At 39.0% G+C, this 72,089-nt stretch overlaps 1 pseudogene; it reads right to left on the bottom strand.

The window, feature by feature from the left end:
- Positions 1 to 21,217: 21,217 nt before the first annotated feature.
- Positions 21,218 to 68,736, bottom strand: LOC103107393 (signal recognition particle 19 kDa protein-like; annotated as a pseudogene).
- Positions 68,737 to 72,089: the final 3,353 nt, after the last annotated feature.

Genomic DNA, 72,089 nt, shown 5'->3' with positions numbered 1-72,089 from the left:
TACTGGGTCAAAGAGGAAATTAAGCCTCCAAAGACTTGAAACCTTAGCTTAGTGGTAGAGAAGAGACAAACAACAAACAAACAAAACAAAACAAGCCCTCACAGATCTCTTGTGTTTCCTTCAATATTCTTAGTCCTGCTGTTAATATATGTTGTGGGTTTGTTTTGTGGCTTTTTTACAACCCATTCTCTGAAGCTTCTCACATTCTCTGTTGCCTCCTTTCTGGGCAGAGAAATCAGGATTCAATGAGATTTCTTGAGGAGAGTTCTGTGGGCTTTACTACTGGCCACCATCTTGGCTCTGCCTCAATCTCGTCTTAAAGACCTTTTCTCATATTATTTTCCTCTGCACATGCCCCTATGCCACTACATGACTTGCCCTGCTTAATTTCTTCTCCTTAATATTATGCTTCAATTGTTTTTGCTGTAGGTTTTTTTGAGAATTCTGATGCTATCTTTGATAGCATTCAGCTCAGCTTTTGTGACTCACTCATTTGTCTCCCTCAAAGGGTTCTAAATTTTTGAAGATCAAGAAAGATTTTGAGTTTTGTCCATCACAGAGATACAAAACACTTATAATAGATCCTAGTAAATAAATTATTGAATGAGCAAATAGAGTCTTAAAAATGTAGACATATTTTACTTTCTTCCCTGTTATGCCTTTGTTGTCATTGTTTAATATAATACATGCTGTCTTAAAATAATAACCATTGAATTAAGAGTTCTCATCAGAAAATTGTGCTGTTTAATCTTACTTGACACTTATTCATTGATGCATCCATCAGAATATAATCTTTGCTAAACTTGAGAGTAAAAATCATAAAATAATAGTAAACATATCTACACTACTGTCTTGCTTTCTTTTCCTCCAGAATCTACATATTGTCTAGATGCTATCTTTTCTACCCCTATTGAAGCTATAATCCCAGTTAAATATCACACAATTTCACAGAAAGAGCATAGCTCCTTTGGGCAGTTTCACATCGGCAGTAAGCACACAAGGGTAATTCCTACAGAAATGTTCTTCAGACTGAGCTGACAACCTGGCTACTTCCTCTTGGATTCAATTTTATAACTCAAGGTTTAGATGGGATGTGAGTCATATTTGTAAATGCCTTAGACAGGATTGCCTCATGTCTTTTTTTCCAATGTATAAAAATAAGAAATATCAAGTCCCTGAAAAACTATACAGGTCATTTCTTCAAGGTCAACCATATTCTGTTTTCTCCATCTTCACAGGGAGGAAAAGGGAACTTTATTATTATTTTTTTTTTTGCTATAATGGATGACAGTCTTTGTCTCACACCAAAATTGTAAGTATGAGGAGTTCTCCAAATAAAGATAGTGACACAGATGGGGAGTGAACATAACAATATACAAATTTCTGCTCTTCTACTTACTCCGATTACTTTTCAAATCCATTTTATGAGGGCCATCATTCCATGGATAACACTTTATGGTATAAATATTGTATAGTCTCTGACTCAGAATTTTTAGATTCAAGTCTGACATTGGCTTTATTTATTTTTCTGATGCATCCATTATATTATCTGTAAAATGAGATTCTAGTAAGATCATTCTTATCAGATTGTATAAAGTGAAAGAATTGAGCTAAACAAATAATGACCTGCTTGAAATTACTAGTTTCTTACGGATCTTCAAATAGAATAGAACAGTCTTGGAATTGAAGTCTAGATGTTGCCATACCAGGACAAATCATCATAAATGTAAAAGACAGGATTTTATTGTAAAGAGACTGAAATGTCTAGGGAACAGGGGAAATCTTTATTTGTACTGCTTACTTGACTTGATTCAATGATTTATAACTACTTATGTTCCTCCTTAATAGCTGCTTTTGAGGGGGAAAGACAATAATTTTGCTTTTAATATAACATTGTGGAAAATATTGTACATTTAACGATTTTCATCTTTATGTGAATGATTTTTTAATTACTAAAAGGCTTCTAAAACCTTTATGTCTTTGATGTTGTCTAGAGTAGAGAAGTTCTCAGCTATTATGTCCTGAAGAATGCTTTCTTACCCTCCCTATCTTTCTTCCTCTGGTAAGGCAATAATGCTTATATTATTTCTCCTGAAGTTATCCCATAGGTCTCTGTTGTTGTTTTCAGTATCTCTTAATCTCTTTTTGAGATCTCTAACTTCATTTTTTTTTAATTTTTTATTTAAGAAAGGATTAATGAACAAAAACATAAGGTAGGAGGGGTACAACTCCACAGAATTCCCACCACCCAATCTCCATAACCCACCCCCTCCCATGATAGCTTTCCCATTCTCTAGCCCTCTGGGAGCATGGACCCAGGGTCGTTGTGGGTTGCAGAAGGTAGAAGGTCTGGCTTCTGTAATTGCTTCCCCGCTGAAAATGGGCATGACTGGTCAGTCCATACTCCCAGTCGGTGACAGCCCTGTCTAGTCCCCGATTTGAGGGGGAATGCTTTCAGCTTCTGTCCATTGAGTATGATGTTGGCTGTAGGTTTGATATATATAGACTCCACTATCTTGAGGAATTTCCCATCTATTCCCGTTTTTTGTAGAGTTTTGATCATGAATGGGTGTTGGATTTTGTCAAAGGCTTTCTCTGCATCTATTGAGATAATCATGTGGTTTTTGGCTTTGCTTTTATTGTTGTGGTGAATGACATTGATTGACTTACAGATGTTGAACCAGCCTTGCATTCCTGGGATGAATCCCACTTGGTCATGATGAACAATCTTTTTGATGTGTTGCTGTATCCGGTTGGCCAAGATCTTGTTTAATATTTTGGCATCTATGTTCATCAGAGATATTGGTCTGTAGTTTTCCTTTTTTGTTCTGTCCCTATCAGCTTTTGGTATCAGGGTGATGCTGGCTTCATAAAAGGTGGAAGGGAGTATTCCTGTTTCTTCAATCTTATGGAATGGCTTAAGAAGTATGGGTATTAACTGTTTCCTGAAAGTTTTGTACAATTCGTTTGTGAAGCCATCTGGTCCAGGACTTTTGTTGTTGGGGAGATTCTTAATAATGGTTTCAATTTCTTTTTCTGTGATTGGTGCATTTAGATTTTGTAGTTCTTCTTGGTTCAGTTTTGGAAGTGCATAGGTTTCTAGGAATTGTTCCATTTCTTCCAGATTCTCTAGCTTGGTGGCATATAGTTCTTTATAGAAGTTTCGCAGGATTCTCTGGATTTCTGTGGTGTCAGTTGTGATATCTCCTGCATCATTTACAATTCTATTAATTTGAGTCTTCTCTCTTTTTTGTTTGGTGAGTCTGGCTATGGGTTTGTCAATTTTGTTTAATCTTTCAAAGAACCAACATTTGGCTTCATTGATCTTTTGTATGGTTCTTTTATTTTCGATGTTGTTTATTTCTGCTTGAACTTTAGTGATTTCTGTCTTTCTGGTTGCTTTAGGGTTCCTTTGTTCCTCTTCCTCTAAGTCCTTGAGGTGTGCAGTAAGGTCGTTCATTTGAGCTTCTTCTTGGTGTTTAATATGTGATTGTATGGCTATAAGTTTCCCTCTCAGTACTGCTTTAGCTGTGTCCCAAATATTTTGATAGGTTGTGTCTTCATTTTCATTAGTTTCCAGGAACATTTGAATTTCCTGCTTGAGTGAGTCTCTGACCCAGTGGTTCTTAAGGAGCATGTTGTTTAGTTTCCAAATTCTGTGTCTTTTAATAATTTTCTGTTTGTTGTTAAATGTTATTGATGCTGTCTTTGTGGCCTAACATGTGGTCTATCCTTGAGTATGTGTTATGTGGATTTGAAAAGAAGGTGTATTCCAGTTTTTTTGGGTGGAGGAGTCTGAAAATGTCCAAGAGGTCTAGTCTGTCGATCTCTTCATTCAATTCTCTTGTATCTTTATTGGTTCTCTGCTTTGTTGATCTGTCTAAGTGTGAGAGTGAGGTATTGAAGTCTCCCACTGTTATTGAATTACTATTGATGTATTTTTGAAATTCTTTCAGTAGATGCTTAATGTATTTAGATGGTCCCTCGTTGAGTGCATAGATGTTAATAATTGTTAAGTCTTCTTGGCTGATTGATCCTCTAATCATTATGTAATGTCCTTGCCTCTTTTATTACTTTATTTAATTTAAAATCTATCGTGTCTGAGATGGGAATGGCTGTTCCTGCCCTTTTTTGTGGTCCGTTAGCCTGTATGATAGTTTTCCATCCTTTCACTTTAAGTCTGTGTTTATCTTGTTGTGACAGATGGGATTCTTGCAGGCAGCATATGGTTGGGTTATGTTTTCTGATCCATCCCCCCACCCTGTGCCTTTTGATGGGTGAGTTTAAGCCTTTGACATTTATTGATATTATAGATTTAATGTATTGTAGTGCCATTGTTCTAAAAAAAATTGTTTGCTCTGATATATTGCAAATATTATAGTGATGTTCTTGTTTATAAGAGGTCTTTTAGTACCTCTTTCAGGGCCGGCTTGGTGATGGTTGCCTCCTTTAACTGTTGTTTATCTAAGAAGGTTTTGATCCCTCCATCTAGTTTGAATGAAAGTCTAGCAGGATATATTATCCTTGGTTGAAACCCTTTTTCATTCAGGGCTCGATAGATATCTTGCCACTCCCTTCTGGCTTTTAGAGTTTGAGTGGAGAAATCTGCAGATAATCTTATGGGTTTTCCCCTGTATGTGACCTTTTGTTTCTCTCTTGCAGCCTTTAGGATACTTTCTTTATCCTTACTTCTTCTCATTGTGACTATGATGTGTCTTGGTGTCTTCAGGTCTGGGTTGATTCTGTTTGATACTCTCTGGGCCTCTTGAACCTTGATATCCTTTCTGTTATTCAGGTCTGGGAAGTCTTCTTCTATTATTTCCTCTAGAATGTTTGCTTCCCCTTCCTCTCTTTCTTCCTCTGGCAGGCCAATTATACGAATGTTACTTCTTTTGAGATCATCCCATATGTCTCTGTTGTTGTTTTCAGTGTCTCTCAATCTCTTTTTAAGCTCTTTCACCTCTTTCTTTGTTTTCTCTAACTCATCCTCTGTCTGACTAATTCTGTTTTCTGCTTCTGTTAGTCTGCTTTCCCTTGCCTCAGCTTCTTTCTTCATTACAGCTATTTCAGCTTTCAGTTCTCTAATTGCCTCAAGATAATCAGTATTTTCCTTGGGGGTCTCAACTGTTGCTTCCCTAATACTGCCATCCCTTTCCTCCAAATGTTGTTTTCATTTCTGTGATTAATAAGTTTATTATTGCTTGCATACTTTTCTTATCTATGGTTACTTCTGGCTGATTTGTAGTTTCTTCTGGGCTCTTGTCTTCATTCATTGGAGTAGCAGTTTTATTTGTTTTTGATCTACCCATTTATTTATTTATTTATTTATTTATTTATTTATTTTTAATGCTCTGTTGTTCCTCAGTTGTTGTGTCTTGAGTACAAGTAACACTGTATTAAATACCTTTATGAAAATTGCACTCACCAACCTCCGGAATTACAGTAGCAACTGAAGTAAGTATTGAAGTAGTTTAATCATTACCAGTTAGCTAAACAATTTCTCCAGTCCGTGAAAAAATAGTAACCAAATCCCAGTGAAGAAAGAGAAAAGAAAGAGAGGATAGCAAGAATAGACAGTCATGCAAATCTACTATCCACTGTATATTCTAGGGGTAACAAGTGGGGAAAGGGAACTAGAGCAGAGATACACACATAGAGAGTCCACTCTGAGTCAGATTTCTTCCCCACAATAATTCACAAATTCAGAACGGCAAAGAAGAAGGAAGAAGTGTATGACAAGATTAAAAAAAAAAGAGAGAGAGAGACAAGAGAGAGAAAAGGGAGAAGATAAGAAAAAGAGTTGTAATTAAAGAGCAGTGCAAGGAAATTCCCAAATGTGTTATCAGTGAATTCAAAAAAGCACCCTGTTTGGTGGCGTGGGGTATCCTGCTAGGAGCTGGTCCCCAGGGACTGCTTATGGGGGGGGAAGGAGGTATGCTTGAAAATTAAAAGGAAGAAAAAAGATTTTTTCCCCTACTCTAATTCTTAGCCCAAATTAAGTTATAGTCACCTCCTTGGTGTCACCACTAGGACCCCTTATTAGCTGGCCTGCTAAAGGCAGAAAATCCTACTGTTTCCAGGAGATGTGTTCGGAGCTCAGCGGCTAGCAGCTTCTTGGTCCGCCATCTTCCGGGAACCCCCCCCCCCAGACTTTTTTAAAGGATTTCTCGAAAATGAAAACTAGCTCTAAGTCCTTTGATCCAATGAGAGCTATACTCAAGAAGTCTTTGGATCCGCCCTCAGGGTCGTGGTGGTCCCTGGAGACTCCCAAGAGAAAGCCCCCAAGCTATAGCGCTCCCTCCGGGTCTTCTGCCAGCCTCCCAACAGCACTCTGCAACCGGCAGAGGAGCCGCCTTCCCAGGCGGAGGACAAGGCCCGGCGCACCCGCCTTGCCTGCCGCCACCTGGGAAGTCTGGAGCAGCCCGCCCGCTAGTCCATACCACCTTTACTCTAATTCTTAACCCAAATTAAATTATAGTCACTACCTTGGTGTCACCACTAGGACCCCTTATTGACTGGCCTGCTAAAGGCAGAAAATCCTACCGTTTCTAGAAGATGTGATCAGAGCTCACGCTGCTAGCAGCTTCTCAGTCCGCCATCTTCCTGGAACTCCTCTAACTTCATTTTTAATTGTCTTTAATTTGTCCTTGATCTTGCTAATTCTGTCTTCAGCCTCATTTATTCTATCCTCTCTCCCTTCTACTGTTTTCTGGAGTTCATCTATTTTGTTACCCTGTTCTGATACTGCTTTAGCTTGTTCAGCTAGTTGTGTTCTTAGCTCAGCTATTTCATCTTTCAGCTCTTTAATAACCTTGAGATAATTAGTGTTTTCTTCCAGAGTCTCATTTGTTGTTTCTGCATTTCTGATGACAGTTATTTCAACCCCTTTACTCACTCTTGTGATTATTTCCTTAGCTAGCATTTGGATGTTGACCTCATTATTTGTGCTTCACCCTTTGGGGGGCTTTTAGATGGACTCTTGTCCTGGTTCATGTCTCCAGTATTTCTTCTTTTGGTTTAACCATTCTATATATTATGCTTTGAGGTCCCTCTATCAGTTCTTTTCAAATTATTGATCACTCGTTCCTGGATTGACTTGCATCTAAGTAAGGTAATTAAAGGGTTCACAGTTGTGGAAATTAACAGTTGTTTCAATATTATTTTAATCCCTGAGTTGGAGTTCAGTGTCTTAAATGCCTCTTTTGTTCTTTTTCTTCCCTGTGCACTATGGAGCCTGAGGGATTTTAAACTATAAGTAGGGTTCTTAGCTTAATCATTGACTCCTGACCAAGAGATAAAGCTGGGTGGGACAGAGGTAATCCAGTGGTTATGGAAAGAGACTCTCACAGACCCACCTCTAGATGCACAGAGGCATAGATCTTCTCCTGATTTTCCTGGTTAGTTCTCTGTCTCCTGGTGTCAGCACAGGGCCTCCCCTCAGCTGCTCCAGATTCTGAGGGCAGTAGCAATGGAGACTCACAGTTGCATTTGATGAGTCTTAGGGGAGTCCTTTCCTCCCTTAAGCAGTCTTTTTGTTAGTGAAACAGACTGGAAGTGGTGTCTCAACTGGTAAACTGCTGGACTCTTACCAGCCACTTTATTTCTCCCTAGGCTCCTGTGTCCAAGAGCCACACGTGTTTGCACTCATCGGTGATTTGGTGTGTTCCTGAAGTCATTCTAGTCCTGTCTTGTTGCATTCCCAGATGATCTTCTTTGGTATTAATAGTTGACCCAGGAGAGGAGAGGAGAGAAAAACCTGTTATTATTTTTATGCAGCATCAGGTTCTCACACATATGCTGCACAATTTTGCAACCTCCCCAGTCTAGTTTTTCCTCCCTTTCTCCCCTACTCCTCCCTACTTCTCTTTCTTTCGTTCTTTCTTCCTTGGGGAAGAATTGGATGGAGAGAGGACTGAGTGAAAAATACAGAGAGGAGACAGGCCACAGGACTGCTCCACAGTACATAAGACTTTATCAGTGCTATCCATTAGTGCTCCCATGTAGCAACAGGACTCTAATCCAGGATGTTATGCACAATAAGCTCTACCTATAGAGATATCTCTCAACCTGCGGGTATTATAGTTATTAAAATGAATGTTATGTAAACATAGAAAAATAAAATTTATATTTTAATGATTCATTTTAAAAAATGACTGAATTTCCTATATTTCCTATATTTTTCCTATATTTCCCCTCAGTCCTGGAACATTAGGGTGGGGCCCACTTTACTGCATGCTGCTCTCAATTCAAATCAAATAATATTGCATCCACGGATCGCAACCTAATCAACGCAATGAGTGCCACCCCAACATGCTTCACTTCAGACTGTGACCAGAGACTTCAGGTATGGAATGACAACCCTTCAGCTTCATCACTCAGGTGAGACCTTTCCTTTCATAGTATTCTCTAATTCCATTCCAGGTGGTCCACTCCCCAATAAAGTCCCCAAACCTAGATATATTCCAGGTCCCATGAGATAGAGCATAATTTCACATGTGCCCATAAACTAGGGAAAATATTTACCTGAAAGCAGAAGTACACAAGAGCCTGCAGGGAATACCCCCCAACACTTCATCTGCACTATTCCAGTATTTAGGTTCATGATTGTTCAACAATTTGTTTGGCTTTGTATGTTAACTCTCTTTTCAGCCACCAGGTTCCAGATGCCAGCAAGATGCTGACCAGACTTCCCTAGACAGATGACTCCATCAATGTGTACTGGAGCTCCGCTTCCTCAGAGCCCCACCCTACTAGGGAAAGAGAGAGGCAGACTGGGAGTATCGACTGACCAGTCAATGACCATGTTAAGCGGGGAAGCAATTACAGAAGCCAGACCTTCCACCCTCTACAACCCACAAAGACCCTGGATCCATACTCCCAGAAAGATAGAGAATGGGAACGCTATCAGGGGAGGGGATGGGATATGGAGATCGGGTTGTGGGAATTTTGCAGAACTGTACCCCTCTTATTTTATGGTTTTGTTAATGACTCCTTTCTTAAATAAAAAGAAAGAAAGAAAGAAAGAAAGAAAGAAAGAAAGAAAGAAAAAGTAAGAGAGAGAGAAAGAAAGAAAACAGGACATAATGAAAAAAAAATGACTGAAGGAATATCCATTTATTGGGTTCTGTATTTTATTCTGAGCATACAGCACAGTCATAGCACCAAAGCAAACTATTTTGCCAGCTCTGGTTGCAGTTTTTAAGGTCCAGTCTAATAATTTGTGGGAAGAAGAAGAAAGGAGAGTGATTGGATTTATGGAATACATAATGATGAAACCTTGGCAAAAAAGAACAATTGTTGCAGGTATTTAACATAGACTATTATTTAATTCTCTTAATGAAGTGGAGTTAGCTTTATTCATGATTGAATAGTGACTAACACAAGTGCAAGATAATATGCGTTTATATAGTTCCATACCACTGACATCATCAAACTTCTGTGCCTCCACCTATACTGATAACTGCCATCATTCCCCCAATGTCTTACAGATACGTTGGTTATTATTGATTTATTTTTTTTGTGGAATGTGTGTTTCAAATCTCTTATTCCACATATGATTGAAACCATATGTAAGTAGTCTTTCCTGAAAGTAGCTTATTTTAACAGCTTTATTCTTCAACTATGCAATTGCTCTTATATCACTTCTGCAAAGGAAAGAGGGAACACAGTTATTTAAGGAGCACTTCTTAGGTCTTTTTCTATCATCATTTATTAGCGCTTGAAAGCCTTTCTCCTTCCATCCATCTCTCTCTTCTCCTTTGCCGGATTTTTTTTTTTTTTTTTGCTTTGGTGCAATTTACCAAATCACTCTTTTTTACGTGTGCTTCCCCTTTCTGTTCTGGTTCCTTAAGTGCTTCCCATGAGTGTGATCATCTGTAAATCATCCTTCTCTTTCTGGCTATCTCACATAATATGATTTCCTTAGGTACCATCCAAAATGAGCTGAAGAAGGTGATTTCATTGCTTATAATAGCTAAGTAGTATTCCATTATGTATATGTATCACAACTTTCTTAGTCACTCATCTGTTATTGGACAGATTGATTTCAAGTTTGGGCTATTACCCTGATACCAAAAGTAGAAAGAAACACAAGAAAGGAAGAGAGAGAGAGAGAGAGAGAGAGAGGAAACTACAGACCATTATCTCTGATTAATTTAAATGCCAAGATATTGAAAACAATTCTAACTAGTCAGATACAGCAGGACATAAAAAAAAGATTGTATATCATTACCAAGTGGAATTTATCCCAGGGATGCAAGGCTGGATCAGTAAATGTGATCTACCACATTAACAAAGGGAAAACCAATGGTGAGATGTTGTAACCATTTCCACTGAACTCAGCTACTAGACAAGACTGTCCACTGTTACTGCTACTATTCAACATAGTGTCAGAAGTCCTGGAAGTAGCAATTAGGCAAGAAAAAGGAACTAAAGGGTTATAGATTGTAAGAGAAGTCAAACTTTCACTGTTTGCAAACAATATTAGATGTAAATAGGAAATCCCAAAGAGCCCTTCCAGAAACCAATATAGTTATGGCACAAATCACAAAATTACTACATAAAAAATCATTGTCATTCCTCTATGCAAACACTAAGCCAGAAGCAGAAATTTATCCCATTCACTAACACTGCCAAAAAAAAGAAAGAAAGAAAATCAAATATCTAGGAATAAACCTAACAAAAGAAGTGAAAGACTTGTATACTTTAAATTCTGAGTCACTACTCAAGGAAACAGAAAAGGATACAAAAAAGTAGAAAAATATTCCAGGATTATGGATTAGAAGAATTACATCTTCAAAATGAATATTCTACTCAGAGCCATATAGAAATTTAATGTAATCTCCATCAAGGTCTCACTAAATTTCTTTAAAGGAATAGAACAAAAAATACAAAAGTTTATCTGAAACAAGAAAATACCTAGATTCACCAAAGCAATCATGAGAAAAAAGAACAAAACTGGAGGCATCAGACTCCTAGATCTCTAGCTATATTTATTATGAGGATCTTGTTATCAAAACTGCCTGGTGTTGGAACAAAAGTGGATACAGTGGTCAGTGGAATAAAATTGATAACCTAGAAATTAGCCTTATATCTATGGATAACTAATTTTTTTCAAGGGGCTCAAAATATTAAATGGAATAAGGAGATTCTCTTCAACAAATGGTGCTGGGAAAATTGGGTTGAAATAAGCAAAAGAATGAAACCAAGCCACTTATCTTACCACACACAACAACTAAACTCCAGAGCAAAATTAAGCTTACCTGATGTGGACATATTATATCAGTAAATAACAATTCTTTGTTATTTTAATCTAGAGTTTCTAAACCTTGATACTTCTGAAATTTCTAAATCTTGGTATTAGTGACATGTGAGGTTGAATGATTATTTCTTATGGGCAGAAGGGAGGAGAGGGGGTTCTGCTGTGTATTTTTAGCAATAACCTTGACCTCTACTCAGGAGATGCAGGTGGCCCCCTTCCACCAGTTGTGACAGACAAAACAATGCCAGATATTTCTTTTGTAGAACCTTGCTCCTACTTGAGAGTCCTAGTTTCTTCTTCTTCTAGCGTTTGCCCTTCTTCCGTAGCCAGTCAACAGCGTCAGGTTGAGCCTGATGTCAAGTTTCGAGACCTCCTTTGAATCTGGAGAGGTGGCAGTCGTTGACTATGTGGGTCACAGTCTGTCTGGAGCCACAGGGGCAGTTCGGGTCGTCTCTGGCTCCCCAGCGATGGAACATAGCGGCGCACCGGCCATGGCCTGTTCGATAGTGATTGAGGAGGGCCCAATCATAACGTGCCAGGTCAAAGCCGGATTGATGCTTGCAGGGGTCTGTGATGAGGTGTTTGTTCTTGACCTCAGCTGACTGCCAACTCTGTTTCCAAGAGTCTGGAACAGAGAAGTTCAGTGTAGGCGTAGGGGACCAGATTGGGTGACGAGACGTCAAGCGTTGGACAGGGTGGGCGAAGATATCTGCGTATATTGGCAGGTCCAGTCGAGCGTAGACGTGGGAAATGAACTTAGATGATGCCGCATCCTGACGAATATCTGGCGGGGCAATGTTGCTGAGAACTGGCAGCCATGGAACCGGGGTGGAACGGATGGTTCCAGAAATTATCCTCATGGAGGAATATAATTTGGAATCGACCAAGTGGACATGGGGGCTACGGAACCATCCTGGGGCACAGTATTCTGCAGTGGAATAGCATAATGCCAGAGAGGATGATCGCAGTGTGGAAGCGCTCGCGCCCCATGAGGAGCTGGCCAGTCTTGCAATGATGTTGTTCCTCGTGCCCACCTTTGCTGCAGTTTTTATGAGATGTTTGTGAAATGACAGAGTGCGATCGAGAGTAATGCCAAGATAGACTGGCTGGGCTTCATGCCGGATTCTCGTATAGTGAAGCTGCACATTAAGCTCACGTGAGGCCGAGGCATGGTGTAGATGGAAAACAGATGATACTGTTTTTGCAGTGCTGGGGATTAGTCGCCATTTTTTACAGTAATCAGATATCAGAGACATGTCTTTCATGAGTGTTTTCTCGAGGATGTCGAACTTGGATGCCTAAGTTGCACAGCAGATGTCATTGGCGTAGATGAACTTCCTTGAGGAAGTTTCTGGGAGATCATTGATGTAAATATTAAATAACATAGGAGCCAGAACAGAGCCCTGGGGGAGGCCACTTGAGACAAGTCTCCATCTGCTAGACTTGTCACCCAGATGTACCCGGAATCTTCTGTTTTGGAGAAGAAACGATATAGTGTTGGCCACCCATGGAGGCAGGCATCTTGAGATCTTGACTAGGAGACCATGGTGCCAGACCGTGTCATAGGCTGCTGTGAGATCAACAAAGACAGCACCCGTCTTTAAATTCTTCTGGAATCCATTTTCAATGTAAGTTGAGAGGGCCAGGGCTTGTTCGCAGGTAGATCTTCCTGGACAGAAACCAGCTTGGGCGGGTGATAGTAATTTCTCTGTAAGAGGAGAAATACGTGACAGAAGCAGCCTCTCAAGGAGTTTGTAACACACGGAGAGGACAGAAATTGGTCTATAGCTGGCGGCCAGTGTTGGGTCTTTCTTTGGTTTCAAAACCGCTATAATCTTCGCATGACGCCAAACTTAGGGCATAGACTCAGATTCCAAGATGTGGGACAGAAATGAAGCAAGCCACTTCTTTGCTGCGGGACCCAGGTTAAGAATGAGTTCTGGGGTGATGTTATCATAGCCAGCAGCTGTTCCCGGTTTAACCCTCTTCAAAGCGTCTTCCAGTTCAGACAGTGTAAAGGGAGAGAGTTTTGGAGATGGACAAGATAATCGGAAGTGGGATGACCACTCATGGGAAATTTCTCTTTTCCAGACTGGGTCAATCTTAGCACGTCCAACTTGAGTTAGGTGACTAGCCACTGAGTTTGGAGATACGGGAGGATGGGAGATGGGAGGGGCTTGGCTACCGGCACCCAGTCTGTGAAGAAGCTTCCAGGCCTTCCTACTTGAGTGGGTGAAGTTCTAGTTTTAAGCTAGAGATATTTGGGGCAGGGGAGATAGCACAACAGTTATGCAAAGATACTCTCAAGCCTGAGGTTTTGAAGTTCCAGGCTCAGTTCATAAGCCAGAGCTGAGCCTTGCACTGGGAAAAAAAAAAAAGATTTTTGAATATTACTGCAAATAACCTACCTACTTGTGATTGGCACCACTCCCATTATTTCTTGTTTTCATCTTTTTCTCCCTCCTTTGTGAGGTCACTTCTTCAAATAAACTTTTGGTCTATGAAACATTACGTTTTATATCTTAACAGTCTTTATTCTTTTTTATGTATTTAAAGCTGCCACTAGGTCAAATGCTATTATGCATCACTCTGTCATAGTCCCAGCACAACGTAGTCAAATGATTTCTAATACTATATGTGTCCCTTGGTAACAGTTGTCGTTAAAACAAGTAGGAATATTTTTTTTACTGTTTCCTAGTTTAGTCATTTACAGTTCCCAGGTTGCTACCATAAACTGGTTCATTTTGGCTTAATTGAAAATGTAGACAAGGTCTGAGAACTGCTGAGAAGTAAGGCTCCTGTTCTCAGAGTTTTCAATTCAGTTAGGTAATGTGCATCCCTAAGACGTTTTAAGTCGTGAGAAACTACATTTGTTGATCACCTGTGTGAAGTGCTTACTGTGCTGTCTGACACACAGTCAGAACTCAAGAAATGTTAATCATCATTATTATAAATATCATAACTTTTATACCTTTTAGAAAATTCCTTGTTTCACATAATGTACAATGAATTCTTCACAAGCAAGGACCATATCTAACTCAGTTTGATCATTCTGTATCCCTGCCACTTTGGTACTAGGTATACACTTAAAAGTATTAACTGTCTGGATATCAGGTAAAGTCAAAGTGAAAACAGAAAACATGTTTTACTAGCATTTGAAGAAATTTAAAAAGTTCAAAATACTTTTCAATGTTACTTTAAAAAAAAAGTAAAGAATTTAGAAAGAAAGCTCTTATATTTAGGGATTAGTAACTTCCATAGTGGGTTATTTTGTTTTTATTGGGGGTGGGGGATAAGTATTACAAGTAAAATATTTAGATAAGTCAAGTGAGATGTGGGCCTAGAGATCTCCATTGGACTCTCAGCCCTCCTGCGACTAACCTGGGAAAGAACAAAAAGATATCTTTCATATCAATGTTTCTTGATACTTTTTAAATATTATTTACTTATTTATTTATTATTGGATAGAGGCAAAGGGAAATTGAGTGGGGAGGGGAAGACAGAGAAGAAGAGATAGACACCTGTGGCCCTGCTTCTATCCATAAAACCGAGACTCCCCAACTCTTCATCTGCTCTAGTCCAGCCTTTAGGTTCATGATTAGTCAACAACTTGTTTGGCTTTGTATGTCAACTCTCTCTCTCTCTTTTCAGCCACCATGTTCCCGATGCTGGCAGGATGCCACAAGATTTCCCTAGACAGAAAACCCCATCAATGTGTCCTGGAGCTCGGATTCCCCAGACCTCCACCCTACTAAAGAGAGAGGCAGGCTGGGAGTATGGATCGACCTGTCAACACCCATGTTCAGCGGGGAAACAATTACAGAAGCCAGACCTTCCACCTTCTGCATCCCACAATGATTTCAGTTACCCTGTTTATATCTAGTTCCACTCAAAAGTAGACAAAGGAGATGATGTTGTCATTTTTAAGAGCTGAGCTGGAAGTAGTCCACTGTGGTCATTCATAGAATGCAACCTGCCCTGGATCTGCTTTGTTGCAGTAAGGCCAAGGGCAGGAGAAAGTGAGTGGCAGCAAGTGGGAGAGCACAGGAAACCCCTTATAGAAGGGTGGAAAAGGAACAGGGTTGGAGTTGGTTGTGGTGTGGTCACCTATTATGGAAAAATGAGACAATTTACCCATGTGATAACTGGCTTGTAAAGCATTAATTTCCTGATGAAACCATTTAAAAAATCCATTAGACATCAAAACCCATAGAGATCTTCCATATGAGCATTTCTGTGTGTTTTTACACATTTAATACAAACCTATTCAAGTACATAATTGTTTCCAGTTTACAAAGACTAATGACAGATCTCTAGGGCTAGATGATGAAGGCATGATGGAACGTCTGGAACTAGGACTGTATGCCTGGGAAATCAGAATGAGATGATAAAATAAGAATGTAGATGAACTGTCTTAAATATAACAGAAAGTCATAGGCCACTTGTCAGAAGCAGTTCACTATGTAAAAAGTGCACGGATCTATAGGAAAGTGACTCAGAGTGCCCAATATTAACATTCTTGATATCCGGAGACCATGAGCAGTACTGGGTTCTGCTATCATAACTGTACCTCCTGCTAGAGACCATTCTCATTATTGGTGTGTTTCATACTGTTTACTTATGCTACTATTTTTTTAAACTTTTCTTCCAAATGTTTTGTACTAGAAGAGAGAGTGAGAATCTGAATATAGCTCTGTCTGAAGTGATGCTGTGTTTTGAACCTATGACCTTTGGGACTTTGAGTATGCAGGCTATGTGCTCTAACAGACTAAGTTATCTACTTGACTCTTTTATTTTGAGAAGAAGATCTACTGGCTTGGGGACCTTTCAAATGGTTGATTTGTTGAAGGAGAAATTCTACAAGTCATAAAAGAGAAATGAGAAAGCACTGGAGTTGTGTACCAAAAAGTTAACAGAAAGATTCTTGAACCTGAGAGGGGGAAAAATTGAAATGGAATCATAATCTCTGTAGATATTCAAATATGTATTCAAATAAGTTTATTTTTCTATAAAAAACAAATAAATAAACAAAAACCAAGACAAGTACTTAATACTCTTGAAAATGAGGGGGTGCGTTAAGTCTGAGGAAGTCAAGAGAATATCAGGGGTAGGGGCAGATCTGTGTGACTTAGTGACAGACTTGGCTTCTTCGGACCTGAGGAATCCTATCAAGAGTGTGTTAGAAAGAATTTGCCAGGGAGTTGGGCGGTAGTGCAGCGGGTTAAGCACATGTGGCACGAAGCGCAAGGACCTGTGGAAGGATCCCAGTTTGAGCCCCCGGCTCCCCACCTGCAGGGGAGTTGCTTCACAAGTGGTAAGCAGGTCTGCAGGTGTCTGTCTTTCTCTCTCCCTCTCTGTCTTCTCCTCCTCTCTCCACTTTTCTCTGTCCTATCCAACAATAACGACATCAATAACAACTACAACAATAAAACAAGGGCAACAAAAGGGAATAAATAAATAAATATTATTTTTAAAAAAGGATTTGCCAAACTTTTGAGATGCTCCTCAAATCTACGGATCAAACTTGCTTGTTTGGTAGCAAATAACACGACCAAATGATGAAATTCTTGATCCCTTGTTCTAAAGATTTAACAGCCTTTCATGAAGATAGAAGAGTTTGGTTCGATGACTCCAGAGGAGAGAGTGTGGCCCAAGGAGAGGTATATTTTAGCATAATGTCTGCCTAAAAACCTTGCTAAAAGCAAAGGTGTTTTGAAAATGAAGCAGCTCGGTAGGTCTGTGGAAATGATAGGTATTTTATGCCTGGGAAATTAGGATGAGATGATAAAATAAGGATGTAGATGAACTGTCTTAAATATAACAGGAAGTCATAGGCCACTTATTAGAAACAGTTCACTAGGTAAAAAAGTGCATTGATCTTTAGGAAAATAACTCACATACATATCTTTCTTCTGTGGCAAGAAACTGGAATATAAATCCTTTCCAATTCAACATTCCTAGGGCACGTATTCCACCCAGTAGAGGCATTTCCGGCATTTTCTTCCTCTATGACATCTTGGAAAGTAGAGCCCACTAGCCAGCTTTTGGAGTACACTAAAATGGAGCACCCCAACTCTTCATCTGCACTATTCCAACCTTTAAGTTCATGATTGATCAACAGTTTGTTTGGCTTTGTATATTAACTCTCTTTTCAGCCACTAGGTTCCAGAAGCTAGCAGGATGCCGACAGACTTCCCTGGACAGACAACCCACCAATGTGTCCTGGAGCTCCACTTCCCCAGAGACCCACTCTACTAGGGAAAGAGAGAGGCAGGGTGGGAGTATGGATTAACCTGTCAACGCCCATGTTCAGCAGGGAAGCAATTACAGAAGCCAGACCTTCCACCTTCTGCATCCCACAATGACCCTGGGTCCATGCTCCCAGAGGGATAAAGAATAGGAAAGCTATCAGGGGAGGGAATGGGATACGGAGTTCTGGTGGTGGGAATTGTGTGGAGTTGTACCCCTCTTATCCTATGGCTTTGTCTTATACTATCGTTTTATGTTTTTGTAACATAAACTTTTATACTATGGCTTTGTCTTATACTGTGGTTTTGAATGCTGCTACTCGCTGAAAGTTGAAGCAGCTATTGAGTGATTCACTGAACAAATTTCCTGGAAAAGGTGAAGGAAGGAAGTCTTACAGTGCGGGGGGGGGGGGGGAAAGAACTACATTTAAATAGAGAATTAACAGGAGAAAGGTCATTAAGTCTGAGGGGTTTTTTTGAGAAAGTCTGAAGTTCTGGTATTCAATGTTCTTTTGTTTTGTCTTTGTTAAGGTTGAGTCAGTTAATCTAGACTTTAGAAGTTCATCAGCATTCATTTAGCACTTTATAATGTGAAGAGTTTTCATATTAAAAAAAAATCAGCTTGCCCTTAAAGTTAACTGCATTACTGCTGATTTTCACAGAAGACAGATAGAAAATGATTGTTACTGAAACCTGGATTCATGCTTCTATCGGGACTGTGATGAAGACTTTAGATGATTAGTACTGAGTTTTAGAATATCTGTACAAAATGGTTCTCATCTCCATCTTATTCCCGAGAAGCAGAGGCCCAAGAGAAGAAGCAAGAAGTCTTAATAAATTGGGCTGCCACCAGCAGAACAAAGGGTCAAATATTCGGATCAAAGAGTACAAGAAACAAGAGGTCAGGGTTCATTTATCACTCTACAAATACAACTGTGTTCCTAGTTGCAATTTTCTCCTGATCTAGGAGGCCCTGTGTCTGCCTCTGCCTAGGCACCTCAGCAACCAGTCTGGAACTTCAACTTGCACTGATCTAAAAACACAGTAACCTCACCAGGAAGGGGGTGGGAGGTGGGGCTGGTGGGGAGCTTAAGGCTTGCCAAAGATCCCATGTATTTAAAATTGGAATTGTCAGTAATTCTTTTGGAATTCCAAGTTTTATATTCTTTTTTATAAAGCTCTTTTTAATATCCTACTTACTGAATAGAGAGAGTAATCAAAGGGCTGGTCAGGAACGCCCTGGGTTTAGTATAAAGTGCAATGACCCGCTCAAGAACCCGGGTTCCAGCCCCCGGCTCCCCACTTTCAGAGAAGCTGGTGTCTATCTTCCTCTTTCCCTCTCTATCTCCTCTTCTTTCAATTTTCCATCCTATCCAATAAAAAATAAATAAAATAAGGAAAAAATGGCTGCCAGGGTCAATGGATTCATAGTGCAAGCACTGAGCCCCAGCCATAACCCTGGAGGCAAAAAGAAAAAACAAACAGGCAAAAAACAGAGAGAGAGAGAGAGAGAGAGAGAGAGAAATCAAGAGAGAAGGGAGACATAAAATGAGAGAGACAGACAGACACCTGCAGCCCTGTTTTACAACTTGCAAAACTTCTCCCCCACAGGTGGGGAGCAGAGACTTGAACCAGGGTCCTTGCATGTGGTGACATGTTCTCTCACCCAGGCACACCCCCTCCTGGTCTCCCTAACGTATTTAGACTAAAGACAAGATTTTCCTTCAGTAGTATTCTTTTACTTGAACTACTCTGCTCCTTTTTGAATGCCATTTAAAACCCCCAAATTTCAACAGATCCACCCTCACTTTAAAAATATTTCTAGGCAGGAGTTAGGAGATAGCCCAGCAGGTTAAGCACATGTGGCACGAAGCTCAAGGACCCAAGTAAGGATCCCGATTGGAGGTCCCGACTCCCCACCTGCAGGGGAGTCGCTTCACAGGCAGTGAAGCAGGTCTGCAGGTGTCTATCTTTCTCTCCCCCTCTCTGTCTTCCCCTCCTCTCTCCATTGCTTTCTGTCCTATCCACCAACGACAACATCAATAACAACAATAACTACAACACTAAAACAACAATGGCAGCAAAAGGGAAAATAAATAAACAAATATTTAAATATATATATACATATATATTTCTAGCTACCACCACATTTCATCTCAGTAGATGAAAACTTAAAAGTAGATTTTCCCACTGAGTTGACTGAAGCTAGTTTGATGGAGAGGATACTGAACAGAGAACAGCAGATGTACTCTTGACTCCTCCTGTGTGCAGGACATTTTTCTCTCTTTCTAAGAATAATATTCATTACATCTAATTCAATCACAATAATGACCCTTAGGATAAATACTGTGACTATCTTTATCCAAATGAAACTTAGTGAGATTAAGCAATACTGACAATAGCACATAGAGAATAAATAATAATAGAATGAAAGCCCAAATCTGTCAGGACCCAGAGACCAGGGTAGTGTGTGTGGTGTGGATTATCTCCAGGGCTACAATCCCTTTTCTGTAGAACGAAGTGAGATCAGTCAACTTTGTTTCATCTAGAAGTTTCATTAAAGAGAGACAAGGAGAGAGAGAGAGAGAAGGAGAGAGAGAGAGAAGTTCAAGTATGTAAATATAAAAAGGAATGTTATGCATTTTATTTCTAATGTATATTTATATTTTCATCTCTTTATGTAATATTTATTTAAACTCATGCAAGTGAAATATTTCAAAATATATGTGCCAATAAATTTAAATTTGAATTCAAGAATTTGGACTATAATTGGTGTTATAATCTAATCCAGCGGCTTTTTTTGGCTTCATGGTACAAATATATTAGTTGGTATTAAGAAGAATTTTTCTTTCAAAAAAGGATAATGACATTTCTTTTTACTTTTTTTTACCAGATTCTACAAGAGATGTTTAATAGACAAAAATATATGACATTCTCTAACAAGTGTTTAATAACAAAAATATACAGCTGGGTAAGAACTTCCTTAAATTTTTACACAAAAGCAGTGGTTGGAAAATGTACAAATAAATAATTACAAGTTCAATTTAGTTTTTTTTAAAGGATATCACAAGGTGCTAAAGCATATGTGATTTTAGAACTCAACTGAAGTGTTCTCAAGTCTACAAAATAAACAAATCCAAAGCAATCCTTTCCATATGAAAATCTAATTCTTGCACAATCCAATTACAATTAACTAAAATAATATGGTGTACACACTGGCTGCTTATTAAGATGTGTACAAGAATCTAACCACCTTCTCCCAATTTTCAGTTCACACTAAAGTTTCTAGTACCAGCTGCAATTCTCTTATCTTCTCTACTGGCATGAATTAGTCCATAAGCAGAAGTTACAAACATTAGTTTTAAATTTTATTTCATTAACTGAAAGCTGAATAAGAAGATATGCATTTCAAATCTTAACTCATTGTCCTGAAATGTACCTAGAGGACAAACAGATACACGTTTTTGAATAATGTATGGTAGAGTCCACTGTTTAAAAATATGCTTCTTTCATAAAAATGTGTTGGCAGGCCAAAAAGAAAAAAGAAAAAGCCTTTTACACTAAGTACAAGCTAGATGCAAACTTCAGATGTAGATTTCATTGTCAACTCTGCTGCTGAAGCTGGGAGGCAAAACTATTCACAGTTCAGTTAAATGATGCAAACAAAAAGGATTTGTCCCTCTCAGATACAGATCAGAAGCCCACAACCCTATCTCTTAGAGTAGTATAACATATATGACTTCTTCCCTTTCCCTATTTTACCTCCCTCTCCTTGCTGAAGAGTTTGGTCACCAAAGCCTGTTTTTTTGTGTCCTTGCGTTCAGTTTAGATATCATCTCTGCAGCGCACAACATTACCGATTTACATGATGGGAACTGTACAAGACGGAGGCTGCCATCTTTTTGCTTGAGCTGGACAGGGACTCGACCCCTATACTGAGCGTCACGATTCCATTCTCTAGAGTACATTTTATTTTCTCAAGAAATACATTAAGTCCAACTGCTAAGCAGACATCTTGAATCTCTGTAGCTGTGGGATTTTCAACAGCCTAACTGATGGGGATTCACCTCCCCTCTGCGATGGTTTTCATGTTGTTTAAATAAGCGGGGTAGATAACAGATGAGCCTGTCCTAGTCGGCAAGGGACCTAAGCCCACCGGCCACCAGTCTGAGACCCCGATCATGACATTTCAATAGGCAAACGTTTTCTTCCGTCAACAACTGGAGAGAACTAGAAGAGAAGAAGGCTCATATTTTTAATTCAACATTGAATCACCAACACGATCTACTAACTACTCATCTTTGTTACCTGGTAATTGTTTTATTTGGAGATGGTGATCAGCTGCTCCCCCCATACCCCTACCAGTCAGTTGAAGTGTCTTTGGAAGAAGGTGCTTTTCAGCAATGTCTGAGAACAATATAAAAATTCTCAGTGATATGATTAAGAAGATCTCACATGGGGTTGTCATATTTTAAGGCTGTAAAAATCTACTTTGTGTGGTCCGGGAGGTGGTGCAGTGATAAGGCTTTGGACTCTCAAGCATGAGGTCCTGAGTTCGATCCCCGGCAGCACATGTGCCAGAGTGATGTCTGGTTCTTTCTCTCTCCTCCTATCTTTCTCATTAATAAATAAATAAAATCTTAAAAAAAAAATCTACTTTGTTTTCCTGCCAGTAGAAATTTGAAGTTTCAACTTCCTTGCTGACATATTATTTGTAATTGTAAGTGTAGAAATACCAGAAACAGGCTGGGGAGACAGCATAATGGTTATGGGAAAGGCTTGCAACCCTGAGGCTCTGACTTCTGAATTTCCAGGTTCAAGAACTGATCAGTGAGTGCTCTTCTCTCTCTCTCTGGATCTGTCTCTGTCTCTCTCATCTCTCTTTTTCTCTTTATATCTTTCCATCTGGATCTCTTTTTTACTAAAATAAAATAAATAAAATATCTTCAAAAAAAAAAAAAAAAGGAGAGAAATACCAGAAGCTGGAAAAACTCTTGCATTTGTTAGTTACTTAATAAATGGAATTCCGTCACTAATAGATACTCTCCCTCCCCACTTCCAAATACCAATACTATGCTGTTTCCTTCAGTTCACCATACAACTTTTTTTCTGGAAATTAAAAGGCAATTCTGGAATATATTGCTTGCATAACTACCAACCGATCTGTAACTTTGCAGTTTTAGTACTGCACCTTAATAATATTATTGATTATCCATATGGACTAATCCGGCACTGAAAAGCTGTTTGTACAGTTATCAGAGGCTAATACATCATGTTTGACTATACAATAGTATTTGAGGGTCATTAGAATGTCTGAACACAAACTGTTGATGAGTTTAAAGTCAGCCATTACTTCTCTGCTTTCCCCAGACTTTTCTTCCACATCATGTGTGCAAATGCCACTAACATAAATCTCCCTCCCTCTCTCTCTCTCTTTGTACCATGAACCCAGCATAGTAACACAAATTTTGAGATCGATAGCATTAGTAGTAGAGTTCATTAAAGAGCTTGCGACGCTTAATACTTCCATTAATCCATCACAGATGTTGCATGTCAAAAGATTTTGTTCCTCCTGAGATGTGTCATAGATAATAGAAACTTGTGTATATCTATTGCTATACTTTTGTCCTTTTATATTTGAGATATAGTCTTGCAAGTACTGGGCTTGAGGCTGCAGAAATAGCTCACGAGATAAGGCACATGTGGCCCAGGTTCCAGCCCGGGTGCTTGGAAGGCACCACTGGAGGCAGCTCTGGTGCTATGCTGTCTCATCTCTTTTCTTTCTTTCTTTCTTTCTTTCTTTCTTTCTTTCTTTCTTTCTTTCTTTCTTTCTTTCTTCCTTCCTTCCTTCCTTCCTTCCTTCCTTTCTTTCTTTCTTTCTTTCTTTCTTGTTGTGTTCATTAGGTTGGGATTGGCAAATGCAATATCATTTGGTATGAACTGAGAGAAGCATGCAGGAAAGTGAACCCCACCCTAGGGGTTCTAGGACTGGGGGAAATATAGGCTCTATAGAGGAAGTGGGAGGTTCCTGCTGTCTTAGGGTTTAAAAAGGCAGTAGTTATTGCTATAATCATATTATTTGGCAATTGGGTTAACTTCGAAAAATCCCTTTGCTAGGATTTGCTGTATCATACACAACATCACCATAACTTAGGTCCTCTGACATTATTTGTATATGGCTCTGCCACCAGTTGCTTCTGTTCTCCCTGGTCTAAGCTTTTAAGAGTGTCAGCATATCAAAGACTCAGCCTATGGTCTGTGCATTAAAAAGTTCGAGACATTCAATCAATGTCTCTTCTATTTCTATATTTCTGTTGATCTGAATGAAATATTGGCCCAAGAGAGGTGATACAGTCCATATTCCAGGCCTTGAGCTTGCAAAAAGAATGCACAACCTTTTAAAATTTGTTCTCCAGAGTCTGATTCTGTGTCACAAAAGAAAGTACATGTCTATTCATTTTTTAATCTTTATTTATTGGGTAGAGACAGCCAGAAATTGAGAGGAAGCGGGGAGACAGAGAGGGAAAGAGGTAGAGATACTGTTACAGAGCGAGAATCAAATCTCCATCCACTGCAAGGAAGCAAAAGATGCTTATTTACGAATTGCAGTCCGGGCCGAGTGGTGACTGATGTTAGTCTATCAAGCTCGACCCTGAACAAGGCTCAAACCACACAATTTATAGGATTTTTGAATACACTCAGGGAGGGGGAATATGCAAAACTAGAATTCTGTCACACACTCAATAGCATTTTACAGAAAACGTAGGATCCAATCATTTCAGACATTGTAATGCTCTAAGCAGCCTATAAGAATTGTCTAATTTCAAGCCTTTATGCAAAATAGGGTCACCACACTTTTTCGTTATCAGCCAAGACCACCGGGCTATCAGCTCCCTCGACCTTGAGCAAGTGGTTGGGTTTCAAGGACTTGGTTAGGCGAGCTATTCTCTTTAAGACAAACAACAGGTGGCTTACATCTTGGTGTGTGGGTTTTGTCTAGACCCCCTTTTTACAGGAATTTTCCACTGCAGGCAGAAAAGAAACTATACTTACAACTCATGCTTAAAATTTTACTTAAAGCAATTCTAAAGTTACTGCTTCTAACAGATACCTGCAACCCTGCTTCATCACTGGTGAAGCTGGTGTAGTCACTTAATTTCTAGGGAAGAAGGTAAAGTATAAAAACAAGGGGAGAAGTGTTGATTTCCTACTTAAATGATTACTGTTTTAATAATTTTTGAGATTTTAAAATTTTATGGACTGAAATTGTTACTTTCTCTTAGAAAATACGCTGCCTTCTCAATATTGGTATTTCTGACTCCTATCTAGTTGTGGAAGTTCATTCTTTTTTATGTTTTGAAAAATATTTTACTATCATTATTTGTTGGAAAGAGCCAGCCAGAAATCAAGAGGGAAGGGGGAGATAGAAAGGAAGAGAGACAGAGAGATACCTATAGCACTGCCTTACCACTTGCAAAACTTTCCCCCTGCGGGGGTGGGGGGTGGGTGGGGATCAGGGGCTTGAACCTGGGTCCTTGTGCTTTGTAACACGTGCTCAACCAGGTGCATCACCACCTAACCCCAAGTTCATTCTTTATATCCTGTAACTCTACTAGAAACTATCTACTTTAGCAACTATTACAAAGAATGCCTGTTAAATTATTAATAATATGATCTCCTTATAAAATATAATCTCTCTTTGAAAAAATATTCAATAATTCCTATATTACACCTCTTTTGTATTGCTTCGCCTGTTCTTTTAAAATTTCTGAGTGAAGGTTTGGTTCATTTGTTTTCAGTCTATTTTCCTCTTATAAAATTTTCATGACTTTGTCTTTCCTTTTATAAATACCATGTTGGCAGATGTATATTATCATAATTTTTTTTCTTTTTACTGATTTCTGTATCCTTTGTATATTTAATTTTGACTGCTTGTTCAAAAAGTGACATTATGTCAAGGGATATTTGAAGTCTTCAAGTAGTTACTGTTTTCATTCTTCATTTTCAGCCTGTGACAGAAAAAAAAATTGCCACAAAATGCTATGGACTCTATAACTCAGTCAGCTCTGTTTTCTGTCTTTGCTCTTACAATTAGGTCAGGTCACTTGACTAATCTTAGCCAATAAAATGTGGGCAGAGGTGACACCTGACACTTTCTGGTTCCACATGTGAAGTCCTATTTCACAACATAGCTCTTCAACCTTCCTGTCCTCTTGGGAAGCATAAGTGGAGGACTCTGATCAGATGCTTGAATCGTAGGATGAAATATTCTTTATTGGTGAGAAAATAACACTCACCTAAAATAAAAGTGTGTGATCAGGATTTAAATTTCTTATTTGGACTCACTGAGATTTGGGAGTTTCTATTTCACCATGAACCTTACTTAACCTCATGAACACACACTAGTTTCTCTTGTCAACAACCTCAGAATCATTACTATTTCATCCTAACTAGTTGACTTGCATGTGATAGGAACACAGTAAAAAAAAAAAAAATTCCCACTGTTGGTGAAACCTCACAGGAAATAATTTACTGAAATGAATGCCCTTTAGCCTGGGGACAGAATTTCCTTGATTCATCCATTTATACTTCTCAGCTCCCCGTCAAACGCAAGACTTTGTGCTGAGCTCTCTGGATACTCTTAGGAATAAGAAGAAGATGACAAATTATCCTGAAAGTCTTAAATAAGGATAGAGAAAGCATGTTTGTGAGAAGATACTCCTTTTACTATTGATGACCTTTGATTCCTGCTATTGCTACTCCACCTGTCTCCTTCCCTTTTCTCTGATACTGTGGCTCATTATTGAATTTTTCTTGTTTTGGTCTTTTCCTTAATTATCTCGTGACTTGGGGGTTTTGTTTACAGATACCCAGCCTACTGCTGATTCTGATTTGCTCATATAGGCACAAGCTATTGTTTGCAGACACATTTTGGCTGGGGCCTCATCTGATGAGCCATTTGTTAGTTCTGATTAAGTAGGTCACTTGTGGGCTCAATTAACCACTTGCCCTTCATCTGATGGCACAAGTGGCCAATTGCACCTGCAATTAGCTAATTAAGGGTTTGGTCATTTCCATAGGCAATTTTGTCTTTATCTAATTGTGGGGCTGCAGAAAAGTCCTTTTATCAATTGTGCCTATACCAGCCCCAGTGTATATAGAAGGCAAGGATGCCTCTATAGAAAAAAAATTAATTAAGTAAATGAAAATAAAGGAAATCATTACTTCTTCTTTTTCTTCTTCTTCTCTCTCTCTCTCTCTCTCTCTCTTTTTTTTTTTTTGTTTACCTCCGGGGTTATTGTTGAGACTCAGTGCCCACACTATGAATCCACTGTTCCTGGAGGCCATTTTTCCCATTTTGTTGTCCTTGTTATTATTATTCTTGTCATTGCTGTTGTTGTTGGGTAGGACAGAGAGAAATGGAGAGAGGAGGGGAAGACAGAGATGGTGAGAGAAAGACAGACACCTGCAGACCTGTTTCACCACCTGTGAAGTGACTCCCCTGCAGGTGGGGAGCCTGGGCTCGAGCCGGGATTCTTACTCAGGTCTTCGCACTTCATGCCATGCGTGCTACTGCCTGGCCTCCTACTTTTGTTTTTTAATGTCATCAAATTGACACTTCACTTTTCAATTGTGGTGATATTTGTATAAATAGCATATAATTTACTATTCTTAAGTATATAGTCCAGGTATATTAGTATACATGTATTTTTATGCAATCATTTCCACTGTTCACATCCAGAAATGTTTGAATTTTTGTAAAACTGAAACTCTATTTCATGGAACAGCTTTCACTCCCCTCCTTAACCCCTGGAAACCACCATCCTACTTTCCATCACTAGAATTCTGACTGTTTTAAGGATTTAGGGCCAGATAGTATTCATCTTTTGTGACCAAACTAGGCAGTTTGAAATTTCATTCTCTAATTCAGTTGCTTAAGGTAGGTAAAAACACATATTAAAAGTCTATAAGTCTGATCTGTTTACATCCTAAAAATTGTGTGTTCCTGTGCACATATGAACATGTGGAGTGTTTATGTACACCACTATCCCAAAATTTGTATTTCTGCTTTGAAAGAGCTGAAGATGAAATAGAATCAAGAGAAATAGTTGCAATAAAAATCTCTAGATGCAATAGGATCTTTATAGAGAAATCATTTTAAAAAGAAGTATCTGGACTCAAAGAGAAAGGGGAATCTAACACTTCTACTCTGCTGATGAATGTTTTCTAAATTACTGTGGTGGGTTGAATAGTGCATTCAAAAACCAGGGGGCAGAGCTGGTAGGAACATTGCTACTGTTTTTCTTTTTCTTTTCTTTTCTTTCTTTCTTCTTCTTTTTTTTTTTAATGCTAGGACAACAGAACTGCTAACATCTTGAAACCCCTTCTCCCATCTGTAATGCAAACTGGAAGTAGTTCAGTCTGTCTTTCCTTTCTAGACTGTGGCCATAACACAGGCAACAATCATAGGAAGCACTTATTGACCAGATTTTTCATTGTCTGTAATCTGTCAGAATCATAGCCTCACAGACCATTTCTATGGCCCATCTGTCAGGACATTGAAATTGCTTTATTACACAGGACCCATTCACAGATTCTGTGGACTGAGTGAGAAATGTTTACCTAGTGTCATCTGAGATCTCGGAGGTTCCATAAAACACTTCATTAACATAAAGAAGCCACTTCAGCTAAGCCTACACCTACTTTCTGAATCTCAGTTACTAATTTGATTACTCTTGAGGCTCAGATCAGTTTAGGTGAATATCACACAAGTTACTAGAGGGTGAGCTAGAGGCACAGCAAGTGGGGCAGTTTCTGACAGCTGCTGGTTTCTCTTTAGGGCATAGAGCTGGTCACATAGTTTTCACAGAAGCATCTCTGAAGGAAGGTCTGCAAACAGGCTTTGTTCATTCCGTCACCTTTTGTGTGTGTGTGAGCATGCATTTCAGATAAGCAGAGGCACTGTCTCAAATTCACCAGTGCTTACTCTCAAGTTCTTTTATTTCACTCCTTTCACTCAAAAGCTTTATTACCTTCAGTGAGTCCCTTTCTCTCTCCTTGTGAGTCTCAGTCTCTTTTTAAAGATGAATAAAATAGACCATGTGGAGCTACAGTAATGATGAAATGAGATAATGTATCATTATTATTATTATTATTATTATTATTATTAGCCTCCAGGGTTATTGCCGGGGCTCAGTGACTGCACTACGAATCCAGTGCTCCTGGAAGCCTTTTTTTTTTTTTTTTTTATGAGAGCGGAGGGGAGGACAGAAAGGGGGAGAGGAAGATAGAACCTGTAGACCTGCTTCACCGCTTGTGAAGTGACCCCCCTGCGGGTGGGGAGTCAGGGACTCAAACCGGAATCCTTATGCCAGTCCTTGCACTTGGCGCCATGTGTGCTTAACCCACTGTGCTACCACCCAGCCCCTAAAATGAGATAATGTATGATTAGAAAGAGTTGTCTCAGGGAGTCGGGCGGTAGCGCAGCGAGTTATGCGCACATGGCGCAAAGCGCAAGGACCGGCAGAAGGATTCCGGTTCGAGCCCCTAGCTCCCCACCTGGAGGGGAGTCGCTTCACAGGTGGTGAAGCAGGTCTGCAGGTGTCTGTCTTTCTCTCCTCTCTCCATTTCTCTCTGTCCTATCCAACAACGACATCAATAACAACAACTATAATAACTACAACAATAAACCAACAAGGGCAACAAAAGGGAATAAATAAATAAATAAAATTTAAAAACAAAAAAAGAAAGAGTTTTCTCCATTGTCACCAACGTGTAGAGATCTAGAGACCAGCCCCTTCAGATGACAGCTCACAACAGTGCTTAGCACCGAACTGGATAGATGCTGATGGGATTACCTCAGTCATGGTAATGTAACTTCTACAGTGTGAGATCTCTCTGAGGCCCTCGTCTCTGTGTGTCTGCTTTTCAAGTGTTTATGGTATCTTTCAAACTCGTCTCGTGAGCACTACATTTACAGCCCCTGTCACTCCTTGGGGATTTATACAAGGCTTCTTACCACCGGCAGCCAGTCCCAGAGCCTTTCTAGGGTCAGAAGAGACAGAGGTCCATCTCTGTTGCTTTATGGCAACTTCTGCTATTGCAGGATTACGTGAGACAACGTATCACAGACTTGTGATGTCAAGTCATTTGATCTTTTCTTTAACTTCCTCATTCCCTGGGATGCAGATATGATAACTCCTGGGGTCCTACACTTGGAGACAAATCCAGCAAACACTATATTATTCTCAGGATGATAGTGATTTCATTAGGCCTCCTTCTTTCCTGACTTTTATTCCAGCGAAGTCCTTGTGTCCTTGGGCAAAAAAAGAAATAAATAATAGATAATAAATCATAATGCTGGTCTGCCCAGACTTGTCAGACATACCTGGATGCCTGATTTCACACGTAGGTCCATTAGACGAACCCTATGATATATGGAGAAAGCTGCCATAGTATCATTTTCTCAATAGAAATATGTAAGAAAGGGATCACTTTTTGCATCCTGAAAACCACATCAGACCTTGGGATTATGTGTGTATGTGTGTTTTAAAATGATGTATTCCTCAAAATTAAAGTGCTTTGAATCATGATGAAGGAATTACATTGTCATGCTTAATTCACCCTAATTCCTAGGTCTGTGGAGACACAGAGCAGGTTTGAACTTTGAAATTCATGTTTCAAAACATTTCTTCTTGAGTACAGGACTGGGAAATGATTAAAGGCCAATCCTGTACTCAAAAAACTTCATAATTTTCACTCAGTTTAGGTTAAGTTTAGCTAGGTTGTCAAGTGATGCCCTGATAGCTTTCAATGACAAATGTTTTTTCTCATAATCCATTCTGGGTTGGAGGAGATGTGATTCCATGTCCTCATTGTATCAGGAGCTAGGTTGGTGCTACAGCTCCTCTTTGCAGTCTGTCGGTGGCTTGGATTCATCTTGTAGTTGACCAGAAATCAGAATGCTTTTTAGCAAGAGAATGACATTATTAATTCTGAGCTTGAAGTGGTCACTCTAATGCCCAAGGTAAGAAGAATGTCAACAGAAAGAGGAAGAAACTGGTAGCAGGGGAGCCTATTACAAGGCAGATGCCAAGTGTTATGGACAGGATGTGTAATAATACTAGTTGCTGAATGTTTTCCCAGCATGATGGAGCCCCTAGACTGTGGGTATGGAACAGAGAAAACTTCCACCCTTTCTTCTAGACAGTTTATTAAAGAGAAAGAAAAGGGAGGCCAGATTAGTGACCGTAGAGACAGGCTAACTCCAGGAATGCACAGTGAATACAGGACACAAGACAAAAAAAAAAAAAGGTTTGTGTAAAATGACCCACCATCCCAGAAATATCTGCAGGTTCTTGGAGAGAGAGAGACAGAGAGAGAGAGAGAGAGAGAGAGAGAGAGATGCTTCTAGACAGGGGCTGCAGCCAGAATTCAGCCTCTTACTTAGCAAATGAATTTTGTCTCCTTGTACCTGTCACTGCCCCAGTACTGTCCCGCTAGTCTTTCAGTCTCCTTTGCTTTCCATCAGATGGAACAACTGACATCTCAGGCGGTTACGGTGGAGGGGCGCTCTCATCGACATACACAAGGAGATTTATTAACAGGAAGCTGTATTTTTGACTTTGCCAACCATCTCTCTGAGGTCACCAGTCATGGATACCGTCCTACCACTGCTGATGTTTTAAGAGCGAGTCTAAGCCTTAGGAGAATGGAGTTGAAGGGACTTAGGTTTTTAAATGGGTTCTTTGTAATCTCTCTCTCTCTCTCTCTCTCTCCTCTCTGGTTCACTGAGCAAACTAGCCTGGTTGCATGGCATTGATCATTCTCATCATCCTCGTCGCAGCCTTGTAGAAAAGAATGAGCAAGCTGTGAGAGATTTATCTTCAGGCTGAACTATCCTCCAGCTGTGAGAGGCACCATCAAAGAAAGGCTGTCGGTGCTGCCCCCTACCTCTGACATCCAGCTCAGAAAGGGAAGATGTGTCCTCCTCTATCACAGAGGTCTAGAGGTGGGGGAACCCTCTTGGTCAGCAAACCTTCTCCCAAAAATATAAAAGAAGGGGGTACTGGGATGGCCAGAGCAGAGAAGGACCATCAACTAAGCCATTTCCTGTAGCAATCCCTGTTGGGTTCTGGGACCAGGAGCCAGGCTGAGACTACATCTGGGAGCCCTCAGCTCAGCTCAACATGTCCTTTGGTGGGGAGACTTCTCAGATTTCAGGAGCCATACAAGGCTCTGGAATGTTTGCAAGTGAGGAATTTGAACATCAAAAGGTTCAAAAGTGGTTGGAAAAGCCAACCCCCAAACTGTTGGAAGCAGGCTATGTCTTCTCTGTTCTTTTTTTTTAAATGTCTCTAGTAGGGCTTCTTAGAATTCAGGAGCGCCTCAGCATTTACCTTGTAGACCTTGCAGTACTCTGGAGTGCTATCTTAATATTTACAAACTGGGGAAGGAGAGAGAGAGAGTGGCTATTTGCTTTGGAGACATGGAGCATTTCCAGCGATATTCATAATGGAACATTGTAGAGCTGGGGAGTCAAGGTTCACTTTTTTTTTTTTGCCTCCAGGGTTATTGCTGGGGCTCGGTGCCTGCACCATGAATCCACAGCTCCTGGAGGCCATTTTCCCCCCTTTCGTTGCCCTTGTTGTAGCCTCGTTGTGGTTATTATTATTGCCATTGTTGATGTTGTTCCTTGTTGGATAGGACAGAGAGAAATGGAGAGAGGAGAGGAAGACAGAGAGGGGGAGAGAAAGACAGACACTTGCAGACCTGCTTCACCGCCTGAGAAGCGACTCCCCTGCAGGTAGGGAGCCCGGGGCTCGAACCGGGACTTGCTCTTTGCGCCACATGCACTTAACCCACGCACTACCGCCCGACCCTCAGCTTTCACATTTTGACCCATTTTTTATTTTGGGTCCAAATGAAGTGTCTTTTAATGGGGAGGAGAACACTTCCTGCCTGTGTTCAAAGATAATACTAGATGAGATAATAGTCCCAGGTAAGAAGTAGCATTTCAACTTAAGATATATATACCCTCAGTCAAATTTCACCCATTCTAACTTTGAAGCATGTCCAGGCCAAGGTCAATTAATTGGAGTTGGAACTGAAAGCCAATCAAGAGGATGAGCATATATCAAGGTTCTTTTGGAAAATGGAAATTTATCCTCAATCAGTGCTTTTTTTTTTTTTTTTTGGTGTGCTCTTTAAAAAAGAAAGCACATGCATTATTCAAAAATTAGGATGAAAAGAGAATGGATTAGCAGTGGGACATGACAACACACCAAGATTTTTAAAATGAGTTATTTCTGAAAGGATATGGACCTTCTGAAGAAGTGTTCTGTAGCATGTATGACCTTGAAATGTAATCTGAGATTCTTCTGAGATTCCTGAGTGAACTGGATTTAGGCTAATATTTTTCACTCAATAAATTAAAACATCAAAAATAACATCAAGTTTTTGTTGAGGGTCTTTCAAGGAGATCTTGGAGAAAAACAACAAAGGTCCTGGCCTCAGGAAGATTCCAACCCCGGGGAGATTTGAGGCCAACAGGAATAACTATGTATAATTTTCTTAACTCTCTCAGGACCTCAGTTTCATTGCTCATAACATTTACCATGTTACATGATACCCAAACATTTACTCTATATTCCTCACTGACAACTATGGGGGAGAGAGACAAAGATAGTTAGATATAGATTGATAGATGATAGATAGATAGATAGATAGATAGATAGATAGATAGATAGATAGATAGATAGATGATAGATAGAAAAAGAGAGGAGGGTGTCTCCGGAGAGAGAATACTCAGAGAGAATGCAAGTGTAGGAAGAATTTAGAATAGTTGAAAATTGTGAAAAGCTTCTCTAAGCTCACTGACAGGGAATCTTTCTGTGAATTAGCTAGTGTAGCACCCTTGTGAGAAATGCCCCTTATATTACTTCTTTTTGTGTGTGTGTGGTTGCCTAGAAACGATAATAATCTTATTTTCCTATCACTACCCTTCTTTTCTCCTCTGTCTGTGGATGGCCTGATTCAGAACTGCTCTATCTAGAGAGAGTATGTGGTCAGCCACATGACATTTGAGCATCTAATGGTACTGTGTGCAAACTTTGATGTTTTCATATTCATCATCCCATTTAATCTTTACAGACACTCTATGAGATTCACAGCTCTTGTTTTATGTCTATGAAATGGGGTTTCAGAGAAGTTGAAGAATTTCTCTAACATCACAGAGGAGGAGAGTTGGATTTCAAGTTGTCTGGCTTGGTTTTGATTTGCCTGGAAGTAAATAAACATGAAAGTACTTTCCAGTCTTGGGCTCTCCTTCTGAATCTCTGAGACTCTCACCTATTCTTATTCCTTGGCCTATTTCTTTAGCAATGAAGGCCTGGTGCTCAGACTCTAACTGGTTAGAAAAGATAAACTGTAAGGTGACAGAGTCCTTTAATCAGAGCTGAGGTTTCAACTCCATTGGCTAATAGGTGGAGCTTAAGTATCCTCATTTGCAAAATGGCAATAATAAAACTACTCTTGTGAGGACTTAATCTATATTAGCATGTAATCAGGGCACCTAGCATCTGGTAGTAGGTACCAAGACATATGAATCTGAATATAAATTCTGATTCCACTCTCTTCTGCAATTGGCCCTGGACCAGCTGTGTCTTGTGCATGGAAGGGGAGTTTCTGTGATAGATTTGGCATCATGGAACCCTAGTCTCCCCAGGCTTTTTTTTAATGTAGATGATTCTATTCAAAGATTATGTAGCATCAAATAAAAATATTTCACTAAAAATCCTTTAGACTTCATCAGTTCAGTAGCTTTTCTAGTTTACTTAAAATTATGAAGTATTTCCCTTCTTTCTGTCTTTCTTGGAGACTGTGTAGCAATGCTTGTCACCTTAGCTATTAAAAGGTTGAACATCTGTAAAAACTTTTATAATTTGTCTTTAAGAAGACACAACTATGTAGTACAGATCAAGAACCGGACACATTATCATGCCCTTTGACTCAGAAACTTTTCACATGGAATTCTCTATAAGAAACTGATATTTCCATGCAGCTATCAAAAACAATGAACTCACCTTCTCTGACCCATCTTGGACAGAGCTAGAAGGAATTATGTTAAGTGAACTAAGTCAGAAAGATAAAGATGAGTATGGGATGACCCCACTCATCAACAGAAGCTGACTAAGAAGATCTGAAAGGGAAACTAAAAGCAGGACCTGATCAAATTGTAAGTAGGGCACCAAAGTAAAAACCCAGTGGTGAGGGGTAGACATGCAGCTTCCTGGGCCAGTGGGGGTGGGAGTGGGCGGGAGGGATGGGTCACAGTCCTTTGGTGGTGGGAATGGTGTTTATGTACACTCCTAGCAAAATGTAGACATATAAATCAGTAGTTAATTAATATGAGAGGGGGGAAAATCAATTGTATGTCTCAAAGTTTCTCAAAAGACAAACTGAATCTTTTTAATATATAGGCTGTGTATTTGATATGCGGACTCTCTCAAAAGCCTAGACCAAGCAGATTAGAAGCATCCAATAGCACAGCTATATACAAGATACTGGATACTGTACAGCAAACCATAACAAAGGGACTTTTCAAAGTTAACCCAATTAACAAATAATGTGATGATAATATTAACTATCGATTGTCTTTTTGAACCCTAAGACAGCAGGAACCTCAATCTCCACTATAGAGCCCCTACTTCCCCCAGTCCTGGAACCCTTGGATAGGGCCCACTTTCCCGTATGCCTCTCCCAATCCAAACCAAATAATATTGCATCCGCCGATCACAACCTAAGCAACACAACGATTGCCACCTCAACATGCTTCACCTCAGACTGTATCCAGAGACTTCACGTGTGGAATGACAACCCTTCAGCTTCATTACTCGGGTGAGACCTTTCCTTTTATAGTACACTCTAGTTTCATCTCAGGTGGTTCACTTTCTAACAAAGTCCCATAACCTAGATATACACCAGTTTCTGTGAGAGAGAGCTTATGTGCACACGTATCCATAAACTACTGCAAAATATATACCTGAAAGCAGAAGTACACTAGAGTTTGCAGTGAGTACCTGCCTAACACTTCCTCTCCACTATTCCAAGCTTGGGATCCATGATTGCTCAACAAATTGTTTGACTTCATATGTTAACTCTCTTTTCAATCACCAGGTTCCAGATGCCACCAGGATGCTGGCCAGGCTTCCCTGGATTGAAGACCCCACCAATGTGTCCTGGAGCTCAGCTTCCCCAGAGACACACCCTACTAGGGAAAGAGAGAGGCAGACTGGGAGTATGGAATGACCAGTCAACGCCCATGTTCAGCGGGGAAGCAATTACAGAAGCCAGACCTTCTACCTTCTGCAACCCTCAATGACCCTGGGTCCATGCTCCCAGAGGGCTAGAGAATGGGAAAGCTATCATGGGAGGGGGTGGGTTATGGGGACTGGGTGGTGGGAATTGTGTGGAGTTATACTCCTCCTACCTTATGTTTTTGTTAATTAATCCTTTCTTAAATAAAAAATTTAAAAAAAATAATAAACTGATATTTCCAATGCAACGATTGCCACCTCAATATGCTTCACCTCAGACTGTGTCCAGAGACTTCACATGTGGAATGACAACCCTTCAGCTTCATTACTCGGGTGAGACCTTTCCTTTTATAGTACACTCTAATTTCATCTCAGGTGGTTCACTTTCTAACAAAGTCCCATAATCTAGATATACACCAGTTTCTGTGAGAGAGAGCTTATGTTCACATGTATCCATAAACTACTGCAAAATATATACCTGAAAGCAGAAGTACACTAGAGTTTGCAGTGAGTACCTCCCTAACACTTCCTCTCCACTATTCCAAGCTCTGGGGCCATGATTGCTCAACAATTTGTTTGGCTTCGTAGTTAACTCTCTTTTCAATCACCAGGTTCCAGACGCAATCAGGATGCTGGCCAGGCTTCCCTGGATTGAAGACCCCACCAATGTGTCCTGGAGCTCAGCTTCCCCAGAGACACACCCTACTAGGGAAAGAGAGAGGCAGACTGGGAATATGGACTGACCAGTCAACGCCCATGTTCAGCGGGGAAGCAATTACAGAAGCCAGACCTTCCACCTTCTGCAACCCTCAATGACCCTGGGTCCATGCTCCCAGAGGGATGGAGAATGGGAAAGCTATCAGTGGAGGGGGTGGGTTATGGAGATTGGGTGGTGGGAATTGTGTGGAGTTGTACCCCTCCTACCTTATGGTTTTGTTAATTAATCCTTTCTTAAATTAAAAAAAAAGAAAAAGAAAAAATGAATACAAAAAAAAAGAAGCTGATATTTAAGAATATCCTTTTAATATACTCTGAATTAGGTTTATAAAATCATATTCTTGCAAAATTTATTTCTTGCAAAAGTGCTTATCACCATATTAACTAAATTAGGTTAAAACTAAATTTTTTAGATGATACTGTGGGTGAATAATAAACTTGGGGGAATACTGAGTAGCAAATAGCACTGATTTCATGGATGAACCACTTACAGGTAAAATTAACAAAACATGTTAAAGATCAGTCTACTAAGGCCCACTACACAGTGAAAAAAGTAGCGAAATAAAAGGACAGTATGCTCTCTCTGTGTTAGGAGACTTAATAGCATTGCTATGTAGATTCCCTCAAGTTAAATACCCAAAATCCCAGCAGATTATTTTTTGAAAAAGAGATTAGTGAGGTCATTTAAATTTTACAAGGAAATACAGAAAAACAATAACTACAACAATTTGGATAGAGTTGGAAGACTTACATTACTAATACCTATCTTACTATAAAGCATCAGTTATTGTGACGATATGAAGTTTGTGCAAGGATGGACATTCATTGGGGAAACAGAATATTTGATTAGCAAAAGAATTTCATGCCTTCAAAGTTCTAGGTTCATAACCCAGTATCACCATAAAACAGAGCTAAGCAGTGCTCTGGTAAAAAATAAATAAATAGGTGATAGGTGGATGGATAGATAGATAGCTAGATGACAGATAAGTAGATGTTATATATAGATAGTTAATAGATGAAAGATAGGTAGGTGATAAATAGCTAGATGATAGATAATAGCTATATAGATAGATGACAGATGGATTGACGATAGATGAAAGATAGAGAGATTATAGATGATAGACTGATAGCTAGATGATAAGTAGATAGATAGATGATAGATGATACATAAAAGGACCTTGCAGTGCAGTGGAGCAGAATGAAGTGTCCAGACTATACCAGAGTTTATGCCAAGGTAACTCAATGGAGGAAACAGAATCTTTCTACAATCTATATAGTAATAACGAATATTGATATAGAAAGTTGATTCTTGTATTCATATAAAATTAACTCAAAATGAGTCTAAATTATGTCCACAAAACTAATAACTACACAATATCCAAAAGAAAACAGAGCAAATGTCTAGACTTTTGAAGAAGTCATACATCTCTTAGAATTCACAGTGCAACCACTACAAAAGGGGTAAAAAGACAAATTAGACTTCATCATAATGAAAAGTTTCTGAAACTTACTATAAATATGAAAAAGCAGCCGACAAACTTAGTGAAAATGCTGAAAGTCTGTACATAACAAAGAACTGGTGTCTAGGATACATAAGCTAGTCCTAAAGGGACTGATAGGCGGTGTGTGTATAAGGACTGGGGTTCAAACTCCCAGCCCCACCCACCTGCAGGGGGAAAGCTTCACAAGCAGTGAAGCAGGTCTGTGGGTGTCTCTCTGTCTCTGACTCACTCTGTCTCCCCCTCCCTTCTCAATTTCTCTCTGTCTCTATCCAATTAACAAATAAATAAAATATTCAATAATAACTAGGGAGACAAAATAATAGGGGGCAAAACAATCTCATTTAGATGAAGACAAAGTACAGACACAAACTGTAATTTAACAATAGCCACAATGTGTATATGAAGATATGCTCAACACTAGGGACTCACGACACTTGTAGTCACCAAAGGTTGTGAGTAAAAAGATAATGGCATATCACTACATACAACATACGCTAAGAGGACTGACAATATCCGTGTTAGCCAGACTATGGAGCGACTCAGCTATCACACCTTGCTGAAAAAAAGGTGCTATAGTACCATCACTTTAGAAAATAATTTGTGTATCTCAAAAAATTCAGTATTTGTTTTATTACCAACAGTTCCACTCCCAGTTCTCTCCCCACTGGAAATATACATAAACAGAATTAAACTCATGGAGCAATGCTACTATAAAGTTATTGCAGGGGGCCGGGCGGTAGCACACGTAGTAAAAAGTACAAGGGCCTGCACAAGGATCCAGCTTCCAGCTCCTAGCTCCCCACATGCAGGGGGGTCACTTCACAAGCAATGAAGCAGGTCTACAGATGTCTTTCTCTCTCTGTCTCTCCCCCTCAGTAGGTTTCTTCACAAGCGGTGAAGCAGGTCTGCAGGTGTCTGTCTTTCTCTCCCCCTCTCTGTCTTCCCCTCCTCTCTTGATTTCTCTCTGTCCTATCCAACAGCAATGACAACAATACTAATAACCACAACAATAATAAAACAAGGGCAACAAAAGGGAAGAAAACAAATATCAAAAAAGTCTCTAAAAATATAAAAAATTGTGAGGACAATCCTACCGTAGGTATTTAATAGTCTGATTTGTCCCTGCCAATTCTTTACTTCTGTGGGCTGATTGTTTTTGTTTGTTTGTATATTTGTTTCAGGTAGAAAGAGAGAAACAAACTCAGTACTGAAACTGCTTCCAGTGAAGTGGACTGGCATGGGCTCAAACATGGTTTGCATCCTTGGCAAAGCAGGTACACTACCCAAGTGAGTCATTTTGTGGACCTTGTAAAGGTTTATTTATCCTGTTTTATAAGAGAGAGAGATGAGAGCACCCATCTATCATATTCGGTGTAAAGGATTGAAACCTGGGCCCCACACGTAAAATATGGACTTTACCCACTGAGTCATATCTCCCCAGACACTATAGATGTTTTAAAGTAAATATAAAATAATGACTGATGATTTATTCTAAAGGGTTTTGACTAGGAAAGGTGTGAAATATTTCTTTTTAAAAATATTTTATGAGAGAATATTAGAGAAAGGAGAAGGAGGAAGAGACCCACGCTCAACTCTAGTTAACATAAGGTGGGACAGGCTACTGAACTCACAGCCTTTGAGGCCTCTGTCAAGCAGATTGGTAGTCTGACAGGCTGAGCTACTGTCCCAGACCACTGTGACCCTTTTTCCACCCAAATAAGTTTGTCACTGTGTTTTCCATTTCACTGATATTCCACAAAATTTCTCAAGGTTGGTATGCATTGGCAACAAAGATACTGGAATTTACTAACCAATGGAGGAGTAGAAGTGACACCACAGTAGTAACTGCAAAATGAAAGGTTAGAAGGAATTCATTTTCCCCACTAAAAGTATATCTTAGATGCAATTAAAATGTTTCTAAGAAAAGCACATATGAATCCTGTATATAAATCAGATTCTGATAGTTCATTATTACCAAATGTATATCTTTTTTTCTCAGTTTGAGATTGTGGATTTTAGGCTTTTCTCTGGAACTCCAAATAGCTTAAGAACCCCTAGGCTAAAAAGCTGTAAAAAGGGGGGGGTCATTCTTTATTGCAAAGGTAGAGTCAAATGTTCCCGGAATTTTATATAATAGTACATAGTGATTATGCAAATTCTCCCAGTCCAAGTACTCTTGTTTAATATTTCCAGGAACAAGCACCTTGTTTTTTTATTATAATTTTTATTAGCGATTTAATATGATTAACAAGATTTTAAGTACTTTGGTTTTATAGAACAGTGATTAAAATGTATATCAACATAAGTGTATATATTTGTAAAAGTAATTTTAAGTGGTCCCCTTAAAGTTTTAAAGTTTTTGGTATGTAAAAATCCAGCAGCACAGCAAAGTGTGATCTTTGAGCGGTGTGACTTCATTCAGTTTGCTCTATTTATTAAACTACCTAGGGTTAACATCAAGCGTATTTTTTTTTCAAAACATCTAATTCCAGGTTTGCAATTCAACTGAAAAAAAAAATCAAAGGCACCAAAGAACATTTTATGACTTAAAAGTTTTCTTTTCTTGAAATAAAAAGTACTGTTGAAAACTCTCTTCTCCCATATCTTATCAGCTGAACTACCTAGTGTGATTTGAATCACCCAAACTTCAGTTAAAAAAAAAAAGAGAGAGAGAGAGAGAGAAAAAAAAGAGAATCCTTTGGTAAAATAGGTTCCTTTGATCCTTTTCTGCTACTTATGAAAACTCACACTGTATGTTTAACACATTCCCAACAAGCCAAGATAATGAAGCACATGGGACACAGAGACTTAATTCCATGTCTGTTTCTTTATTTAAAAAGAAAAGTGCTATGGGCCAAGTGAAGAATAGAGCAGACTAGCAAGGGGCAAACAGTAAGAAGCAGTTGTGATTGCCGAATTGGGAGATATCATTAAAAAGCAAACTGGGGAGTTCCAGTTTAGGATCTAAGGAGATTATTGATTCAAATCCTTTAAGGCATTCTTCAAAAGACTTCTTAAAAAGTTGTATTGTCTGAGGAGTTTGGGTCCAGGGAGAGAGAAAAAGAGAGAGAGAGAGAGAGAGAGAGAGAGAGAGAGAGAGGCAGAGGGAGAGGGAGAGGGAGAAGGAGAGGTTAGACGGAGAGGGAGACCGAGAGGGAGAGGGAGAGGGAGGAATGAGATGGACTCATGGGAGGAGATTAGTGGTTGCAAGGCCTATATCCATGCGAGGTACTGCATGCTGGGTTGTGTATGTGGATTCTGATTAGAGTCCTACAGAGTAGAAGTAGGTACTTATTTAGGAAGTTTTCAGGAAACAGATAGAGGTTTTGAGTTCTCTGATAGTCAGTCTCCATCCATAAGTATAACCAAGTTCCCTTATGAGTTGGCTCCTTTGACCAAATCTTTTCATTCCCCAGTGACGGGAGCCAAGAGCCCATGCTGTTAAGTCAGACTGTCTAGATGGAAATACTTGCTGACTTGCCAGCTATGACACATAAGAGACTTTTGTTAGCTTCATCAAGCCTCTGTTTCCTCATAGTTAAAACAGGAACAGTAAGATTTACTGCATAAGGTCACTGAACTAAACTAGAGGGTTGCATATAACAGATGATGAGTATGAATCAGCAGTATAACTTTGGGATATTTTGATTCAGTAAATCGTTTTTGAAGGGATTTTTCTATGGGCCTGGGGAAATAGCATAATGGTTATGCTCAAAGACTTTCATGACTATGGCACCGGAAGTCTCAGGTTCAATCCCCAATCCCACCATAATCCAGAGTGAGGAACTTCCTGGTAAAAACAGTTCAGCAGACAGACAGATAGAAAGGCCGCCAGAATATGTGATTGTGATACGTAATATGCATATACATGTGTGTGAAAGAGAATTTTATTTTAAAGAATCCTTTCACAGTTAGAATAGAAACTTCAAGGGGAAATTATTATGTTAATCAGCACCATAACCCCAGAGCCTAGAACATGTTTTCACATGTAAAGCACCGACTCTTTGTCATCTCAACTCCAAAGTCTGCTGTTTCCATCAAATGCTCATTATCTTCTTAAGAGCAGGAAGTCTGCCTGCTTTCTCTTCCTACCTTCCATAACTTGCTCAAGAAATCTGTAGAGCAAAGTAATGAAGATTTTTTTCACAGAGTGACATTAAATCCTGTGAAATTGTTGCTATGAGGTAGAATTAGAAGTGAACATGCTTGTTTGTATTTAGAAGTGGGTATCCAGATATATATTTTTTTCTTTTATTATGAGTCCATAATTAATGAGCCGTGAAGGCACCAAGCAGCGGTTTAAGACCAATTGCTAACTGTATATGTTTCTCTTTGAAATCTTCTTTTCAGCACATATACTTGGTTGGATGGTTTTGACTGACTTGACCATGCCTTGAGGCAAAGAAATATGATAACTATGTACCTAGGGGTGGATTAAGACAAAATAAAGGGCCATCACAGGGCCCTATCCAATTCTGGCTCTCTGCAATTCCCTCTGGGTAAATCCTATAGCTTACACCTGTCCAAGACGGCAGAAACCTAGACCATCACATCTGTCAATGGCTGCTCAAATAATTAAAGCCATCTGTGCCCAGCTTCCCAATACATCTTGGAAACAGCACAGCTCTATAATTTCACCAGTACAAAACTAGCTGGGGAAACGTTATGATTAAATAAGTGTTTGTGAAAGAAAAGGAATCTGAAAAGACAAATTCCCTCCATCCCTTTCTGACCCTATCCACAAAAGGTCTCATTAAGTATTGCAGCTGAGATGTTCAAAAATTCTTCAGGGTGGAGAAGCTGAATTTCCAGATCCACGTGGAGGTCAGTGCCTGGATTTGCCTGTATTGTGTTGTTCAGTACTGGGAATCCAACCTACCTGCTCTCTTTGTGCATGTAGTGATGAATGTGTTGACTGACTGGAATGCAGCCAAATGCTGTTTCATGTTGAATCTCCTCCTCTGGGTATTCTGAGGCCGTGCAGGGCAGCCCCGGACAGAACAATGCACAGTTAAGAACTCCAGTCAAATGCAACCAAGTAGGAGTCCAAACCCTGTCTCTTGCCTGACCTTGGGCCAGTGTTTTGACCTTGCTACATCTGTCTCTTCATCTGTAAAAATGGAAATGATAATAAGATCTACTTCATTAGCTATGGTAAAAATTGCCTGAGAAAACGTGTCTTCAGCCTTTAGGAGACAGCCGGGCACCTGGCAGGCATGTTAGTTACCAGGGGTCTTGTTTCTGTGCTTGCTGGTGCCGCCTGATCCTGCAGCCTCCTTGCTGTCAACAGCCTTAGAACACATGACTTGAAATGAACTTGCAGTTCTAGTGTCCACGTTCACTTGACAGGGTTGCTGTTTTGTTTATTTGAACTTGGTAATTGATAAGATCTGTGAGACAGATATAAATCAGATCTACACATTTTCTAAGACGTACTACTTGCCAGCATTGTAGAAAGTACACTTTCGCTTCTGCTGTGGCTAAGTTTTCTGAATGTCTCCCCTCTTGCAGAGGTTATTTCTGTACTGTAGTGGCCAGATCTGCAACTGTATTGTGGTCCTATGGTTTTGTGTGCCTAGAATTTCTCTTTTGGTTTGATGAACCTCACTTAACTCATTCTATGCTAATCTGATTAAATCTTCTTGGCTTGATTGTTACTGAATTAATCTCTTCTAGAACTAAAGGTAAGGGGAAGTAATAAAGACCCAAGTCTGATAAGGACCACTAGATACAGAGATCGCTATGTCATAGCCAGCTTCTTTCTCAGGAACTTATTTGAGAGAAGGAAGGTTTTATTTCATCTTGAGGTTGTAGGAAAGTATACTTGGAAGCTTGGAGAACTTGGAAGACATACATACAAACAGTTGCTCAGAGAATGCTTCTAAATGAAGACAAAATAGAGAAGGGTGGGGAGATGGATGGGGTCTTAATGAGGTGTTTAGAGGCACTGAATGCAGATGTGTCTGAAACAAGCTATGAAAGGGAATAAATTCACATTATTTGAGTGAGTTTGAATTCAGATCTGATGGATACAGGGCTAACTAATCATGAGTTATGTGAAAGACCAAGTTGCTTTATCACATTTGAGTGACCAGAAAGTGATGTGCCTATTTGAGTGCACATATTACCATGTACAGTGGACATAGGTCCAAGCCCTCACTTCCTGCCTGCAGGGAGGAAGCCTCATGAGCAGAGAGGCAAGGCTTCTAGGTTCTCTCTTCCTCTCAAGCTCTTCTTTCGCTCTCAGTTTATATCTGCCCTATCTAATTTTTTTTTTTAAAAAAAAGGCCACTGGGAGTCGTGAATTCCTCATGCAGTCATGGACCCCAGCAATAAATCCTGGGGGCAAAATGAGTCAATAAGATTGAGGAATTCACCTTCTTTTCCTCAGCTTGAATGTGGCTTGTAGGAATCATGTTAAGTGAGATAAACCTGAAAGAGAAAAATAAATATGGGTTGATGCCACTCCTAGACAGAAGTTAAGACACAAGAAGGGAAAAAAGAAACACACAGTAAAACCTGGACTGGCAGTGTATTAAACCAAATCAAAGAACTCTGGGGAAGGATGGAGGAGAGAAGGTTGGGGAGAGAGGAGCTTACAGGTCCTGGTACAGGATGATGAACCTAGTTTGGGAGTGAGAGAGATCTGAAGACACCATCTTGGTGAGATAAGAAATTGTATCCATGGGGGCTGGGCAGTAGAGCAGCGGGTCAAGTGCTCATGGCGCAAAGCACAAGGACCAGTAAAGATCCTGGTTCTAGACCCTGGCTTCTCACCTGCAGGGGAGTCACTTTACAGGTGGTAAAGCAGGTCTGCAGGTGTCTTTCTCCCCTCCTCTCTCCATTTCTCTCTGTCCTATCTAACAATGATGACATTAGTACAACAACAACAATAACTACAACAATAAAACAACAGGGGCAACAAAAGGGAAAATAAATTAATAAACTTTTTAAAGTTAAAAAAATTGTATCCATGTGCCAACAACTATATTGTAAACCATTAACTTTCCAATAAAAAAATCAAGGAGAAAAATAGAATATCATATTTGAAGAATTTTTCTTTTTATGGAAAAAATGTTATTTTCATGTAAAAGTTTTTTTATTTAATAGTCTTTTTAAAATATTTATTTATTTGTTCCCTTTTGTTGCCCGTGTTGTTTTTTTATTGTTGTAGTAATTATTGTTGTTGTTATTGATGTCGTCATTGTTGGATAGGACAGAGAGAAATGGAGAGAAGAGTGGAAGACAGAGAGGGGAAGAGAAAGACAGACACCTGCAGACCTGCTTTACCACCTGTGAAGCAACCCCCCTGCAGGTGGGGAGCCAGGGGTTCGAACCGGGATCCTTATGCCTGCCCTTGTACTTTGAACCACCTATGCTTAACCTGCTGCACTACCATCTGACTCCCTATTTAATAGTATTAATTAGATCTCCAAGGTCTACCAAATAGAGTAGTTTAACTCTTCTAGCTAGATGTACCTCTCTGTGTTTATAAAGTATCAACACATGTTGAAGACATCTCCTTAGATTTCTAATCCATGATTCAGTGGAGCCACTTTACGATTTGTGGGGTGAAAAAAAATAACCTAACAATTGCTTTGTAGTCTGTTCTGAAAAAGGAAATATATACACTTAAGGAGGAATGTAGATTGCTGGTTTTAGGATTTTTTGGACTGATTCATATTAACATGTATAGAATACCTTTATTCCTTATTCTATATAATATTTTTCTTTACCAGTAGTATTTATCAGTTCCTCTAATATCTACAATTTTATCACCTTATAAGCAATGTGTCAAAAAATCTTTTTCTGGAGCAGATATATAGAAAAGAAATTGCTGAGGGTGTAGGAGAGCAATATAATAAATACCACTACCTTGACTTTCAGAGTAACAGTATTATGTTCAAGGTCATGGGTACCTATCTTCAATTCTGCTTTCTCTCAATTCCTCTACATTTGATATTCTCACACTTATAGATCTTTGCCATCTGGTAACAGAATAGTGACCCAGTATTATTTTCACACAACTTTTCTGATTGCTAATGAGGCAGGGCCATTTTTCATAGGACAATTCTAATTTCATAGGAAATTGTTTGAATCCTGAAAGCCATAAAGTCATGTTTTCATTGACCCAACCTTTTTTTTTTTTTAATATGTGCGATAATTGTTTGAAAATCTTGTGATGGATGCTTCACCTTGGTTTATTGTTTCTGTCTATTTTATAGATATGAATATTTTCTGATAGATAATCTCTTGTCTTGTGCTGTTTTCATGTTTAATTTTTTAATTGACTCATCTTTTTTGCCACCAAAAGGTGTCTGCACAGCTCCATTAAAGTTTGTTCCCAATGACTTTTTTCTGAGGGGGGGGCAGAGAGAGAGAAATAGTGAAAGGCACCACAGCACCAAACTTCCTTCAATACTGTGAAGGCCAGGCTCAAGCCTGGGTCATACACAAAGAGAAGCAACACACACTATTCAAGTGAACTTTTTTTTGTCAGCCTACCCCCTCCCCATTTTTTTTTTAGATCGAATATAAAAGTTAAACATAAATGAGAATAGAGAGGGAAGTAAGAGACAGAGAGTCATCTACAACAATTCCGCACTGCTTATGTAGCTTCCGCCTGCTAGGGGGTAAGCAGGGGCTTGAGCCTGGTCCTTACACACAGTTACACATGATCTCTGCAGAGTGAGCCCATCACAAGAGCACTCTTGTTTATTTTTTTCTACCGAGTTTATTTAAGAAACTCTTTTCAATTGCAAGGTCTTGTTATAATCCGTCATTACCTTTGGCATAAAATTTATTTTATTTTATCTAATTCTGGATCTTGAATGCAAGTTGAGTGCATTCCTGACTATTAATGACCTTTTTCCCCCTAAATAGGAAATGAATTTAAATTTTTATTTTTGATACAGTACCACACTGTTTGAAGTACTGTGGCTTTGTTATGTGTCTTGACTTTTAGAATGAAAGAATGCTACAAGTGACTTTTATTGTATTTGTCATGTTGAGAACTTTAAAACAAAAAAAAGGAGTCTTTTAATTAATGAGAAGTTCCATTCATGGAGGGGAGCCTTCTGCAAAGGAAAGACTTAATCTTGCAGACTGAAAAGACAACTCAGTAGAGATAGATGACTTTCTCAGGATCACATGGCTTGTGAGCAAAGGACTCAAGCTTCGAGCCCATTTCTTTAAAGCTCAGTGCTTTCACAAACATGATCCACATTCAGAGATCCAAGCCATCCTTGAAGAAAATGGTAATATCTGCTGATTCCTTTCATTTTTTTTAAAGCTACATTATCCTGCAGATAAGAGCTTTCACATTGCAGGAAGCTGAAAGATGAGACTGTACTTTAATCAGCTATGTATGTTACATTGAGGACAAGAAAGATAAAGAGAAGCAGAGCCTTTGATGAAATTGGCCAGCTATTTCTTATTTTAAGGAACAGTATGGTGCTGATCCACCCCCACCTCTTTGCCTCAAGTTTCCTTAGTCTTCCTAATTAGTTCCAAATGTTCTTCAGTTTTCTGCTGTCTTCTCCTCTTCTGGACAGAAACTTAATGCCAGCCCTGGGCACCAGCCCTTCCTTCCCTTTGACCTTTGCTCTTTGTGGCCGGGTCACTGCCTCCAGCAATTAGTAAATCATGAACAATTTTAGCTGTCACACACTTTTGTATTTGACTCTGACCCTTCTCTGGAATCTGAACCAATCTCCATTCCCTGCCCCTCCCCCCCCACTTCGGCTTCGTTTCTGGCCTTGCAAGTGGATAGATAGGTGACAGAGACTTTGGACTAAATGCTGCAGAGGCTCCTGGCTACAAAAGTCCTGTGTAAGCTGTGAAATGTGTCCGTTTTTTTTTTTTTAACCCGAGACACAGGTAGTAAAATTTATCAAGTTGTTCAGTTTTCATGGAATAGGAGAAGTCTATTCTTCCCCCTTCTCTGTGAAAGGAGAATGAAGACCTGTCTCTGTTGATCTATGATCTTGGAAAGAGGAAAAGGGCAGAAGATAAAAGGAGAGGTGAGGAATGCTGTGATACAGTGGGTAGCACCTAAGAAGTATCTTCTTCCTGGAGACCAGAGAGATCTTACAGGCTTTTGAAGGCAGGCAAGTTTTTTTTTTTTTTTTTTTCTCCTTTCTAGTGCTTAAATTGTAGAACTACATCTACTCTGACTTTTCCATGCTGAGGACTTTGATATCCCACCAGATTTCCTTCAGCTTGGCAGTGAGGTCTTAAAAAGAACTTGTGTGGAGTTGTACCCCTCTTATCCTATGGTTTTGTCAATGTCTCCTTTTTATAAATAAAAATAAAGGACTTTCTAAACATGGAGATACTTTTTCTTCAAACAGAATGGCTTGATTCCTCTCCGTGTAGCATAACTGAGGAAGCATGATGGTTAAGAATATGTGTTCTATTTTTAGATAACTAGTTAATGATTGGAAATTTTCTACATGGGAAAAATGAAACACTTCACAGGAAAGGTGGCCTGTAAATCACATTGGACCTAAATTTGGTGTGCGAATCTTATAACTAAGTGGGGAAGACTGGATAGCAGAATGTCAAGAGAAACCACATACTTTTGCTGGCCAGTCTTCTTTTGGAGAACAGCTAGCCATTAAATGTAACGATCATACTGAATTCAAGTGGTCATGACCACCTCACTGAGCATACTGTGTTCCATCCACCAAAACCATTTGGGAGACTAAACTCAAGGAAAAGAAGAGTGTGCCAGATAGCACCATGGATCTAAATGGGTACAGACAGATCGCAAAAAATGAGATACAGCTCAACTGTGTCCTTACTGCGCTTGTCCTGTGTTATCTCAGGGGGTGTCCCCCATTTAGGACTGTGGTAATTCAGTAGGTAGAATGATGGGTGAAATTCTGAAGATCTGTCATAACTCTCAAGATGAAATGGAATATAGGAGGTCTTAAGAAATACCCATCAGCTGCAAAGTGTCATATTTCTTCATGTCAGGGAATATCAGATGAGTGATAGTTGCTAAGCATGAATTGGAACAAACTGGAAAACCTCAAGGTTCATATTAGATTAGTCCTCTTGGTCATTGATTCTTGAGATTCAAGGAAAGAATATGGAACCAGCTTTGAATCCTCTTTGGTGAAAGCCTCTGTCTATGGTATTCATTATGCAACTGAAGAAAACATCTTCTCTCGCTCAGACTTGGTTGGACTGTGGCTGTTGGAGTCTCCCCAAGTGCTACTGCTGTCTTGTTCAGTGTGAGCTGACATGCAGTTTTCTGAGTGTGCCTGCAGCTAACTAGACAGCTGTAGTTACCAGGAACTATTTTTGTAGAGAACATTGCCCAAAGAGAAGAAATGCAATTCAGAGGAATTTAGTTTCCTTGAAGTGCTTTAAGATATTTCACATCTTAAAAGAAAAAAAAAATAGTGGAAATGAAAATCACTTATTTGTTCTTAGGACTTACCTTTTGAATAATGGTCAACTAAGCTGGATGCATAACTTTTCTGCATAAAATGTTTAGAGCTTCCAAAAAAAAGAAAGAAAGAAAGAAAGAAAGAAAGAAAACATAAAAATTAACTAAAGACCAAAGAGTGAATGGACATAGGCATGTTTTGAAGAAAAATGAATTTTTGTAAATGGGGAATGATAATTGAATGAATGACATGTGTGTGTGTGTGTGTGTGTGTGTGTGTGTATGGTTTCCAACCTTAAAAAAAAAAAGGTCATAATGTATGTCATTCAGTTTAGTAAAACCACATATGAAAGATGGACTTTCTCTTTCTTAAAATGTCAGTAGCTAGAATTCAGAGTTCATAGCTCCTAGAAAATGAGGAGGAAGAGGGGGAAATTAAACGTGGAGAGAAAAGCCCTCAAGTCTGTATCTTGTGTTTCTAGACATCTGGTTGACCCTTGGGACAGGAATGTACAAAACAGATTGCAAAACCAGTTAGGACTAACATAACTAAGCTACTCACATTTTTAGAATAGAACAAATACTACAAATGTTTATCTGGAACCAGAAAAGAGCTAGAATTGCCAAAACAATCTTAAGAAGAAAGAACAGAACTAGAGGCATCACACTCCCAGATCTCAGATTGTATTATAGGGCCATTGTCATCAAAACTGCTTGGTACTGGAACATGAATAGACACACTGACCAGTGAAATAGAATTGAGAGCCCAGAAGTAAGTCCCCACACCTATGGACATCTAATTTTGACAAACTTGCCCAGACTATTAAATGGGGAATGCAGAGTCTCTTCAACAAATGATGTTTAAAAAATGGGTTGAAACATGAGGAAGAATGAAATTGAACCACTATATTTCACCAAATACAAAATTAAATTCCAAGTGGATCAAGGACTTGAATGTTAGACCTGAAACTATCAGAGACTTAGAGGAAAATATTGGCAGAAGTCTTTCCACATAAATTTATAGACATCTTCAATGAAATGAATCCAATTACAAAGAAGACTAAGGCAAGCATAAACCTATAGGACTACATCAAATTAAAAAGCTTCATCACAGCAATAGAAACCACTACCCAAACCAAGAGATCCCTCCCAGAATGGGAGAAGATCTTTCTTTACATGCTATACATCAGTCAAGAGGCTAATAACCAGAATATATAAAGAGTTGGCCAAACTCAACAACAAGAAAACAAATAACCCATCCAAAAATTGGGAGAGGACATGAACAGAATATTCACCACAGAAGAGATCCAAAAGGCCGAGAAACATATGAAAAAATGTTCCAAGTATTTGATTGTCAGAGAAATGCAAATAAAGACAACAATGAGATACCACTTCACTCCTGTGAGAATGTCATACAACAGAAAAGGTAACAGCAGCAAATGCTGGAGAGTTATGGGGTCAAAGGAACCCTCCTGCACTGCTGGTGGGAATGTCAATTGGTCCAACCTCTGTGGAGAACAGTTTGGAGAACTCTCGGAAGTCTAGAAATATACCTACCCTATGATCCTGCAATTCCTCTCCTGGGAATATATCCTAAGGAACCAATCATACCCATCCAAAAGGATTTGTGTACACATTTGTTCTTAGCAGCACAATTTGTAATAGCCAAAAGCTGGAAGCAACCCAGCTGTCCAACAACAGATGAGTGGCTGAGCAAGTTGTGGTCTACATACACAATGGAATACTATTCAGCTATTAAAAATCGTGACTTCACCGTTTTCAGCCGATCTTGGACGGACCTTGAAAAATTCATGTTAGGTGAAGAAGTCAGAAACAGAAAGATGAATGTGGGCTGATTTAACTCTCAGGTAGAGGTTGAAAAACAAGATCAGTAGGAAAACACAAGTAGAACCTGGACTGGAGTTGGTGTATCGCACCAAAGTAAAAGACTCTGGGGTGGGTGGGAGGGGGGAATACAGGTCCAAAAAGGATGACAGAGCACTTAGTGGGGGTTGTATTGTTATCAGGAAGGGGAGTGGATGGTAGCACAGTGGGTAAAGCACACATGACACTAAGCAGAAAGACTGACCTAAGGATCCCGGTTTGAGCCCCAGGCTCCCCATATGGAAGGGGGGCATTTCACAAGCTTGAAGCAGGTCTGCCAGTGTCTATCTTTCTCTCCCCCTCTCTGTCTTCCCCTCCTCTCTCCATTTCTTTCTGTCCTATCCAACAGCGACAACGGCAACAACAATAACAACAGCAATAAACAACAAGGGCAACAAAAGGGAAAAATTGGCCTCTAGGAGCAGTGGATTCATAGTGCAGGCACCGAGCCCCAGTGATAACCCTGGAGGCAGTAAATACATACATACATATATACATACATACATACAAATAAAAAAATAAAGGGTGAATTCAATTTCTCAGAGGAGAAATTGAAACTATAAAGACAATCAAACTGAATAAAGAACACCAGAGAGTCTATTGCTCTATTCTTGTGCTAAGGACATATGTGCTCCACATAGATAACGAATATCTGGGGGCCAGGTGGTGGCTCACCTGGTTGAGTGCACATTACAGTGCACAAGGACCCAGGTATGAGCCCCCGGCCCCCACCTGCAGAAGGAAAGCTTTGCTAGTGGTGTAACAGGGCTTCACGTGTCTGTCTGTCTCTCTCCCTCTTGATCTCTCCTATCCTCTCCATTTCTGGCAATCTCTATCCAATAAATAAAGATAATTTTGAAAATTTTAAAAAGAGAATCTCTGAAGGTCTTTACACCATGAGAAGATTGAAGTTTAGAAACAGATTCTTAAACATAAATGGTCTAAAGGATACCAGTGAACTGGGATGGTCAGAGCAGGTTCACAAATATGATCCAGGGGCTGGAAAATAGCTTGCCCTGTAGATTATGTACCCTGCAAGTATGAGACCCTGTTTTCTATTTTTAATTCTTTTTAATTATCTTTATTTATTGGATAGAGACAACCAGAAATTGAGAGGGTATGGGGAAGGAGAGAGGAAGGGAGAGAGACATCTGCAACCCCGCTTCACCATTCATGAAGCTTCCCCCTTGGTGGGTGAGATGGGGACGGGGGCTTGAACCCATTTCCTTGAGCGCAGTAACATGTGCGCTCAACCAGGTGTGCCACCACCCAGCCCCAGACCCTGTTTTCTATAGACCCTGCAAAAAACTCTACTCTCACTGCCCGTCTAATCGTGTTTCTTTTTCTGCACTCCCTTTTCAGCATTTCTTACTATTCTCGATATCGGCCATTTCCCCAGGTGTGAGGTGGTTTCTCATTGTTTATCTTATTTTATTTGAGTTTCTCTGCCAATAAGTAATAAGGAATTATATTAATGTGTGTGTTGGCCACCTGTATATCTCCCCTGGTGAGATGTGTGATCAGCACTTTGCCCGATTTTTAATAGAAGTTGTTGGGTTTTACAGGTTCTTTACATGTCTTGGATATTTTTTGTTTGTTTGTTTGTTTGATATATGTTGAGGGCATAGTTTCATCTATTCAGAAGGTTTTGTTTATTTGTTTCCATCAGGGTTATTGCTGGACCTCTTCACTTTGCACCTGGTAGCTATTTTTCCCATTCTCTTTGATAGACAGTGAGAGACAGACAGATACAGAGGGAGAGAGACCTAAAGGGAAAGAGAGACAGCTGCAGCACTGCTCCATGTTCCATGCAGGTGGGGACCTGTGACTTGGCCCTGGCCCTTGCACATGATAACACTACCAGGTGTGTCACCAGGCCCCGGCTCCCCACCTGTAGAGGGGTCACTTCACAGGCTTTCTCTCCCCCTCTGTCTTCCACTCCTCTCTCATTTTCTCTGTCTTATCCAACAATGACAGCAATAACAGCAATAATAATATCTACAACAACGATAAACAACAAGGGCAACAAATGGAAAAAAATAGCCTCCAGGAGCAGTGGATTTATAGTGCTTGAAACGAGCCCCAGCAATAACTCTGGAGGCAACAAAAACAAACAAACAACAACAAAAGAAAAAAACAGATTTGCTCAATTGCAATCGTATTTTAACCTTTCATAAAAACTGTCCTTTTACCTCCCAAAGCAGGTTAATTTATATAATTCTACCAGCACTTTATTATAATGTTCATTTTTATGTTTCTTTAACAACTGAATATTATATATTTTGCTAATATTATAGATGAAAATATTTACTTATTGAAATTTGAATATGTGATCGTCTATTGAAACTTTGTTTCTTCTCATATGCTTGTGTATATTTTATTATATCATTATAATTATTATATTTATTGGTTTATAGTGGTACAGGGGGTTAAACTTTGGGACGTCAGTATCTCAGGCATGATGATTTTTTGTATAACCATTATACTATCTCCTCTGTTTGATTTTTAAACATTTTCAACTCATGTCTTTGACTTCTACTTTACTTTTTAGAAAAATAATACAGATGCATAATCTAAAAGTTCCACTAGGATAACAAGGTTTTATATATATATATTTGTTTCTGTCCCATTTTTGCCCTTTTAATTTTGCTATCCAAAGATTGCTTTCTGCTGACATTATTTTTTTTAATTTAATTAAAAAATATTTTTATTTATTTACTGGCTAGAAACATCCAGAAATTGAGAAGGAAAGGGGTGGTAGAGAATGGAGACAGACAGAGAGACACCTGCAGCCCTGCTTCACCACTTGCAAAGCTTTCCCGTTGTGCATTGTAACATGTGCACTCAACCAGGCATGCCGCCACCTGGCCCCCTACATTTAATTTTGTCTTTGTAAATGATAAGCTTTCTCTTACTTCTTGATTTTTCAGTTTCAGATATTATCTCTTAAGGTCACACTAGTTACCAAGAAGACATAGCACTCTTTCTACTTTCATTCATCCCAACTGGTCCCTAGTGATCAAGTCACATCTCTTCAACCATCCTCCCAAGGTAGCAATATCATGATATGGGCTAAATTTATATTCACTTTTAATATCATTCACACACAACTTCTTTTTTGTGACTCGGTATATAATGCATATAATTTAGGTCTCCTTTGGGGCTCAGCTTTTTGTTTTGCTTAGTTATTTACTTCATTTTAGGGTATGCTTAGCATTTTCAGGTTTCTGGGCCCTTATGCTCATTGAACTTGATTTTTGATGGACAAAACATGCAAATAGCTTGTGTGTTTATGTCTAGATGGATAAATAAAGGGGATGTGGTGAACATTTCTCGTGGACTATTACTCAGCTATTGAAACAAATGAAATCTTACCATTTTCAACAAAAAAAAAAATGGATAGATTTGGAAGGAACTTTCTTGATTTTTAATGAACTGAAATGCCATGATATATTTTCAAGTTTCTGGTGGAAGTATCCTGTGGCCTGGGGAGATACTTACATGAACATGTAAGCTATTTTCATTTGTCCATTAAAAATAATGTTAAAGTGAACACAGGGGCTCAGAAATCTGAAAAACCTAAACAAATTCTAAAATTCTATTCAGCTCTAAGAAACACAAAAGTTGAATCTGAGAGGAAGCCTTAATTGTATGCCGTATATACTGAGCAGCAAATAAGAAGTTGTGTATTAATTCTACTAATTGTATACTTACTGTTCTTCGCCACACAGGACTGGTTTATGTTCAGTGTATATGACCATCATATACACCTGTTTATTGTGTGCTTTTTTATTATCTTATTTATTTATTTGATAAAGACAGGCAGAAATTGAAAAGAGGGAGAGATAAAGAGGGAGAAAGACAGAAAGAAACCTGCAGCCCTGCTTCACCGCTTCCTCCCTTGAAGTGCGGACTAAGGACTTGAAAATTAAAAAAAAAAAAATGCTTCAAGATAATGGAGTGATTGCATGAATTACAGTATAAAGGCATCAAGAAAAATTTAGGTATGTGTTGATAATTGCTGAACTTGTGTAGTCAGAACAGTATACTTTTGTAAATGTTTTGGTATTATTCACAATTGGCAGTAAAACAAACACAAAACAATAGAAAGAACTCAAGAAATATGAACTATAATAAGGTTTTCAGTTAAAAAAGACCAAAAAACAACTATTTATGTAAAGAAAATCATATAAATATTTAAGATTCCTTATGAACTCCAAGATATGTATTAAGCATAGTATAGTCCATGGAATTAAAGGGAATGCAAGTGAGAAGTAGAAGTTGAAATTAAAGAAAAATATTGGTGGAATAAGAATTGGACTTTGTACAATTTAATCTGTGTTAGTTTGTCTTTATCAAGACATCAATTTTCTAATCGCTACACTAAGTATTTGTAAAATATTACTGACATCTCCCATATGTGTATTTCCTCTTATCATTTCTTTAGTTTTGTAGTCCATACTCTATTATTTCTTTAATATCACTCCACTGTTATTCTTGGAAGGAACCAAGGTAAGTATATATGTTCAGACTGTAAGGACATAATGGGAACTAGTACCCATATAAAAACTTTTCACTTACAATTTTTTATTGCCACTAGGGTTATCACTGGTGCTCAGTGCCAGCATAATAAATTCACTGCTCTCAGTGGCCTTTTTTTTTTTTCCTTGCTTCCTCCATCCATCCCTCCTTCCCTCCCCAACTCCCTTCCTGCTTTCCTTCCTTCCTCCCTTTCTTCTCTTTTTCTTTTTTTTTTTTTTTTTTTTTGCTTAACAGAAAAAATTGAGAGTGGAGGAGGAGATAGAGACAGAAAGAGAAAAAGAGGCACTTGCAACACTTGTTCACTGCTTATGAAGCTTCCCTCCTTCAGGTGGGGTTTGGGGACTTGAACTCATTTCCTAGTGAATGATAAAGTGTGCACTCAGCCAGGTTCACCACTGCCTGGCCACAATACTCATCTTTTATTGAGTTCTTTTCTGTGTCAAATCATTATAACAATTACATACACAGTACAATACTTTTTAAAAATATATTTGTTTAAAATTTAAATTTCTTTAGTTTTCTGTACCATTTCTAAATCCTGTATGTTTATATTTCTAAATGATGACATCTTTAGAAAAATATGTCCTCATTCAAGAATATTTTTCTAGGTTGACTTCATTTTCCTAATATTGAAAATTTTATCATTGAATATATGTGTATGCTATAATATAGCTGCCAATTGATTTTATAAATGAAAATGGCAGAGTCCAGGTGGTGGCACACCTGGTTAAGCACTCAAACTGTAGTGAACAAGGGCCTGGGTTGAAGCTGCTGGTCCCCACTTACAGGGGGAAAGCTTCATGAGTGGTGAAGTAGGGCTGCAGGTGTCTCTTTGTCTCTCACCCTCTCTATATCCCTCTCCCCTCTCAACTTTTCTCTGCCTCTATTGAGTAATAAAAAAATAAAAATACTTTAAAAAGGAAAATGACTTAGAGCACGTTCTTATTACAAGCATGTCACCTTTCGTGTATCTCACATGGCTGTGGATCCATTTCTGTATTCTCTATTTTATCTCACTCATCATGAAGCTACCACTGCTCTTGTAGAACACTTGTAGAACAGAACTACTCTAACCCATCTTGGTCAGAGCGAGAAGGAATTATGTTAAGTGAGCTAAATCAGAAAGATAAAGATGAGTATGGGATGATCCCACTCATCAACAGAAGTTGAGAAAGAAGATCAGAAAGGGAAACTAAAAGCAAGACCTGACTAAATTGAAAGTAGGGCACCAAAGTAAAAACCCTGTGGTGAGGGGGAGTGGACATGTGGCTTCCTGGGCCGGTGGGGGTGGGAGGGTGGGATGGGACACAATCTTTTGGTGATGGGAATGGTGTTTATGTACACACCTATTAAATTGTAGTCATATAAATAACTATTTAATTAATATGAGAGGGGGAAAATTGATTGTATGTTTAACAAAGGGACTTTTCAAAGTTAACCCAATTATCAAATAATGTCATTATAACAATAACTATCCATTGTCTTCTTGAACCCTAAGACAGCAGGAACCTCACATTTCCACTATAGAGCCTAAACTTCCCCCAGTCCTGGGACCCTAGGGTAGGGCTCACTTTCCCATATGCTTCTCCCAATTCTTATCAAATAATATTGCATCCACTGATCACAACCTAATCAATGCAACGAGTGTCACCCCAGCATGCTTCACTTCAGACTTCAGGTGTGGAATGACACCCCTTCAGCTTCATCTGTTGTATGCTTTACATTGGTTTGTTCTAGCTCTCCCCCACCAAGAAAATTGGATCAGTCCTGCTAATTTCACGGCCAGCTTGGCCCCACCCCAAGGAACCCCGAGAGGGTTGCAGAGGGCTCCATAGTTCCAGAGTCAGAGTTGGAGAGTTGCAGAGTTAGAGAGTGCTTGGCGCTGCCACGGGGGGGAAAGAGGCAGCAGAGTTCTGTTTGGTGATTAGTTTGGTTTAGTTTATGAATCGTTGTTCCTAAATAAAGAAATACAGCTTCCCTGCCCAGCCGTATGTCTCCACGTCTCTGTTACCCGCCCGTGAAGCTAGCCCGGCCAGCTAGAGCCTCCGAATTTTAACAACATTCATCACTAGTGTAAGACCTTTCCTTTCATAGTATTCTCTAATTCCATCCCAGGTGGTTCACTTCCTAAGAAAGTCCCAAAACCCAGATATAGACTAGGTTCCAGGAGATAGAGCATATGTTCACAGGTATCCATAAACTAGGGCAAATATATACCTGAAAGCAGTAGTACACTAGAGTTTGCAGTGAGTACCCCCCAACACTTCATCTCCACTATTCCAACCTTTGGGTCCATGATTCTTCAGCAATTTGTTTGGCTTGGTATGTTAACTCTCTTTTCAGCCACCGGGTTCCAGATGCCATGAGGATGCCGGTCAGGCTTCCCTGGACTGAAGACCCCACCAATGTGTCCTGGAGCTCCACTTCCCCAGAGACCCACCCTACCAGGGAAAGAGAGAGGCAGACTGGGAGTATGGATCAACCAGTCAATGCCCATGTTCAGCGGGGAAGCAATTACAGAAGCCAGACCTTCCACCTTCTGCAACCCACAAGGACCCTGGGTCCATGCTCCCAGAGGGATAGAAAGTGGGAAAGCTGTTGGGGAGGGGATGCGATATGGAGATTGGTTGGCGGGAATTGTGTGGAGTTGTACCCCCCCATCCTATGATTTTGTTAATGTCTCCTTTCTTAAATAATAAAAAAGAACAGAACTACTCCTCTGGTAGTATATTTTGATATTGTCACAAAAGTATCTCCACTTCTTGACCTTCTCATCATATATATCACACTTTTTAATTTTTATAATTTTTATTTATAAAATGGAAATGCTGACAAGACCATAGGATAAAAGGAGTTCAATTATCACCCCCAGAACTCCATATCCCATCCCCTCCCCTGATAGCTTTCCTATTCTATATCCCTACGGGAGTATGGACCCAGGGTCATTATGGGGTGTGGAAGATGGAATGTCTGGCTTCTGTAATTGCTTCTCTACTGAACATGGGCATTGACAGGTTGATCCATACTCCCAGCCTGTCTCTCTCTTTCCCTTGTGAATAGAGGTTCTGGGGAAGCAGATCTCCAGGACACATTCATGGGGTTGTCTGCCCAGAGAAGTCCCATTGGCATCATGGTAACATCAAGAACCTGGTGGCTGAAAAAGAGTTAATATTTAAAGCAGAACAGATTATTGACTGATCATGAGCCTAAAGGCAAGAATATTACAGATGAAGATTTGTGGGTCTCCATTTTGGGAAAAAGGTAGTAGGCCTATTTTAGGTATATTCCAAGGGACCTATGATTTTGTTAGTTTTTGCCTGAGTGATGGACCCAAGTTATTGTCTGTGGATATGGTGTCATAGTTGGAACAAGGATTAGAAAGCTGGATCAGAGAAGAAAGTAGCTCCCAAATATGGGGAAGGTGTAAGAATATTGTTAACTGCAAAATCCATTGATTTGATGTGGGGCCCATATTCAGCACATGAACCTATATAGCCTCTGCATCCCTGTAGGTCTCAGCTCACATTCTGTGGTCACGGCTAGGAACACTCCAGGCTGCACTAATTTTAGGCTCCATCTTCCTCTGGTGGTAGGTGGAATATGTTGTCCAAACTCCCTTCAGGAATGGAACACTCCACACCCTTGTTGATCCACATTGAGGGCAAGGTCTCATAGGGGCCCACAAAGGGGTCCATTATGTTGTTCCTGATGGAGATGACCAGTGACAGTGGAGAGAGGGGTCTATTCAAGGTCTATGCCTATCACGTCTGTGTGGGAATCCTAGTATTCCCTGACTAGGGTCCCAGGTGATGGGGTGGCCTGGTAGTAATTAAAGAGTCATCATTAAACTATGCCTGTCTCTTGTCCTTATTCAGCTTTTGTAGTCCTTATTTTAGTAAGGTTAGATTTGGAGTGATTGAGGAAAGTGAAATAGGAAATAGGTGAGGAGGGTATCTACCCCCAAGTATAAACTATTTCATTAGGTACATTATGGTGACTTTTTTAGGTCTTTCTACTCACTTGCTGCATTTATTGACTCACTGAAAACTATCATACACTTTTTCTTTCAGGTATATATTTTCCCTAATTTATAGATGTATTGCATTTTTTAATGTAACTGTAGGGAATAAACTCAAGGCTTCATTCATGTATATTCATGCTAAGCAACTTCCTCAGCAGAATTTTTCTATTTCATTTTTTTTTATGAAAGAGAGTGTGACACATGCACAAGATAGAGGAACAACAACACAGCACTGCTCACACTGTCCATATAACTGATGGGTGTCATCTATAGTGCTCCCATGGGATGTGGGTCATGAAACAGGGCCTTGCACCTAGGAAGGCATGTGCTTTACTGGGTGAACTTTTTCCCATCCCTCTATCATATGTTATTTTGGGGGCTTCCAACTTTCTTTTTTGAAATGGAATTCTAGTAAGCTTTTAAATAGATTTAAAAAAATTTTTTAAAGTATTGTTTTAAAAAGTGCATAGAGACAGAGGCAAATTGAGATGGAAGGGAGGACAGAAAGAGAGAGAGGGAGAGGGAGAGAGACATGCAACATATTTCACCACTTATGAAGCTTCCCCCTATAGTTTCGGACCAGGTGCTTATACCTAGCTCAGTATGCTCTGTAATATGTCTGCTTCACCTGGAGTGCACCTCTCCCTCCCGCTCCCTCTTGTAAACTTTTAACTTAAAAAAACTATTGAAATTTTGGTAACCTGTACCAATGTTTAGATTACTTTTGGGGATAATTCACATTCTCAATAAATTTTCTTGACTAGAAGCTTGGGTTTATAGTTTTACTTACATGGATGGTATGCATGTGTTGAAAATTTTATTCCAGCTTGAGTTTCTATACATTAAGACAAGTTTTTTATGTGTTGTCTCAAATTTATTTACTTTCTTAAATTCTATCAGTCTAATATTTATTTTCATTTATCATTAAAGAAGCATTTGAATGATTACTATGTTCCAGAAAATGTGAGATACTCAAGTCGCAGTGCTGAGTAGAAAGGGATATGATACATGCACTGTTCAGTTTTCCTATGCTTATTGGCTTACTAATTTTTGTTTTTATCAGAATCAGTTTTTCTAGGTGCTTCTTCCTTGAAGATCACTCATCTATTATATCAAATGTATAGAAATAAAGTCATATTCACTATTCATTTGTTATTTCTTAAATAGTCTCTGTATTTGTGATTTTTTTCATCTTCTTCTGTGCTTCTTGTATTTTCATTATTTGGGCCTTGGTTAAATTTCTCAGAGATATATACATTGGGCTTATGTGTCAGTATTTTATTTTATTTCATTTCAGAGAAGTTGAAAAATTCTTGGGCTTCATTTTACTTCTTAAAAGTAGAAGCTAAAATGCAACTATCTGAAGAGAAAATATATGGAATAGGAACCTATTTATATAAAGAAGAATTTCTTAGGCAGTATTCATGTACAACTAAATGTAGTGTCAGACAAACCCATTGTATCCAAGAGATGATAGGACTTACCAGATCCTGTGTCTGACTTGGTAGGTGTTCACTGTGTAAAACCACAGATACTCAGTGTATGAAGGAGTTGGCTAACAACTATGTGTGATTTCTCATTATTTAGATGCAGAAGCTAAATCACAAGGAGGAGAAAATAGATACTTTATGCAAGATCACAGAGAATGCTAATAAGATGAGGACTACTTAATCTAAGAGGACTTGACACTATGAATATATTTTTGTTTGTTATAGATGAAAACATATAGATATAGATTTCCAGGGAGCAATGCAAGGAAGCACTTCTGTGAATGCTTTTCTAAGTACTGGTTTTATATTATGCCAGACTGTCTTCATTTCCCATGTGAAGAATGTGAGACTCCAAAGATTAAAGAAGAGCAAGTTAGGATGCAATCAAGTTTCAAACCTCTTTCAGTTGATTGTCTCACCTGCCAGTGATTCAATAAATAGTAATATTTCTTTCAAAAATAAAAGAGCAATATGCTAGGAAGAAAGGAATTGGTAGGAATTTTCTTTCATATAAATATTCATTGAAAAGATTTTTAACCTAAAATATTTTATTTATTGTAGTAGGGTAAAAATGGGCTGAGAGACTTTCATACCTGAGACAACAGAAGTCCCAAGTTCAATCCCAGGAATCACCATAAAACATGGCTAAATAATTGGTAAATAAATAAATAGAAGGAAAGAATTAAAAGAATGATGGTGATGTATCATAAGGAACCCAACACACCCATCCAAAAAGATTTGTGTACATTTATGTTCATAGCAGCATTATTTATAATGGAGCTTGAAGATATCATGTTAAATGAGGTAAGTCAGAAACAAAAAGATGAATGTGGGATGATCTCACTCATAGACAGAAGTTAAAAAACAAGATCAGAAGGGAATATTCTAAGCAGATCTTAGAATGGAGTTGGTATATTGAACCATAGTGAAAGACTCGAGTGGAGACAGTGTTCAGGTCCTGGAACATGATGGCAGAGGAAGTCCTAGTAGGGGTTGCATTCTTAAGTGGAAATGTCATGCATGTATAAACTATTGTATTTTACTGTTGACTGTAAACCACTAGTTCTCCAATAAAGAAATTTTTAAAAATTAAAAGAATGAATATAAACAATATTTATAGTAGGGGCTATTTATAGTAGGGGCTATCTATTGGGGCAGAGCCAAGATAGCGACTTGGAGACAACACCTGGTGTGAGATCCAAAAAGAAGCAGCTTACAACCTGGGATTCTCTGGAGAGGGTAAGATATCTGGGCCGTCTGTGAAAGGGTGAATAAGCAGGGGGGGGGGGGGTCAGAGTGACACCAAAAAAGAGTCCTATAACCTATTCTTGGGCTGGCAAACAAAGGCCAAAAGGACAAAGAAAGGAAAATCAATGGCTTGACTATTTCTGAACTCACCATTAACCCCCACCCCAGAACCATTCCCCACAGGCTGGCCAGTTGCTCCTATCAGACTTTCTTTTCCAAGATTCCTGGCTCACCAGGGTTGTCATTCCAAGCCTTTTTCAAAACCTAGCTGGAGTTTTTTGTTTTGTTTTGTTTTGTTTTTGTTGTTGTTGTTGTTGGTGGTGGTGCTTCTTTTTTTTAAAATTTTTTACTTTTATTTATTTTTCTTTTTAATTTTATTTTATTTATGAAAAGGAAACACTAACAAAACCATAGAATAAGAGGGGTACAAATCCACACAATTCCCACCACCAGATCTCTGTCTCCCATCCCTTCCCTTGATAACTTTCCTATTCTTTATCCCTCTGGGAGTATGGACCCAAGGTCATTGTGGGATGCAGAAGGTGGAAGGTCTGGCTTTTGTAATTGCTTCCCCACTGAACATGGGCATTGATAGGTTGATCACACTCCCAGAGCCTACCTCTCTCTTTCCCTAGTGGGGTGGGGTTCTGGGGAATCAGAGCTCCAGGACACAGTGGTGGGGTTGTCTGTCCAGGGAAGTTTGGTTGACATCATGGTACCATCTGGAACCTGGTGGCTGAAAAAATAATTAACATACAAAGCCAAACAAATTGTTGACCAATCATGAACATAAAGGCTGGAATTGTGCACATGAAGAGTTGGAGTGGTCTCCGTTTTGTAGATAACTAGTAGACATATTTTAGTTATATTCCAAAGGGCCTGTGGCTATACTAGTTTTTTTTTTCCTTCTTTTTTTCCCCTGAGACTGAAGTCTGATATGCAGATGGATCCTTGATTAACTTTGCTTCATTTAGGAAGGGGGCCAGGCCATGCAAAATCTGAAGTGGTCCAAGCTACAGACTATTAGGGTTTTATACTCTACTTTATTTTATTATTACTATTATTATATATGTGTGTCCCTTTTCCCTCCTCTTCAGGTTGACCAAGATTAACTGTTGTTGCTTTTTCTATTGACAGGTGACTAGGTGTCCTATCCATTGTGGGAGGAACTTGTTTCTCTCTTCCTTCCACTCTCCTTTTTCTCTCCTCCTACCTAATTAAACTTTTTTTTCCTTCTTTTGCTCTCTGAATTCACTTACACTCATTTGTAAACTATTTTGTGGGAGAAATCTTACTCAGAGTGGAGTGTGTGTTTGCGTGTGTGTGTGTGCATGCATAGCTCTCTTTTCTACTTTCCTTTCTCTTCTTACTATACTTAGAATTTATAGTGGACAGTAGACTGGCATAATTGTCTATTCTTGCTTTGCATTTTTTTTCTTTCTCTTCTTTTTCTTTTGTATTTTTTTTCTCTCTTGGACTGGAGGTGTTGTTTGGCCTAACTGGAATTGGTTGAACTGCATCAATCCTTGCTTCAGTTGCTATTGTTGTAATTTCTAAGGTTTATGACTGCATTTATGAAAATACTTTAGTATAACATGGTTTATAATAAAAACACAACAACTGAAGAACAACAAAACAGAAAAACACAAACCACATTAATTAAAAAATAATGTTTAAATCAAGAGCAAATAAAACTGCTACCACAATGAATCATGACAGGAGCCCTGAAGAAACTTCAAATCAGTCAGAAGTAACTATAGATAAGAAAAGTATCCAAGCAATAATAAACCTAATAATCACATAAATGAAGATAACTATAGTAGAAAAGGGCTATCAGAATTAGGGAAATAACAGATGAGACCCTTAAGGAAAATACTAACTACCTTGAGGTAATTAGAGAACTGAAAGCTGAATAGCTGAGCTAAAAGGCCAATTATCAGTACAAGCAAATACCATAACTGAACTAAAGAAGGAAACTGAGGGAAGGGAAAGCAGATTAACAGGAGCAGAAAACATAATTAGCCAGACAGAGGATGAGCTAGAGAAAACTATGAAAGAGGTAGAAGAGCTAAAAGTGAGATTGAGAGACACTGAAAACAACAACAGAGACATATGGGATGATCTCAAAAGAAGTAACATTTGTATTACTGGCCTACCAGAGGGAGAGAGGAAGGGGAAGTAAGCATCATAGAGGAAATAATAGAAGAAAACTTCCCAGACTTAAACAACAGAAAGAACATTAAGATTCAAGAGGCCCAAAGAGTCCCAAACAGAATCAACCCAGACCTGAAGACACAAAGAAACATCATAGTTACAATGAAAAGAATCAAGGATAAAGAAAGAATCCTAAAGGCTACAAGAGAAAAACAAAAAGTCACATATGGGGGAAAACCCATAATACTATCATCAGACTTCTCCACTCAAACTCTAAAAGCCAGAAGAGAATGGCAAGATATCTATCGAGCCCTGAATGTAAAGGGGTTTCATCCAAGGATAATGTATCCTGCTAGACTATCATTCAAATTAGATGGAGGGATAAAAACCTTCTCAGAAAGACAACAGTTAAAGGAGGCAACCATCACCAAACCTGCCCTGAGAGAGGTTCTATAAGACCTCTTATAAACAAGAACGTCACCAGAACAAATAAAAAATTTATCAGAGCAAATAAAAACATTATTGAATAATGGCACTACAATACATTCAATCCATAATATCAATAAATTCCAATGGCTTAAAATCACCCATTAAAAGGCACAGAGTGGGAGGATGGATCAGAAAACACAACCCAACCATATGTTGCTTGCAAGAATCCCACCTGGCCCAGCAAGACAAACATAGCCTTAAAGTGAAAGGATGGGAAACTATCATACAGGATAATAGACCACAAAAACAGGCAGGAACAGCCATTCTTCTCTCTGGTAGAATAGACTTTAAATTAAAGTAATAAAAGAGTAGTGTTTTAAAAGATAAATTATCAAGCTAAGACAAAATGCTTTATGTATGAAAATACTGAAGCTGTAACTAATAACAACAAAAAGGCTTGAAGCAACAGAATTAAAGGTAAGGAGTTAAGAAATTATGATACAAATGAGATTATTAGGTAAGTAAACTAGATTAATGGTTAGAAGTGGAGGCACAAGGTACTACCTTTATATCCATGTCCTCATCTCAGTCAGTGAATCCAAGTCAAGGCTACTTGATTCTTCTCTGGGGATATGGGAAGAGCCTGGCTGGTGACTCATTGAATAGCACACACATATTTCTGTTCACAAGGATCTGAGTTCATACCCCTGTCCTCAACAGTGAGGGAGGGAGGGAGGAAGGTAGAGTAGAAGGTGGGGCTTCTCAAGCAGAGAAGCCATACTGCATCTGCCTTTGCTACTCTCTGTCATTCTCCTTCTACCTTTTCCTGTCTTTCACCCTCTATAAAAAATAATGCATGTCCATCAGAGAAACAATTACAGAAATAAAGAAGAGAAAAATATAAATAAATGAATACCAGAACAGTGGAGTCCTGCAGGCACTCAGGCACTGAGCCCCAGTGATAATTCTGGTGGAAAAAACAAAACAAACAAAAAAACCTACTTTCTTTTGGCAGAATTCAGTGTTCTGCAGTTGTACAATGGCAGTTCTCCTCTTCTTATGACTGGAAGCCAGAGTTTACTTTAATCTTCTAGAGCCTTCTCTCCCATGTGCTCCCTCACTCTCAGCAGTGGAAAATCATCTCTCTTCTCTCACATCATAAATCTGGTATTCTCTCTTAATACCAGCTGGAGGAAATTCTCTCCATTATGGGTCTCAGGTGATTTAGTTGAGATCCATATGTATAATATGTATTGTAGGGTAACATCAAAAAAATCACTTGATGAAAATCAAATCCAGTGACTACTGGGGATATGGAATATTATTATAAGTCTGCCTGCCACACCACATACAGTGGTCATTCTCTTATTTTTTGAGAGATAGATTATGTGTTGAATGATTGATTTTACTGAAACACATTTCTCAGCTCTGGCTTATGGTGGTACTGAGGATTGAACCTGGAAACTCAGAGTCTCAGACATCTTTTGCATAGCCATTATGCTCTATCCCGCTCTATCCTCCACTTTCCTCAGATCTTCACTTAGTTGTGCTCTATCCCCCATTTTCTTTAGATCTTTACTTAATTGTTAACTTTTTTTTCCAAGAATATGTTTTCAATTTTAATCAGTTTTCTGATTTATTTTCAAGGTAATCAGTGCATGTAGGAAAAATAAGTATTTGAGTCAACTTAGTCAAGCAAGAGACAAAGTAATAATGTAATATACGTTTTATGTAAACTTATCTACTACTATACATTTATACAATGTGTGAGCCAATTTTTCCACAGGAAGTCAATGGTTTGTTTGTTTTTAATATCTACTTATTTATAAACAAAAGAAAAAACACAAACTAGAGTATCACTTTGGCATATGCAGTGCCAAGGACTGAACTCAGGATCCCAAACTTGTTAGTCAAGCACTCTAGCTACCGCACCACTTCCTGGGTGGTGTATTTGAATTGCATGTGTTTATTGTTATGCTTTGGGCTGCCGCACCAGAACTATCTAGTCTTCTCTATTGTTTTCCTTGTTTTCTGAGTGCATCGTAAACTTGTAAGTTTCATTAGTAAGATTCCCTTCCTCTTCTCTAGAGATATTTTTCAATTAGACCATATGGCTGTACTTCTTGGAGTCACTGAGGGTAATGAGGAGGTAATATTCAAATATAGAATCTTCTATTTATGGTAAAGCCAGTCCTTCATTTTGGGGTGGTTTTTGGTTGGTTGCTTACTTGGCTGGTTGGTTGGCTGGCTGGCTGGTTGGTTGGTTGGTTGGTTGGTTGGTTGGTTGGCTAGTTGGTTGGTTTGGTAAAGTGTGTTCTACAGAGAAAATCATTTCCTGGTCTACAAGAGGTTCTTTCTTTCTTTCTTCTTCCTTCCTTCCTTCCTTCCTTCCTTCCTTCCTTCCTTCCTTGCTTTCTTACTTATCAGTTTATTTTTTTTTCTTATATTGGGGATTACTGTTTTACATTCAACAGTAAATGCATAAAATTTCTTAGTTTTCCACATAACAATACAACCCCCACTAAGTCCTCTGTCATCCCTTTCCAGGATCTGTATTCTCTGCCCTACCCAAGTTGTTAGCTTTTTAATGGAGTATTTCCAGGAATTAAAATCCCAACTTGAACTTGCAGTTTGTTATCCAGCTTGATTTTTTTTACTCACCTCCTCCATAACCTGCATTCTCTGTGAGGGCAGGACCTTCGTTCTTTTCTGCTGCTGCTCCTTTTAAAATGCAACAGGGGACACAGAGTGCATTTGATAAGTGAGTAATGAAAAATTATATGTCAAGTACTACTGCAGCTATTTAGAAATATTAATGCATATAAACACAATTACTGTAGAATTGCTAATCCTATTGCCAAGTGATACCTAAGATTTTAGTAGCTTGAAATTGTTTCCCAAACTTTCCACTGCTGTGATATTGGCATAACAAAGAAAAGGCCCCACAGAAGGGAATATTCTCTGGGGAGTAAGAATTAGTCAACCACAGAGCCAACTATGACTTAGTGAGCAGAGAGTTCTGAAGTAATGCTAAGGACTCGACAGCACATTATAAGCAGAAAAACATGCCAGAGGCAATACAGAAGAAGAGAAAAAACATGGGAAATGCAAAATCACAAAGATCTAAATTTGCATCTCATTTCTGGCATATTTACTATTTGTGTGACTTGAAAAAAAAAATTAAACTCTATGCCTATATCCTCACTAAAGAAGTGAGAAGGGCAGGGGACACTGCATAATGATTATACAAACATACTCTCTTATACCTTAGACTCCCTGGTTCAGGTCCTTGCACCACTATCAGCCAGAATCAAGCAAGACTCTAGTTTAAAAAAAAAAAAAGTGGTAGCACTAAATAATTTCAGCTCTGGACTGCCATGAGGATTATGTAAGAGACTATATTCACTATTTACTACAGAGCATACACTGATATACTCAGTCTTTTCTTGCTTTATTTTATTTTATTTTATTTTACCTGCTCACAATTTAGATTGCCAAGGGAATTTAGTCTTACTTCTTCATCCATGCTTATAGGAAAGGTCATTCTTGATAGGGTAGGATAATTTTTAAAGATTTATTCATTTACGAGAGAGAAAGAGAGAGACAGACTACTACACCACTCACTGCTGCATATGGTAGTGATAGGATTGAACTTGGGTCTTATAAATTCTATGCCATAATAATGAGCTATCTCCCAGGATCAGGATAGTGTGCTGATAAAAAGAATTTGATCAAATTAAAACAGAGTTGTTTGTGATAATTATAAGTGGATTAAGATGACAAAAACATGAACATTCCTAGGTGTATAAAGTAATTTCTTTGTGAGATCCAAGAGCTATTCCTGTTAACCCAGGGTATTAGACATAGACGCCATTTAAATAACTGAGTTATTTATGACCAGAAAGTGAATATCAATTATTAGTCCCTACCAGATCACATAATATATTTTTAATTAAGGATGGGCAAGATAGATCACCTGAGTAGTGAACCTCTTAGTCAAGGTCACACTCCAGGTGGGGGCCAACCCTCACTGCACTGGGGGAGACTTCAGCACTGTCATACCTGCCCCCAAAACCCTCTCCCCACCCACTCAGCCTCAGTCAGAAAAATTTATCTGGAATAGTGAAACACAGGCAATGAGAGAACACAGTTTTTAAATCAGACAGAGAAAGATATATTAAAATGCTGATTCTGTCACTGATTCATTATTTTCCTATGGCCCATTTACCTTACCTCTCTTGGGTTTCTAGTACATTTTAGAATATTTTTCATGCATGACTCATTAGGAAAAGATAATTTATTATTAATAGCAACTATTGCCTATTTATTTATTTATTTATTTATTTACCAGGGCACTGCTCAGCTTTGGATAATGGTGCAGGGAATTTAACCTGGGAACTTGGAATCTCGGGCATGAGAGTCTGTCTGCAGATAGACATTTGCTATCTGCCATCTCCCTCAACCTCACTATGGCCTTTTAAGATTCTAGAATATTCCTGGAAGGATACTATATTCTTTACATACTTACCTTTAAAGCTCAAAATAAGCCAACCAGCAGATATTCTTTCCTTCATTAATTTAGAAGGAAGCAGAAGTTAGAGAAATTAAATTCTCTTCTATCAAGATATTGCAATTCCTCAGTTTTATCTACAGTGAATGAAAGAAGACATTATAGTAATTAGGGAGATAGTATTTGGATAGTTCATGAGATTTACATGCATGAGGACGAAGCTTTGATCCCAACCTGTGCTAAAATTATGTTCTGGTTTCTTCTCTCTCTCATAGAACAAATAAATATTTTTTCACATTTTATTATTTATTTTTTAAATGAACCCAATTATCTTTTGAATATCTATTTGTTTGATTGAGAGGGAGAGAAATCAAGAGGTAAGGGGAGATAGAGAGAGAAAGAGATAGACACCAGTAGCCCTGCTTTACTGCTTGTAAGGCTTGGCCCCATAGTTGGGGATGGGTGAGGGGTCTTGAAACCAGGGACCTGGAGCTTGGGCTTGGTAAGGTGTGTGGTTAACTGAGAACTCTGTTTCCTGGCTCTTAAATGAACCTTTTTAAGGAAAGGATTTGAAGTATTTGGCTAAAATCACTTATACTGTATCTATAGTCCCCTCTCCCCCAAGTCTTTCTGCTAATCTTATTTTGCTAATAAACAAAGTTCAAGGTATAGCTTGTATTTCATAAACACATTTTTTCTCATCTTCATTCTCTTAAGAATTCATAAGAGCTAGCTCTCATCTTTTGTTCTAGATAGTGGCTTGGGATAGATATTATGCACACGATATAATTTTTTACAAAACATCATTTTTCTATCTTAATTATTACAAGATTTCTGGTGGAATGGTAGTGATACATTTGGGAAGTTATTTTACTAGCAACAACAGCAATGCTTCATAAACACATGTCCTATGTTAAATTCTTCAGCTTCTTAAAATTCATAAAAGAAAACACCCATATCTGTAATTTATAAATCAGGAAGCCGAGACTAGAAAAAGTGATCTTTTCAAGGTCACACTCATGGGAAGTAGAAAAGTAAGAACTCAAATCCAGTTGTGCATACTAAAGATTGTGTTTTACATAAACATGTTTAAATATATTGCCTTGGATATAAATTTCACAGACTAGGAAACCCACTTTAAACATTTTATTACTGGGAACCATGTGGTAGTGCACACATTACTATGTACAACGACCTGGGTTCTAACCTAAGTTCCCCAGAAGTGGAGGGGACACTTGATGAGTGGTCTGCAGGTGTTCATCTTTCTTCCTCCTTCTCTATCTCTCCCCCTCCTCTCTCAATTTCTCACTGTACTGTCAAATTAAATAGAAAAAATTAAGGGAAAGGAAGAAAGAAAGAAAGGAAAAAATATGGCCCACCAGGAAAGATGGATTTGTCATGCTGACACTGAGTCCCAGTGATAACCCTGGTGGTAATAAAAAGTCCATTATTCATATTTATATTTTTTTTCCCAGAGCTGAGGCTAGTGCATGTGCATTTTTATTGCTCCAAAACTAACTTTTTTGTTTGTGTTGAGAGGGAGAGAGAAAAAAAAAAGAGTTGGATAAATACCACAGCACCAAAGGTTCACCCCCCCCACTACATTCATACTCTCATGTGGAGGTGTGGCTTACATCTTGACCCCACCCAGTAAGTAAGCTCTATCTCTTTACCAATATTTTATTTTAAAATATTTATTTTACTTTAGAGTTGAAGTTGATTTATAAGACTATATATGTTTTAGAACTAAAATTCCACAGGTCTTCAAAATAGCTCACTCTACCACACCCGCCACCAAAATATCAGATTCCCTCCACCAAAGTCTGTTTGGTCCCCTGGACTCTTGGCAGCCCATTTCCCCACAGCTTCACCCCTGCAAACTCCTTTTGCTAGCCTTTGATCATTAGTCTGAGTCCGGAGGCATTTTTTTTTTCACATTTAACTTTGCGTGTTCCCTTTTTTGACAATTTATAGGCCTGTATGAGTGAACTCACTCAGTATTGTCCTCTTATATAAGCCCCTTTGAGATCTCTTGTGTGGCTGGTTTAATGGTAATAAATTCCTTTAACTGTTATATGTCTGAAGAGCTCTCTGCCACTCCCTCAAGCCTGATTAGTAACCCACATGGACAGTATATTCTGAGTACAGCCTCTGAATATACCATGCCAATTCCTTGTCACCTCATATTTCCTATTGAGAAGTCAGCAAGTAGTCTTATGGGGGCTCACTTATTGCATTGTCAGAAAAGCCAGGACACACTTTTGTGTAGAAATACAGAAAAATATGTCACTATTTTCTGATATCACCATATGTATGATGTTTTACTTTTCTTGCTGCTTCTATAATGATTTATCTTGATTACTTTAGTT

Source organism: Erinaceus europaeus, chromosome 10, assembly GCF_950295315.1.
Source record: "Erinaceus europaeus chromosome 10, mEriEur2.1, whole genome shotgun sequence".
Classification (NCBI taxonomy): domain Eukaryota; kingdom Metazoa; phylum Chordata; class Mammalia; order Eulipotyphla; family Erinaceidae; genus Erinaceus; species Erinaceus europaeus.
The sequence above is the reverse complement of the archived record's forward strand: the minus strand, read 5'-3'. Positions and strand labels throughout refer to the sequence as shown.